General features: G+C 34.4%; 7 protein-coding genes and 1 pseudogene across 16 annotated transcripts in view; 5 read left to right on the forward strand and 3 right to left on the reverse strand.

Annotated features, from left to right (window-relative positions):
* Positions 1-741: 741 nt before the first annotated feature.
* On the forward strand, positions 742-6,105 carry LOC140873852 (protein IWS1 homolog 1-like). The gene is made up of 12 exons (XM_073277127.1): positions 742-934; positions 1,195-1,669; positions 2,442-2,558; positions 3,454-3,674; positions 3,772-3,901; positions 3,982-4,044; positions 4,160-4,237; positions 4,570-4,653; positions 4,687-4,693; positions 4,753-4,816; positions 4,910-5,063; positions 5,800-6,105. The coding sequence occupies exons 1-12, from the start codon at positions 915-917 to the stop codon at positions 5,896-5,898; spliced, it is 1,512 nt and encodes a 503-aa protein (XP_073133228.1). The 5' UTR covers positions 742-914; the 3' UTR covers positions 5,899-6,105.
* Positions 6,106-6,566: 461 nt separating this feature from the next.
* Positions 6,567-11,135, reverse strand: LOC140873886 (vacuolar protein sorting-associated protein 25). 2 transcript variants are annotated; one of them, XM_073277177.1, is made up of 8 exons: positions 10,924-11,135; positions 9,961-10,095; positions 9,753-9,837; positions 8,273-8,412; positions 7,438-7,491; positions 7,264-7,352; positions 7,105-7,180; positions 6,567-7,014 (listed from the first exon to the last, which is right to left on the reverse strand). In XM_073277177.1, exons 3-8 carry the CDS (start codon positions 9,809-9,811, stop codon positions 6,893-6,895), a joined length of 540 nt encoding a protein of 179 aa, XP_073133278.1. In that variant the 5' UTR covers positions 9,812-9,837; positions 9,961-10,095; positions 10,924-11,135; the 3' UTR covers positions 6,567-6,892. The 2 variants fall into 2 exon arrangements, with proteins under 2 accessions (XP_073133278.1, XP_073133277.1); XM_073277176.1 differs by lacking the exon at positions 9,961-10,095.
* Positions 11,136-13,684: 2,549 nt separating this feature from the next.
* On the forward strand, positions 13,685-20,644 carry LOC140873885 (extra-large guanine nucleotide-binding protein 3). 7 transcript variants are annotated; one of them, XM_073277175.1, is made up of 9 exons: positions 13,685-13,845; positions 14,666-15,662; positions 15,752-15,889; positions 16,510-16,614; positions 16,699-16,878; positions 17,969-18,134; positions 19,077-19,324; positions 19,432-19,601; positions 19,797-20,644. In XM_073277175.1, the coding sequence occupies exons 2-9, from the start codon at positions 14,694-14,696 to the stop codon at positions 20,395-20,397; spliced, it is 2,577 nt and encodes an 858-aa protein (XP_073133276.1). In that variant the 5' UTR covers positions 13,685-13,845; positions 14,666-14,693; the 3' UTR covers positions 20,398-20,644. The 7 variants fall into 7 exon arrangements, with proteins under 7 accessions (XP_073133276.1, XP_073133272.1, XP_073133270.1 ...); XM_073277171.1 differs by having other exon boundaries at positions 13,686-13,926; positions 14,619-15,662; XM_073277169.1 differs by having other exon boundaries at positions 13,686-13,845; positions 14,251-15,662.
* A 1,483-nt stretch (positions 20,645-22,127) lies between these two features.
* Positions 22,128-24,865, forward strand: LOC140873869 (uncharacterized). The gene is made up of 3 exons (XM_073277143.1): positions 22,128-22,676; positions 22,906-23,073; positions 23,186-24,865. The coding sequence occupies exons 1-3, from the start codon at positions 22,128-22,130 to the stop codon at positions 24,863-24,865; spliced, it is 2,397 nt and encodes a 798-aa protein (XP_073133244.1).
* A 26,234-nt stretch (positions 24,866-51,099) lies between these two features.
* On the forward strand, positions 51,100-54,426 carry LOC140873847 (disease resistance protein RPM1-like; annotated as a pseudogene).
* Positions 54,427-61,151: 6,725 nt separating this feature from the next.
* Positions 61,152-66,862, forward strand: LOC140873870 (disease resistance protein RPM1-like). Its single transcript, XM_073277144.1, has 5 exons — positions 61,152-61,293; positions 61,877-64,728; positions 64,834-64,893; positions 64,982-64,998; positions 65,715-66,862. The coding sequence occupies exons 2-5, from the start codon at positions 61,930-61,932 to the stop codon at positions 66,457-66,459; spliced, it is 3,621 nt and encodes a 1,206-aa protein (XP_073133245.1). The 5' UTR covers positions 61,152-61,293; positions 61,877-61,929; the 3' UTR covers positions 66,460-66,862.
* A 149-nt stretch (positions 66,863-67,011) lies between these two features.
* LOC140873880 (uncharacterized) lies at positions 67,012-69,276 on the reverse strand. The gene is made up of 3 exons (XM_073277160.1): positions 69,048-69,276; positions 68,214-68,390; positions 67,012-67,420 (listed from the first exon to the last, which is right to left on the reverse strand). Exons 1-3 carry the CDS (start codon positions 69,111-69,113, stop codon positions 67,220-67,222), a joined length of 444 nt encoding a protein of 147 aa, XP_073133261.1. The 5' UTR covers positions 69,114-69,276; the 3' UTR covers positions 67,012-67,219.
* Positions 69,277-70,919: 1,643 nt separating this feature from the next.
* LOC140873845 (U-box domain-containing protein 4-like) overlaps positions 70,920-71,150 on the reverse strand; it is a 5,994-nt gene continuing 5,763 nt past the window's right edge. For all 3 annotated transcript variants that reach the window (XM_073277118.1, XM_073277119.1, XM_073277117.1), the window contains one exon: positions 70,920-71,150. This exon is cut by the window's right edge and continues 74 nt beyond it. The gene's annotated coding sequence lies outside the window, so the exon portion shown is untranslated.

Genomic DNA, 71,150 nt, shown 5'->3' on the forward strand with positions numbered 1-71,150 from the left:
AACTATGACTCGGAAACCTACCAAAATCAAATCAAGACTACAAACATCTCCGTTGGAGTAAGAATTTCATCACTCAGAAATAGCCGAATGCGACGTGTGTAATCCTACTTTAACAACTAGATATAAAATCATCCGTCTTAGCTAAAACCCGTGCTATTTGATTTGCTGATCTACGAACAAAAGTAAAACACACGAGATTGTGGTTCTGAAGCTATGACTCGGAAGCCTACCAAAATCAAATCAAGACTACAAACATCTCCGGTGGAAGTAAAAATTTCATCACAATTAGTCAGACAAAATGACATCAGAAATAACCGAATGCGACATGTGTAATCCTGATTTAACAACCAAATATAAAACCAACCGTCTTAGCTAAAACATGAGCTACTTAATTTGCTAATCTACAAACAAAAATAAAACACACGGGATTGTAATTCTGACACTATAACTCTAAAGCCTATCAAAATCAAATCAAGACTAGAAACATCTCCATTAAAAAACTTCACAAGAACATTCAACTCCACAAAAAACGTTTGAGAGATTCAGATCCTTGAGTCAACTCAAAACCTCCGAGATGCACAAAGCTTCAAGGTGGAGAAAAAAATCAAGAAGAAGAAATCTATCATAATGCAAAAAAAAAAATAGTTTTATTTATTTTTATCACATGAGTAAAAAACAATAAAATAAAACATTCTAAACATTGATGAAGAGATTCCTTTCTTTTTAGTTTTTCACGCCTATATATATACGAGGAACCAGCTTACATTCACAGAAAAACCGCAGGTATTCATTCACTCCCAAGGCATTTTTATACAACCACCGAACGCTTATGTGTATCTCGCCTGTATGTATATCGATACAACACATTGACGCAGTTTCTCTGTTGAAGGGGGGAGTGTTTTTCTCAATCAATCATGGCAATTGAAAACGATCCGTAAGTCGCCTTCCCCAATCAGGAATATCTTAAAATTAGGGTTTTTTCACCATATATCGTCTGCATTTTTATGTGTACATTTTTTAAAAAGATTTGGGTTTTTATTTATAATAATTGGGGTTTTAAGAAGTTGATCGCCCCACCTTCCGTGTCGTCGCGTGTATGTGTATATGTTTGTGGAAGTTTACTTTTTTTACGTTGAATTATTATTTATTTTTTAATGGATCGATTTTGTGTATGTGTATGTGTTTTGAGTTCAGTTACCGTGATGAAGATGGTGAGCCATTGATGGATTTCGACGAGGATATCCAATCCGATCGTGATGAGCCTCAGCAAGACGAAGGGGTATGGGGCTATGATGATAGACGCCAGCGATCTCCAACTCCGGTGTACAGCGACTCGAAAGCAAAGCCCCGGAAGCGATTGATAAAAAAATCTGCACCTGAGAAAGATCTGGGTCCTTCGGATTTTGGATTGACTGATGATGTGGGGGATTATGGTGGGGATGATGATATTCAGGAGGTGGCTGGATTTGTGAGAGAGGATTATTTGGATGATGGAAAGAGGAAGAGGGAGAAAGGGGTGAAGAGGAAAATTGTTGAGAAAAAGAGAATGGGGGAGAAAGGGGATAAAAAGTTTAAGGTGACGAGGAGCGTAGGAGGGAAAATGAAGGATAAAGAGGTTGATCCTGAGATGAAGGAGATGTGGGCCACCATAGCTGGTGGTGATTCGGAGGTTTAACGCATTTACGTGATACTTGATTTCTGCTTTTCATTTACGATCATTGAAAATTTTGTGTTTTGTGAAGTGGAGTATTTTTCTCATGCTTTATTTTTGCATTTACCCGGTTTACGTGGTATGTTCAATCTGGTTTTGGAATTATGCTGAATTCAGTGAATTTTTTGGTATGATTTGTTTATGATTTGTGGATACGTTAATGAAAATATGGTGAAACACTAGTAGTAACGAATATTGTTAAACTTCTACCACGTGTAACTGACTAGTAGTAACGAATATCGGTAAACTTCTACCACGTGTAAGAGACACTTTTTTGTTTTAATGATTACATTTTGTTCATCAGTGATTTAGTAACTTTCTGCAATTTTATTTTATTTTAAATTATTTGATAAAGGTTTGGCATCGCATAACTGAATTATTTAACTGGTGGATACTAGTCTAGTATAGTGAGAATGACAATTATGACTTTCTGACCATGGCTGTGAACTCATTTCTGGAAGGAAAAAAGGTCTATGACCTGATTTCATAAAGGGAAGAGGAACCATTTCTAGTAGTTGCATTATTACTTCTTCACACGGATTACTTTAAGTGGTACTGGTATTGGAGTACTTTTTGCTTACCCTTGCTCTTGCCAGGCTTTGGAAATATCAATTTTTGTTCTGCTTGCTCTCACGATGCATTGTTTGCCCCCCCTCCAGTTTGTTCATAGCATGCACCATGTATTAGTTTTGTTGGCTTTATTGATTTGTGTTGTTTCAAAATGGTATAGGATGATCAAGAAGGTGCTAGGACTGTGGATGATGATAACTTCATAGATGACACCGGCGTGGATCCTGCTGACCGGTATGGAAGTGATAATGGACATTCACCAAGTCGTGCTCCCCAGGTTAGAACAGATCTTACGTAGATTATGTGAGTTTATTGACGTGAACGCCGCATGCTGCCTGCGAATCGATTGTCGTTCCTTATGCGGAAACTAGACAGATGAAATAACCATAGTCCCCTATATGTTGCGACTGGCAGTCACATTAGCATTTACTTGAATAAGGCTGTTGAACCATTAACCTAGTGTTATGAGTCAGCGGGAGTCATGAGTGCTGAATCACTTGCTTGTTTTTGGTTTCCGACAAATTCACCAGGTAAAGATATTTAGGTTTTTTATTATGATAATACCTAAATATTTCAGTAATGCCTTGAACTACATTTATTATTGTTCATTAAGAATGTTTTTCTCCCGGTTTTTATTTAATGACCTGCTTAATATGGTCAGATCGTTCCTAATTCTTCTGCCGTAGGTTTTTGTTGGAAAAGTCATGATAGTTGACATGTTTGATTCCAAGGTCACCATATATGTCCGAATTGATTGTGTTCTCTTGCATTCATGATCTCTATTTCCAGCTTTCTTTACACATATCCACTGCAGGATCAATATCCCTTTTTCTGTTCTGTAATTTGGTTTGTGTTGACGAATGTCATGGTAATTGAACTTGAAGCACTTGCAAAAAAAAGACTTTGATACATGTTTCTCTCTCATAGTTTCTGATAATTAATTTCGCCTCTCGTTTTTCTCTGTATAAGAATTAAGTTAGAACAAATCAAACTATATTACAATGTGTTTTCAATTGTTGCATGAGATTTTATGCAGATACAGCAGCCATAAAACAATATCAATATTAATGACGTTGATATTAATTTTTTTGTTTTTCATTTTGTTCTTTTACCAGGTTTTATCATCCTTACTTTAGGGAGTTAACTGGTCTTTGAACTGTATCATTTTGTAGGCAGAAGAGGGAGAAGATGAAGATGAAATTAATCAGCTTTTCAAGATAGGAAAGAAAAAAAAGAAAACTGAAAAGAGTCCTGCAGAAACTGCACTACTTGTAGAGAAGATAATGGCTGAGCTTGAAGTTGTTGCAGAAGAAGATGCAGACCTTAATAGACAGTCAAAGCCTGCTGTAAATAAATTAAAGAAGCTCCCTCTTCTCATGGATGTCCTTGCTAAGTTGGTCATTCGTTCATCTTGTTTTCAACATTTCCATTTGTATCTCTGGAATTGTTTGAATAACCTTTCCGGATGCTCTTTTGTTTTTTTTGGGTAGAAAACAACTTCAGCAAGAGTTTCTTGATCATGGAGTTTTAAATCTTTTAAAGAATTGGCTTGAGCCACTACCAGATGGAAGCTTGCCAAATATTAACATCCGTGCTGCAGTTTTAAAGATCCTGCATGATGTATGGACCACATAAATTTTACAAGTGTTCTTGTTAAATTTGAAATTTGTTTGGACACTAATAGTATCCTTGCATTGCAGTTGCCAATTGATTTAGAGCAGCTTGATAGAAGAGAACAACTAAAGAAGAGTGGCCTTGGAAAGGTAGAGTTTGCATAACTTAAAGTTTTTTTTATTATTTTTGGTGATAATACTTTCTTTTCTACTGCTATGGGTTAAGTTGAAAACTTGTAGTGATGGCCATATCATATTTTGACAGGTCATCATGTTTTTTTCCAAATCTGACGAGGAGACTACTGCCAACAGAAAACTCGCTAAAGAGTTGGTTGATAAATGGGTAAAGTATAACCTTTAATCCTATGTAATTGAAGAATTTGATACTTCCATTCTGCTTTCTCCTGCTCGAGTGTTATAGTTATTATATAGTGTATCACGACATTGAATTTAGTAATTTACTGGTTTTATTATGATAGGAACTATGGAGGGGTTCTAATTCTATTTCTAGGTCTAGAAATGTGGAATTCTTGTGATATCTAATAAATTTACTCTTTTCTGATTTTATAATTATAATTTTTAATTCTAGCAATTTGAAATGTTAGTGAGAATCTTAATCATTTTTTAACATTGGTTTCTTGAATCCGCTCAACTTTTTGAATGTTATTCACACAGAGCCGACCAATATTCAACAAAAGCACAAGGTTTGAAGATATGAAAAACTTCGAGCAAGAACGGGTTTTCAGGAGCCCCCCCTCTGTTAAGAAGTATGTATCATATTTTCAGCAGCAGAAAATTTGTACGATAAATACATTGATAGATGCATATTAAAATAATGGCTATTTTAAACCTCTGTAGGGTTGAATAAAGCAGGAGCCATGGCATCCCGCGATGATGACCTTGATTTAGCTGAATTTTCACAGTGAGTTCCTGTCTGAACGTGATTGTTTTTTAATCTGCTGGTTCTGTTTTTTAGAGTACACACCTAAGCTTCAGTGTTTCTCATAATTTGAAGGGGGGCAAAATCTGGTTCGTCATCCTCTAGGCAACATGCCTCGAGGCCTGAAGCAATGTCAATGGATTTTTTGGTGCGCCCTCAATCCAAGGTGGATCCAGATGAAGTTCGAGCTCGAGCTAAACTAGTGGTTCAGGATCAGCGTCGGGCAAAGGTTAGCCTTCTTTCTCCTTCGATACAATCTCATACAGAAAACCCACGTTTAGCATCCTGGAGTTGTCAGGAAGTATAAGCATTTAGATTCCCATTGTCAGAGTAGGTTGTTTGTCCAAAGAGAGAAACAGCTAAACCTTTCTTGGTTTTCTTGCATTTCTGATCATATACCATTTGAAGAACTATTTCATCCCTCTTTCATTTTTAACAGTGTGGTACCTTTTAGGTGGTTATTACTTATTTGTGGCTTTTCTATGAAAATATTAAAGTTGGATTTGAATCAACAGCAAATCCAAATATCTACTTTTTCAATGAGCCAAACTCCAATGTTAAATATTAAAGGCTTCTTAATGTGGTCAAACAAGAGCCAAACTCCAAGGAAGCAATCGCTTACTGTGTGGTTCTATCATATGGACTGCTTTCTTTTTTGCGCGCTGGCTGAAGTTGAATCACATTGTTTTCTTTCTTGCCTAGTTACTCAAACATTACTTCGTTAAATTTGATTTCACCATGTATTGAGAGATTGAGCACATTTTCCTTCTGTTTGCATTAATAAAATCCGTGATGTATGATTTCCGTCTGTTATGCACATCAGACCAGGTTTATGATATTTGATGGCCGTGGTCCTCACTCCTAAGTCCTAACCTATAAGACTGTGTCTGTGCTCATTCTCGTCTTAACTTTTTGGTTGTTCGATCACAAAGTTTACATGCTCAAATTTTTTTTAATGCCGACAGATGAACAAGAAGCTGCAACAACTGAAAGCACCAAAGCGGAAGCAGCTACAGGCAACCAAACTCAGTGTGGAGGGTCGTGGCATGGTGAAATACCTGTAGTGCTCGACTGCTTGTTCAGAAATATATTTAAAACTATTGCAGTACAGGAGTGATGTATGGTAAACTACATTCCTTAGCAGTATGATGTTTGGTAAACTACATTCCTTTACAGTAGTGTTCGTGTGTGATGTATGGTAAACTACATTCCTTTACAGTAATATGGTAAACTACATTCCTTTACAGTAATATGGTAAACTACAGTCCTTAGCAGTGTGAGTTTGGATACATGGATTCTGTTCTAGTAATCGTTTCAAAATCTCTGTTTTGGGATGAATGCCCTTTTTTTAAAGAACTAAAAAAAATTAAGATAAGTACTTGACATGATTAAGAGGCGAATCCTTCCATCTTAATCAGAATTAGAGGCAGATCCTGCAAGAGCGACCGGTGTAGTTGCCCACAAATTATAAAATTCTTGATATCGTTTTTATGAAAACCTGCATTTTTAACCGAATAGATAAAAATTTCTGATCCTAATTGGGGATTTAGCGGGTGTTTTTGATTATTTCATCTCTCAAGAGGTTTCTGTTTAAATTGGAAGCTAAATGATTAAATACGAATTTCTGCTCCCAGGAGGTGTGCGCGTGACATGGTATGATTTAATGAATTCACAAATCTTAATGTTAGCTCAATTACATGCTTACATTGTTAAAGATTAAAGATCAGATGAGTGATATAATAACTTTTAAAATTTTAAAACATCGATATTTGTTAGTGCGTAGATCAATCACAAGGTAAAAATTATGCAAATGCAACCCATTTTTCTTCGCCACGAGTACCAACTAAAACTCACTTGACGAGGTATCATCATCACTCCATGTTATTCCCGTTTAACCCGCAAGACAAAACCTTTGGAATAGCTGAAGTTTTGATGGAACTTGCACCGTGACATTGTTGAAATTATTCTGTAAATACAAAAATCTTGGAACTCTCATACACGAGTCTGTTGAAAAGGAAGGGCCATCTGGAGCTTGTCTTTGATGGAAGGCGGATAAATTTACAGTGAAAATTTAACACCCTCGTCATCTGCTGAGGTTCCTTTGAAGATGGCAAGCTTCCCCTTATGCTCTAGCTGTTTCAAGGCTCGCATTAGAATTGTCCGGTCCATTCCATGAAGCTCTGGTTTCCACAGACAAACAAGACTGAGAATTCGTCCCAGTTGCAGCAATCATTAGAAAACAGATAAAAGGGAAAATAAAGGTCGTGTACCTGTCCCTCGAGACTCGACCCCCGAACGTATTTCCTCGACTGTCATGACACTATCCTCAAATCCATTATCCTTCACCTGATAAAACACAAGAGACTTCCTACATTGAGCAAAGATTTGAGGAAATCAGGACTTCAATGGAAAATTAGATTGATACTCACAAAGCGCAATATCAGGTCTGCCCAATCTTGGATCCGATGCCAAAGGATTAAACATTTTCTGTGACCTTTATCTAACCATTCTGCACGTCCTGTCGATTTTAATTAATAATATAAGCGATGGAACTTTTTATAAAGTTTCTATCAACTTAATAATTCGGTATAACATGTACATACCTTCGGAAACCAAGGCTGACAGAAATGCCTCCCTAGCTTCATGACTTAAGGATCCTGAAGTATCATGACCGAACATTTAAGCAACCACCAAAATCACAAATGTTTTGCTAAGATAGTCATAACCGAAATATAATAACAGGTCAATAGGACCCGATTACCAAGGTTTTCCCCCATGAAGACAATGATACAGTTGTCCAATCACCATGTCTAATTGGCACGAAGCAGCCATTTGCAAAGTGTCCAATATCCCAACTTTTAATGTTAGACAGGACTTGCGATGAGTTATGAAGGTATTAATCACTCCTTTTTAATTTGCATAATTTCCCTTGAAGGTCACTCCTGTGTTATAGCACTATTACATAGGCAATGCTATCCTATAAGCATTTGAATGCTCTTCTATTCAAACGATATTTTCACCTACCCTACCACACAGATTATGTTATGCTCTATTTCAAAGGGTAAAGTTGTGATTATCCAACAAATGAAACCCAAAACAGGCATTATTTTTTGGGTGGATGCCGGCAGTTCAAATTTTGAGCAATAAATATGAAGTCTGATCACTATCCTGCTTAAAAACAATCACAACCAATTTCCAAAACATCAATTTAGAAAGTAGAAAGCAAGAACCACTATTTACAGGTTGCGAGTCCAGTTCAATGTTAGTAAAGGACTTTGTTCAGCTGGTCGAAACTGAGTCAATTATTCTGTAAGTAGCGAGATACATTAAGTTAATTCCACAGAGACAGATGTCAAAGAATCGAAAGAGAGGAACAAATAAAAAAAAACAGACAGATATATATCTCTTTGAAAGAAGAACTTAAACAGGGAGACTTACTTTCAATACTAGGATTACTGAACAATGGGAAATCTTCTTCCAGTCCAATGGTAAAGATTTTCTGAGTTCTGCAGAAATCAAGTATCAGCTCCTTCCAGAGTTGTATCTGTTTCTCTCTAGTTTCTCTAACCGGCTGCAAACTATAGAATAAAAAAAAGTTATCATGTCAAAAGGACAAAGGTTTCACTTTGAAAGAGCCTGCATAACAGAATAAATGAAGAAATAATATGTTTCAGCTCCAGAACAACCCCATCCATAAATTTCGAAGAAAATCTAGCACGACTGCAACCAATTTCCATGGAAAAACATAAGATTTCACAGAAGTTGCTCATCTATCATATACTTAAGGGAAATACAATACTAATGAATGGCATCCAACTTGGTAAAGTAGGCACCAGGCACTGAAATATCCGAAATTTGAAGCCAACCAGAAAAGATGAAAGATTATGGATTTATGGTCATTGTTGAGAATTGAGATGCAATCACGAAAAGACTAGAAAAAACTCTAGTCACAGCGCCTGGGCCATGTAAGCCGACGTTCGTGGACATTGTCCTCAGAAAATCAAATCGTGTTTAAAGGCATTATCTCTCCAACATAACATCACAACTCCATGTACTCAATTCTAAATGTTACCGAAGGAGTAAACATCATATAAACCAACATCATCTGGCACACACGAAGTACGGCCCGACATATTCATTAATAAAGGAAGTCCACTAAGATAAGGAGTTCCTTTCATATTATACGAAAACGACAAGGCAAAAGGTATTGCTTGATTCCAGACCTACTTCTTCGCCTAGCTTGAGTCAGCATGGTTCATCTATTCCAGTGTAAGCGCTCAATCCCTACCTCAAGTTGCCTAAAAAGAAAAATCAACCACCACACTAACTCAACCACTGAGATTTGAGATGCTTGAAATGGTTAACATATCAACTCATCAAAAGTTGTGGCAAAGGCCAATGAATCAAAACAAGCAGGTTCAAGAAGCCTCGTAACTTGAGCACCTACAGGATATACTTGAATATAAACTGTGCGACCATATCAAGGAAAAAAGGCGACCACTAGAGACTAAAATAAATTCAAGAAAACAACATAAGATTCTCATTGTTTCTAAAAAATTCCACTCAAAGAACACAGCAAATTCCAATTTGGGGTGAAAATAAGCACAACATTTAAATGCTTCTTCATTATATCCTATCAATTCACAACCTTTTCCTTTTTGTGTATCCTTCAGTAATAAGATACTTAATGAATTTCTCAAAATCCCCTCCTCAGCAAATTTGATCCAACCACTAATTTTTCGTTCACATCCTAAAATAAAGAAATAAGCCGAGGTTCTTACAGCTTCAAACTGATAATCCATCAATAATGCCTACTTCATAGCAACAAAAAAAAATCCCAATATACACACCAAATTCAAGCGATAAAAATTATATTAAAAAAATTACAAAATGATAAACATGGGGAAGAGAGGTTTACGTGAAATAAGGAGGGTAGTTAAAGAAGTGGGGAAGCTTGAATTCACCCAACGTCTGCATATCTTCTTCTTTGCTCCGGATCAGATCTTCAAAGTCAGAAAATTTACAGAAAAATTAATTATGTAACGCAATAATTTTATTATTAAACCAAATCAGAATTCGAGGTGAGAATAGGAGTATTCCATCTTCCTATATCAATCGGGTCCCACCTCTTTTTCCTTTCTTTCTTTTGATGACGTGGAATTTGGGTGTTTTTTTCGGATGTTCGTTGTTTCAAGCTAATTGTAATCAGGGGCGGAGCCAGGATTCAAAAATACCTGGGGCTGGTTCCATCCCGTGCTAGACTGTACTGACAAATAAATAATTAACTAAAAAATATGTAAATATTAACTTCATGAAAACATGAAGCAAAAGTAATTAATATTTAATTCCTTCAAAATCACGGAGCTAAAACACTACTGAAGTTGCGCTCTTCGATTCTTCTGATAATCAAACTTATTAATGATTAAATCGTTTTTAATTTTTTCTACCAAATCACATTCAATGTAGATTATCATAGAATCTGCGAAAAACTCTGCTTCCATGTTGTTACGAAGAGCTGTTTTAACGAGTTTCAATGCTGAAAATGATCGTTCTGTTGTAAATAATGAGAAATAATTTAATACATGATTATACAATATATTCGATTAGTACAAACAAATGTTAGAAAAAAAATGATTAACTGAGCATTTCAAAAATCCTAATTTCGATAATTGGAAAAATAGCCAATTAATTTGTTTAAAACTTTATATTCCAATAATTTGATCCTCTCATTAGTATGTAAATATGTGAAAATAATTTAATTAATCTTTCCAACAAACAACATGATTATAGTTGAAAATGCAAAATTTATTATGGTGCTTGTCTGCTTGCTCGGTTTTTGCACTTTTAATATAAAAAATATGGTGCACAGTGGGCACATTTCCCTCACATTCATTTTGGACTGAAGCTCGACACCAGCGGCAAACAACCAACAAATTACCCTCAAATCTCAATCTAACAAATAAGCCCCACCCTTAACTTTTGTCATCTAATGCAATCAGATCACGAAAGAATTACAACATAAAATAACACATTCAATTCTTGGAATTGAAGAACCAAAATAGAACAAATTAAACCAACATTTGGCTCACCTCCTCTGAAAGTCGAGCTAGGGCAGGTAATAATTATTCACAAAAGTAGTGCCGACAATAGATTGCGATGAAAGCTTTTCAAATATGTGATCAATTATAAATTTCAGCAACCAAAGATGGTGAATCGGTGGATTAAAGAGTGGAAGGCAAGAAGGGTTTCTGAAAACCTTCAGGGGAAAAAATCAAGAGAAGGGAGAGGGAGAAAGGGTGGAACCTTGTGGGGGCTACAAACACATTATAAAAATAAAACACTATTAATAATTTTTATAAAAAAATTAAGTGGAGTTGGAGCCCACAAAAGCCTAGGATGACTCCGCCCCTAATCGTAATAGTTTGTAAATCAAGGATCAGTTCATGCTGCCCTTAGGGCTTACTATCTCAAGGCAGCATGAATGATCCAATCAATCTGCAGATCAAATGATTTGATCTAAAGATTGATTCTAGTCATTCGATCTGTCTTTGGATAGCAATCTTAAGGGCAGCATCGATCAAACCGTAAATCACATTGATCATCGAATAATGCTTTCGAGATGATAGGATCAAGTAGTAATTTCAACTTAATAACGTGGGTAATTAAATAAGATTAGAGGTGAGTTTTCACTATATCGTATCAAAAATATTGGTATGAAAAAAATTCATATTGATATCGATATTGAAATTTTGATATTAAAAAAATTCATACTAATACCGTATAGATATCCCAAAAAAAATTCAATGAACCAAGAAAATATCTGATAAAATTTCGATACGATATCTCGAAAAGTCGATATTTTGGTTCGGTATCACAACCCTAACTAAGATAGCCTGACAAACTTTTTTTTCAATTGATAATTGCTCGTTGAAACAAAACTATATTGCCAAAGCCAATAGCTGTTCTTTAGGTGGAATTTTAAGGTACTGACTCAACAAATATAATGTCGATATTTAATAATACATATAATGTCTATTAAAAAAAATCAATTATCTCATCTGAATTAACAAACTTTCATTTTTGAAGAGGAAATCATGTGTACTAATTTACAATCAGAAAATAAAATCATTTAGCTATTGCATGATTCCATTTTTGTGTTGTTTGTTAGATATGTCTCCCAAAATTAGTACACTAACTACCCTATATGAATATCCACCAAAGCCATTACAAACTAAAACAGTTAGTAGATAACTAAACCAAAAAATAAAATTTTGGCATAAATTCCTGGTTAGTGTCACAAAATGAAATAAAAAAAAAATTGGGGGTTGGGGGGTAGTAGTGTACTAGTAGGCCTCACCTCAATAATGCAACTTCACCATCAAGGTTTTATTGATTGTCTGGTTTGGTATCATCCAATCTAAGTTCTCAGTTGACATTAATTATGTGGTCCTCCACATGTTTTTTCCTTTTACTTTATTATTGGGAAAAACAAAAAATTTAAATGTGTCACACGAGCTAACCTAACAATTCCCATACGTATGGAATTATACTGAAATATTACAAAACAAAAGTTACATTAAAAATCAAGAATAATTATTTTTAAAATAACCATCTAATATGCTTGTTGGCCCATATTTATAACTACTGAAACAAGAGTATTTACATGGTGATCGACGGGGTCAAATGTTAGAGGATTTGGGGTGGAGCTTATATCTTTTTTCTGATTTTCGAAAAGCAAAATCCCTTGACAATAGGTGCTTAGACTTTGTGAGGGATAAACGTGAGATTAAGTGGTTAGCGCCACCAACAAATGCTTTGAAATTTAATATCGATGTAGCTATCCATCCTACTTTGAATCAAGCAAGTATTGGAGGTGTTGTGAGAAATTGTCAAGATCGTTTACTGTTAGTTTTTGGAAAGCAAATTACTCAATCTCTGTCAGTTGTGCATGGTGAGCTATTGACAATCAGAGAAGGAGTTAATCTTCTTTACGAAAAGGATTTTCAAAAGGTGCAAATTGAATCAGATTTCTTATTGGCAGTGCAAGCAGTAACTATCAAACAGAACATTTGGGATATATCGGTGTCTGTGCTGAGAAATTATTGTCATTGTTGAAAGAGCCAGTGGTTTCTAGAATTTGACATATTCGTAGAGAAGCTAATAATGTAGCGCATCAATTGGCTCAATTTGTTATTTCTTCCCAGTTACTTTTTTTTGGTAAATGATGAATTTTCTTCTTGGTTTGTTAGACTTGTAATGAATGATTATTCTCAATAAAATTGCGAGCTTTTCAGTAAAAAAAAAAAACGAGAGTATAATATAATATATGAAAAAAAGATGTCGGAGCTATTTATTTATTATTATTATTTTTTTAAAAAACCTTTTTTTAAAAGTAGTTTTCATTTGTTCTGAATAATTTTTGAATGGAATAAATAATTGTAAATAAATAAAAATTAACATTATAGTTGAAAAGTTTGGGGGATCGTACCAAGATAATTGATTTACTATGTTTCTTTTTTATAATATATAGTATACGTTGCAAATATGTAACCATGAAGAGGCGAAAATTTAATTTTTAGAAGAAGAATAAATAATTGTGGAACCATAAAGTAACTTGAATAAATTTACTTATCCATCAGGATTCGGGAATTTAATTATAATTTTTTTAACGGTGGAATTTCATTCTCAATCATGCTACGGAAGGCCAATATATATTACCAAATTTTAATGTATCCTTTTGTTTGTTTGAAAGGGTCAACATTGGACTTTTCAAATGAACATGGCAGTAACAAATTTTCACTCCATCATCATTATCATTATCAAAGCCGAACATTACCCAGTCCAAACCGTGCACTCACATGGACCCCACTGTCTCTATTCAGCAAATCATCTCTCCAGTTTCTAATCTCCAATTTTACGTGTACTCTTGTTTGTCTCTCTGTAAAAAGAAATTTTTTTTTAAGTAATCCATGTTTTGTGCAATAATCTTTGTTTGCTGTCTTCTTCAAAAGGTTAGATTCCTTCATAGATTAGAATTTACTGCTTTTGATTTTTCAGAGCTTTAAAGCCCAAGAAAGCAGCCTTTAGTATTGGTAATTTACCCTTTTCCTCTCATTGATCCATTCACCTTCTTTGCCTGTCTTTTTAATAGGTACATGTATGCTTGAAAGGCTCTTTATTTTTCACTCATCGCTCTTTCGTGCATAAAGTTTGTCCTTTTTTTTGTAAAGTTGAATTTTTTTACTCTTTTTCTTGGGATTTCTAGATGCTCATTTTTGGATTTGTAATTCGATGAAAGTTGAAAATTTGGATGAAGTGAGATGCAATTGAGCTGATTTGGAAGTTGGTACTTGATTTTGTGATGGTTCGGATTTGGTGCCTTCTCGAAAGCATGACTCCGAATTTTCAACTTTCAGAATCTTGAAGCATTTGTTTTCAAGTTGGCAACTTTGATCTGAAAGTTCATGGATGATTGGTTTTTATGCGCCGGCTTGTTGAATTAGCTTTTCAGTGGAAAAGTGGTGCGCTTGGGCCGTTGATTTTTTGGGTTTTTAGTTTTTGATTTGGATTTTTTTCAATTATGAACGCTTTTGCAGAATTGACCATATTGCAGGCAGTTTTAACTGGTTGTGTAGGGGAAAGAGTGCCTCTTGATTGTGCAAATTACTTCACAAGTTTTTATTTTTTTATTTGAAAGAACTGTAAACTCTCCATTTGTTTTGCTTTTCAATTTTATAGATCTCACATTTCACTTGTTTCTGAAGTGTATTTATTGAATTTTTAGGACATTGTAACTTATAGTATTGTGAATAACCGTGCCGTGCTTGATAGATAAGGGGGCAGATTGGTGTGAGGAATCATGGATAAAAATGGGTCTGAGGATTGGAGGGATATGGTGAGAAAAATGCTTCCTGCAGGGGCACCCATTCCTGATGAGGATAACCTGGATTATTCAATAGCATTAGAGTATGATGGCCCTCCAGTTTTTTATGAAATTCCCCGGGCCGAACCCCTTGATATGAATACAGATGCAATTCCAATTGCTGAACCAGTTTCCCAATCTCGAAGATCAGTGACTCACGATATGGCCCCAGTTGTAGAACCAATCCCTTTGCCCATGTCACGTATTGTGAATGTTGCAAATCATTCTAATCACAGTCCTAGGATGTCTGGAAGTTCGGAATCCGAAGTGTCAGTTTTGCAGAATGCTGATTTTTCTTCGCCATCCCCTTCGGCTTCCCCCGGTTCAGTGCACAGTCGCCGAAGTAACGTTCCAAAAGACTCCTCCAATGACGGAAGGAGAGCCACAGTGGTCACCTTTAATACAGTTGATGGATCTGACAGGAGAGTTGTGGATACGGAGAAACAAGTGTTTCCTGAATATGTTGGTGTCACCAAAGAAAAGAAAAGGAGAAAGAAAACGAGAGTTTGTTATAGGTGTGGAAAAGGAAAGTGGGAGACCAAGGAATCATGCCTGGTTTGTGATGCAAAATATTGCAGCAATTGTGTGCTTAGAGCAATGGGTTCGATGCCAGAAGGGCGCAAATGTGTTACTTGCATCAGTGAGCCGATTGACGAGTCAAATAGGTCTAAATTGGGCAAACATTCTAGGCTTTTATCACGGTTACTTAGTCCATTGGAAGTCAAACAAATAATGAAAGCCGAAAAAGAGTGTTCAGCGAACCAACTTCGACCAGAGCAGTTGATTGTTAATGGGTATCCTCTGAAACCAGAAGAGATGGCGGAACTTTTTGGGTGCCCTTTGCCTCCTCGGAAGTTGAAGCCAGGCCGCTATTGGTATGATAAGGAGTCAGGTCTTTGGGGAAAGGTGATGCCTTTTTCATTATTCATCATTGCTAGAAATCTTGTCTTGGGAATTGAAAATGCTCATCTGGTTTTTGATTTCCTTTTTGACAGGAAGGAGAAAAGCCAGAGAGAGTTATTAGTTCAAACTTGAATTTCACAGGAAAACTTAGTCCTCATGCTAGCAATGGGAATACTGAGGTATACATCAATGGTCGAGAAATAACAAAACTTGAGCTGAGAATACTAAAGGTTTGTCTTTCTAGTGCCAGATGTTAATGTGAGAATCTTTTTATGCTTTTGTAGAAACCACGATGGGATTTAGGAGAGTTTGTGTTTTGTTTTCATTGTTAGGTTACTTATGCAAATCTCATTATTATCAATTACTTAAAGGTCACAACTCACAACTCACAACTCGTAACTACTTTACATAAATCTATATTCTGTTAGTAATATGCAAAAGATTCGGAGAAAAGGAAGTTAATGATCTTTTGCCATGTTATAGCACTTTTGTAAAACTCTGATCATAGTTCATACCTTTGTGTATTAATGTTATGTTAGAGTTTTGAGACACCATAATTATGAATAAATCCTACTATTTTACTTTTTAGCGATTACAGGCTGTGATTGACCTGCCAAATTAGGGGCTAGAAGAGTAATAATATAAAAAATGCATAAATTTAAGGAATTAGGAATGGAAAAGGTGATGTTTTTGGCTTTTTAACCACTAGTCTTTTGCTTTTTATTTCAAGTGATTCAATCCTGTGGGCCTTCAGCTTTATGTTTAATCTTATAATTACCTAGGGTTTGTGCTGAATCTTGGTTTCACTTTTGTGAAAGTAGTTTTATTTGTTGTTTTGTTTTTGATGCAGTTGGCAAATGTGCAATGTCCTCGTGATACCCATTTTTGGGTATATGATGATGGCCGTTACGAGGAGGAAGGACAAAATAATATTAGAGGAAATATATGGGAAAAGGTATGTTCCAGGAATATTGAAAATTACATTCCAAATACCGTAGCATGTCCAGTGAATCGTTTCACCAACTTGTAATTCTTCCAGGCATCAACCAGATTTGTCTGCTCCTTGTTCTCTTTACCTGTACCACAAGGTCAGCCTCATGGACATAAGGATGAACCTAGCAATTATACTACCGTACCAAATTTTCTAGAGCAGAAAAAGAGCCAGAAGCTTCTGCTACTTGGACTCCAAGGCTCTGGGACCAGTACTATTTTCAAGCAGGTAACCATAATGAAGCGATCAAGTAACATTGTTGCTAGGAACTTGCAACAGCTAATTTGGTTAAAATTTCACCTTAAATAATTTACTCGTGCAATTGTTTTACTCGTGCAATTGCTAGGAATAAATTTGTTATTCTTCGAAGCATTTTGTTTGTCTACAAAAATTGAAGTATTATTCATTGAAGTTTTCACCTACACCCTTTTCAACTTTTCTCTTTGTGTCTTCAAGATTTAGCTGAGATACTTTTGTTTAAGGTTTATTTGGTGTTGACCCTTAAATTTTTTAGCGTGGATATTGAAATAATTTCGTCGTGTAAGTGATTTACTTCTCTCCTATCCCATTCTTTCCATATGTCCGCAAATATTTATCTTCCTTTTACTCAATCAAAAATAATAACAAAAAATAAAACGAAATCAGATTATTACTGCAGAAATTGCATTCATCACGAAGTATGAAAGAGTATAAAACCGAACGTATAAAATTAGTAGTATATTAATCCCTTTCACCCTTTGTATCTAAAAATGCCACACTTTACCCAATTTATAAGGGGGTTTTACACCTGATTTTTGAAACATAGGTTTTTAAAAGATTATTGATTTTGTAGAAGGTTTACATGTTTTTTTTCGGGTTTCATAATAGTGCCAAATGCCATTTGCCCAATTACTACTATACATTTAATTTTTTGTTTTTTTTAAAGAAAATATTCCATAAAATTATTACCATACATTAAATTTTTTTTTATCGTTTCCATCGTTTTTGTGTAATATTGTATATACATTTATAATTAAGTGATAACAGAATGTTATGCTTAAAAAAGTGATAACAGAATCAAGTGGTGATTCGGTTGAGTGCTTTTAAGATTCTCTGTTAATTTTCATGGATCACATTAATCATGTTTGTTAAAAATTCATAATTTCTATGTGATATCACCTTGAGTCAAACAATATAAACAATGTGTAATCTCTGTGATGGGGTATGTTGACCACGGTTGGGCGAATTTAGATACTATTATTTTCTTTGATGTGCGGTGATTGTCTTGTCATAGCTTTTTATGTAATATCTAATCGACTACCCTTTTCTCATGAAACAGGCAAAATTTTTGTATGGAAGCAAGTTTACATATGAAGAACTGCAGGATATCAAGCTTATGATCCAGAGCAACATTTATAAGTATCTCAGCATTCTGCTCGACGGTCGAGAACGATTCGAGGAGGAAGCTGTATCAAAATCCAGATGGCAAGGTTCTGATGAATCAGGTAATAAAAGAATAACTATGCTAAATTACCTTTTTTCCCCCTGTTTCCTTGTCATTTTCTTGCATTTATTGATCTTGTTCTCGTCTACAATTACAAAATATGTGTAGATTGACAGGAAATGTAGATTGACAGGAAACTCTTTAATCATCAGCTGTTGTTTACTGATTCAGTAGTTTTATAATGATATTTGCGTAACATGTTCCGATCTTTCCAGGTTGGCCAAATCAGAACCTGGAAAAAAGTTAATCTAGTTGAGCTATGTTCATTTTTATTTAATGGTCTTTTCAGAAAATGGTTTTGAAAATGCATGTTAAAAATTGAGCTAGATGCTGTGATGTGTGTCTGGTTTTGTTTGGGAAAGAAATATTTGCTACTGTTTTTGGTTAAATAATTACTTAATAATGTGCGGGGTCATAAAATTTAAGAATATATTATAACGAGTTGATATAATATAATTGTTGTTGGAAGTGATGAAATTAAATACAAAATAGTGATTGTATGGGAGAAATTGTCTTAGGGTGAAACTGAATTTTCGGAAAATAAGGTGGAATCTGTTGGTTTTAATGTCTAGTGACTGAAATGTTTTCCATAATGAAAACAAACGTAGACAATGTTTCTTCTTTTCTTCATTGATTGTCATAAAAGTTGCGTGATGGATGATCCTCTATCGCACTGGTGCTCCTCCCGTGTTTTTAAGGTTTGAGAAAATCGACTTTATTTTTTGTTCTATCAGATAGTGGGAAAATTTCGAAATAACTTGAGGTTGATCTTTGATCGATGGATTTGATTTGGGGAAGGATCTGAGAGATGAATTGCTAATTATACCTATCTTTGGGTGTATTTTTAGTTATTTTTAAAATTACAATGTGCCTTTGTCCTATGACTAATGAAAATTCTATGGTACCTTAACTTTCTTAGTGTAATTGAGTGCATATCGTACAGGGGAAGAGTCGGAATCCATTGAACCGAATCAATGCATATATTCCCTCAATCCGAGATTGAAGCATTTCTCTGATTGGCTCCTGGATATCATAGCCACTGGAGATTTAGATGCATTCTTTCCGGCTGCAACACGTGAGTATGCTCCACTTGTTGAAGAAGTGTGGCGGGATTCTGCCATACAGGAAACATACAAGAGAAAGAACGAACTTCACTTTTTACCTGACGTGGCTGAGTACTTCTTAAGCAGGGTATTGTATTTTGCTTTGGGTCACTAGTAATTTAGTTGCACAATTTTTATAAAATCAGTTGCATTTCTGTCATGGACATTGAGTCGAACTTTTGTTTTCCCTGACAGGCTGTTGAGATATCAAGCAATGAGTATGATCCTTCAGACCGTGATATACTGTACGCGGAAGGGGTGACTCAAGGGAATGGTTTGGCCTTCATGGAGTTCACCCTGGATGATCGTAGCCCAATGTCGGAAACCTACACTGAAAATCTTGATGCCGTGCCCCCTCAGACAAAGTAAGTAATATTAGTCTTAGATTCTTTAGTAAACAATATGGTTCAAGGAGATTTGATATTATGAACATCATGATATATGTTTAATATGATGTATTTTGACTTAGTTATTGTAAAGATTGTATAAAACCAATATTTGTCTCAAGATTAGCTAGTTCTATAAGTGAGAAAACGTTAACCTTAATAATTTGATACCAGGTATCAACTTATTAGAGTGAACGCAAAGGGGATGAATGAAGGATGCAAGTGGGTCGAAATGTTTGAAGACGTTAGCGTGGTCGTCTTCTGTGTGTCCCTGAGCGATTATGATCAGGTGAGTGTTTCTCCAGACGTTGGTGGTAGCAAAAATGTCGTCCTTCAAAACAAGATGATTCAAAGTCGAGATCTCTTCGAGACAACAATCAGACATCCATGTTTCAAGGACACCCCCTTTGTCTTGATTTTGAACAAGTACGACCTTTTCGAGGAAAAAATCAACCGGGCTCCCATTGGTTCCTGTGAATGGTTCACCGATTTCAGTCCAGTTCGTCCCAACAACAACAATCAGTCGCTAGCACACCAAGCTTACTTCTACATAGCAATGAAATTCAAGGATCTTTACGCCACCCTCACTGGACGAAAGCTCTTTGTTTGGCAGTCGAGGGCAAGAGACCGACCCACAGTGGATGAAGCTTTCAAGTATATTAGAGAAGTAGTTAGATGGGATGATGAGAAAGAAGATAACTATTTTGGGGGTGGAGAAGACTCGTTTTACAGTACCACAGAAGTGAGCGGCTCGCCATTTATCCCGCACGAGTAAGACTATGTGTGTGACTCTTGAGAAAAAAGCATTTGGGATTTATGTATAGATAGTGAAGAAACTGAGATGAGATCAATAAACTTCAATCATAAATATGTTATTTTTTTGCACCTTTCGGGGTATTATGTAATCAATTGGTCCAAGGAATCAGTTTAGGGCTGCCAAGTGTGTTTTTTGATTTGAGTTGCTTGTAGAAATATTACATGTAATGCTAAAGATTGAACATCGGAGACAAGAAAAGAAACAAATCGACATCATGTGATCGAATCTCTTATGCTTCACATCTTAATTTTTGAACAATATTAGTTTCAAACTTCATCACTAGCCCACTTTACTGTTTGTATTAATCCAATCAGATTACTTGAAGAAAGGATAATATATCATTTTTTTTTGGAAGCAGTGACATAATAAATAACGATTTAATTTCGCAGAAGGAGACCAAGATCATATAAGAGAAATTTTATAAGGTGTTATCTCTATTCGTATTACGTTTTCATGTATTTATCTTCGTGAGATGAATCGATGATTTGATCTATATTTAAAATGAAAAATAATAGTTTTAATATAAAAAAAATATTTTTTTCATGAGGTAGGTCAAATAAAAGATTTGTATAATAAAATTAATACGATTTTATTAGAGTTTTTCAAAAAAAATAATTTTATCGATTACGATATTACTATAATCTCCTCGTCAATAATGTAATGATGGCCATTGCGCTGGAAAGCAGCCACTAACGAAATCTGAGGATTAGTAGATGTTCTCAACAATGCATGGTTTCATGTATAAACTCAAAAATATATACACAGAGCAATTTATATATGAAGAATTAGTTACATTTTAGTTGAGTAGTATATATTAGACCAATTTAGTCCCATGCAAAAAGTGTGCAAATTAAATATATTCAAACGTGAAGCAGAAAAAAGTATCTTTTGCATGCAAGTATAAATTATTGACATAATGAAATATTAAAAAACATTGAAGCCGCATGGTTTGAAACTTATTTCCGACATTATATTAGCCATATTTAGCTTAAAGACAAAAAAATATAATATTTTAAATTACGAAATACCTTTTTTTTTTTTTTTTTTTTAAATTGAATCACGAAATACTTGCCAGAGCCGTATAGTGTTTGTCTTGTGTAAATGGAAAGTTGATCATTAACTTGCACAAATTAAAGGTCAGAGAAAATCAGCTGCTCGATCCCAATTCTCTTGGATATCTTAGTAACTTTCTACAATGGCAGCCTGCTTATCTAATTATTTATGTGGATGGATGATGATATACTTACATATATAAATACACGTACTGCGAAGTGTACGTTACTGTGTGTATATTACTCACACAAAATACACTCACAAGAATGTGCAAATGCATGCTCCACTAATTGAACTTTATGACATGAGAGATATATATAACCCAATTGCAGCACTGATATGCAACTAAAAAGATCATTTTTATGCGTTTCCTACTTGATATTTGATAAGTCTTTTAGAAATTCATGAAGCTTTAACGAACTTATCTCATTATTTAATAATGCATGCATGCATGTAACCACAAATGGTCGCCTCCGGAATTGACCCTTGGGTCACTTCGAAGATCACAATGAAATTGACTCGTGGGCTAGCTAGCTTAATCTCTTTCCTCTACAAAAACCCTCTTCACCTCCAAGAAAATGCATCAAGCTCTAACACTTAACCTAAAAAATATAGGAAGTTCACGAATGGTATATATGGTGACGTCGCAAATTTTATCCGGTCGTGCTGCAGCGATGTGGCGGCGCTGCCTGGCTTCGGCCTTCCGCGCCGCCTTTGCATGCTCGATTGTTGGAAGTGTCACCCTTTACTGTCCGGAATCAATCACCCGACTAATAGCATTCCCCGCGTTTTCATACGCGACGGTGATTATTATAGTCACTGATGCCACCTTAGGCGACACTTTACGCAGCTGCTGGCTGGCGTTTTACGGCACGGTGTTAGGGGTATGTCCGGCAGTCCTCTGCCTGTCGCTGATGGGTCCGGGGAAGCTGAATGCAGGCACCACGGCTGCCGTGGTGGGTATCAGTGGTTTCGTGGTGGCGTTGCCGGAGATTAATACTCACTTGATATCGAAGCGTATAGCACTTGGACAGATTGTTCTTGTGTATGTTATAGCTTTTAGTAAAGGTGCGGAGACGGAGGTTATTATGCATCCCGTCCGTGTGGCGGCGAGCACCGCCGTTGGGGTGGTGGCTTGTGTGTTGGCCTTGCTGTTTCCTTTCCCACGTCTGGCCTTTTTCGAGGTAATTAAATGCAAGTATAGTAAGGACAAATCATGGTATAAAAAATCAATGGATCTCACGTAAATTGATAATTGTATGCATCCTTACGATATTACCATAAATAGCATCTCATTAACCGACAAATGACGTCTTATTTTGCACCATGCATGAAGCATGTAAATAATTAATCGTACAAATCGTATCCATGCATGCATATATTTAATGAGAAATAACGGCGAACAATTTTCAGGTGAAAGAGAATTTCAAACTCTACTTGGAAAATGCTTCCGAAAGATTGAAACTTCTTACGAAGGCGTTCTCCTCCGAAGACGACAAAGTTCCGAACGGATTGATCTCTCAAGCCAAGTTCTTGAATATCACTGCCACCAAACTTATCCGAAACATCGAGTCGAAGCAAGTAAGCCTAGCTTGCTAAAAAATACTTCTACATTTTACTTTTTAACATATATCAATGATAAGGAGTGGGAAATTCTGAAAATTAACAAGTTATATGGAATTGTTGTGAACAGGATAGCATGAAATGGGAGCCAACCATGTTATTTAAACCCTTCCAAAAGAATCATTGGGAAAAAATGAGAAATCTCGAAACAGCCTTGAAGGGAATGGAAATATCTTTAACAAATTGCACTGAATTTCCTGTCAAGAAATTGAGCTCTGAACTCAAGAATGATGTAGCTTTAACGGAGAAGGAATTCCTGAATCAAGTTAAGATCATGGCTGTCGAAAAAACCAGTCAAAACATGGTCACGGATTCAAACTTTCTTCAAGCACTTCAAGCCAGTGCTGTCCCATTCACAAGCAAAGATTTACCCTCGTTGTTCTTTATATTCTGCTTAAAACTCATTCATTTCAAACCAGCGCAGCCCGTTTCACCATATGTTCCATCCAAACAAGGATCATTAACTGAATCAGAGAAAAAGAAAGAAAGTTTCTTCACAAAGATGAAGGATAAAATTCTCATTACAGTTAGCAAAAGGAGACTGATGCAAGCTTCGAGATGCTCGTTTTCTTTAGGATTGGCGGTTCTGTTCGGATCGATTTATAGCAGAGACAATGGATACTGGGCGGGGCTAATAGTGGCGATAAGCTATGCAGCAGAAAGAGAAGCAACATTTAGAGTTTCAAATGTGAAATATCAAGGGACTGCACTGGGGACAGTATATGGACTAATGGGATGTTTTCTTTTCGACCAAGCGAAGCTAAGGTTTGTTTCTCTCATCCCATGGTTCATTTTCTGCAGTTTTCTGCGCACCAGCAAAATGTATGGAAATGCTGGTGCAATCTCTGCTGTGATAGGGGCGGTTCTTATATTGGGAAGGGATAATTTCGGGTCCCCGAGTGAATTCGCGGTAGCAAGAATCGTGGAGACTTTCATTGGTTTATCTTGTTCTATAATGGTGGATATGATGTTGCAGCCTACAAGAGCTGCTGTTCTTGCTAAAGTTCACCTCTCGGAGAGTCTCCAAATGTTGCACGAATCTGTGGGATCCATAAGCCTTACTTCCACAAGCGAATCTAGAATGGAAGAAATGCAAAAGAGACTGATAATTCATGTAAACGAGCTCGGAAAGTTCATCGAAGAAGCTGAAGTGGAGCCCAACTTTTGGTTCTTGCCTTTTCATGGTGCTTGCTACGGGAAGTTAAAAGGGTCCTTGTCAAAAATGGTGGATTTCTTGCTTTTCGAGAGCTATGCAATTGAAGTAATAAAACAAGAGTCAAGAAAAGTGGACAACAAAATCTTGAAAGAGGTAGGCGTGAAGTTAGAAGCCGATCTAAAGCTATTGAAGCATGCAATTTGCTCTAGAGTAAAGGTTCTTAAGGAGGTTAGTTTGGTAAAATCAGTCACGAAACTAGAAAATGAATATGGCAAGAAGAAGAGTTCCCTCGATCTTGAGTTGGGAAAATCGTCGATTGCGAGTGAGATCCAATGTTGGTCAAGATTTGATGATAATGAGATGAAGAGAAGTGCAAATTCTTTTCTTCAACATTTGGATGAAATTAAGAATATAATGGGAGTGGATAAAGATGGGGAGAAAATCAAGAAAGAAGTTGTGTTGAGTTTGGGTGCTTTGTTTTTCTGCATGAATTGTGTTTTTAAAGAGACTATAGAGATAGAGAAGGGAATTGAAGAACTTGTGCAATGGGAGAATCCCTCTAGCCAAGTTGATTTGCATGGCATTTTACGTTAATTAAAGTTCATGCATTAGGAAAAAGTCTAACAATTTCAATATCACACTAATATTTTTCATTTTTTCTTGTTAGATGTTGTAGTCCACCAATTCTTTCGACTATTTAATAAAAGTGTTATAATGTATGTATAATTGAGTTAATTTACAAAAACTATAACACTTTAATTTATTTATGATCATTTAATTAATAAATTAAACAGTTTGACACGTTCTAATTATTATGGGTTTATAAATTAATGGATATGGTTTTTTTTTTTTAAACTAATGGATATGGTTCTTCAAAAAAAAAAAATGGATATGTGGCATCTTATAATTTATATTAGTTGATATATCGTTTATTGGATAGCCCTGAGTTTACTTTTTTGATGTACTAAATTATTGCAAAAAATATTATAGAAATGCATTTTGCAAGATTGCGTTTAAAAACTGTTGTGAGATAATGAAAACTAAATTTTTTTTATCATATTAGTTTAGTGTTATTACATTTTACATATTATTTCAAAACAATAACTTTTTGGAGAAAAATAAAATAATATATTGATTGAAAGCATTTATTAGAACCACAGATTTTGTCCAAGAAAAAAGAAATAAAAGAAAGGAATGACAATTCGTTGATAGCAACAAATGAAACACTTCGATTAAAAAAAATAATAAAAATAAATAAACATATGAAAACACTGAAACGTCAAATCAATGGCTATAGACATCAATTGTTTAAATGCAGCTGGAAACAATAATTAAATGAAACTCTCGGGGATATATAACTTGTGATTACGTCCCTGTATTTTTCCATTATCTTAATTTCATCAATTAAATCAAACAAATTATTATATATTAATTAAATTAAAAAATATTTTAATTATAATTTATTATTTATTTTTATTAAATTATATTACTTATATCTTTATTATTTATTTTATCATTCAAACCAAACGATAATATTTTAATTTAACGGTGGTTTAACAATGTCGCTCTACTTGTTACAGGTATATAAAGAATTGGATATATGTCAGCTTATAATCTATATATATTAGTTAATGTATATATCGTTTATTGGATCGCCCCGAGTTGAATTATTTTATAGGTAGCTATTAAATTATTATATGAAAATGAAAACTAAAAATACTCACGGTTTCTTCTAATTACATATATATTTTATTATTAATAAATAATATTTTTCAATTTAGATGACAAAAATATTGCATGATGACCCATTTACATATGTTAATAATTGAATTATTGATTTAATAAATAGGTTTTTGTTGTGAAAAAGTAAAAATTTATGGTAAAAAAATAAAAACTCCAAAACTCAAAATATATCAAACTCTACACTTTATAATATTTTTCTCTCAACTCAATTGTGTTATTCATCACAAATAAAGACCTATTTATAGATCCACATTTGAGATTAGTCCAAAAATTAATATATCTTCATCTACATCATCACACACTAATTTTCAATATTTTACAACTCAATATTCAACATTCAATATTCAACAATAATAAAATAATATATTTTCAACACCCCCATTATGATGATGATCGTCATATGATGATTGTCTTTATTACGTGTTTAATTTATATTGTCTCATTAAAAACCTTACTAGAAAAAATCCAGTGGGATAAAAACCATAGCAAGAAAAAAAGAGTGCAGCCACGTAAACACCCCCTCATGTCAACACAAGTGATTCTTCACATATTCCGTAGATTGCGCATCTCAATGTTATATATATGCTTTCTGAATATTGTCGTAGAAAGTGCCTTTGTGAAGAGATCTGATGAGTTCTCAATTGATTGAATGTAACAGATATCAATATCTTTGTTCTTCTCAAGTTCTTGAGTGTAGGCAAAGAACTTTGGGGGGATGTGTTTGGTTCTGTCACTTTTGATGTATCCTTCTTTCATTTGAGCAATACATGCAGCATTTATCTTTATACAGTGTCACAGGCTTCTTGTCTACTGATAATCCACAAGAAATTTGGATATGTTGTGTCATTGATTTTAGACAAACATATTCATGGTTTGCTTCATGTAGCGCAATAATCTCAGCGTGATTTGATGAAGTTGTTACGAGTGTTTGTTTCTGTGAACGCCAAGAAATTGTGGTGCCTCCACGAGTAAATACATATCCGGTTTGGGAACGTGCCTTATGTGGATCAGATAAATATCCAGTATCAGCATAACCAATGATACTTTGATTGGTTTCTTTTGAGTACAAAAGTCTCAAATCTGTCGTTCCTCGTAGATAGCGGAATATATGTTTAATTCCGTTTCAGTGCCTCTTTGTTGGATATGAACTAAATGTTGCCAATAAATTTACAGCAAAAGATATATCAGGTTTAGTGCAATTTGCAAGATGCATAAGGGTATCAATGACACTTAGATATGGTACTTCTGGACCAAGAATAACTTCATCATCTTCACATGGACGGAATGGATCATTTTCTATGTTTAATGATCTTACAACCATTGGAGTACTTAATGGATTTGATTTATCCATATTAAAATGTTTAATGATCTTTTTTATATAATTTTCCTGATGAACAAAAATTTCACATTCTTTTTGTTCGATTTGCAAACCCAGACAGTACAATTGGTTTTTCCAAGATCCTTCATTTCGAATTCTTCCTTCAAGTATGTCATAACTTCTTGAATTTCTTTATTCGTTCCAATGATGTTTAAATCATCAACATATACATCAATAATTACACATCCGGATGTTGTTTTCTTGATGAAAACACAAGGGCATATTGGATCATTTACATATCCCTTTTTCATCAAGTGCTCACTTAGCCGATTATACCACATTCGGCCGGATTGCTTCAACCCATATAATGATCTTTGCAATTTTACAGAATAAAATTCTCTGGGTTTGGAACTTTGTGCTTTAGGCATCTTAAATCCTTCAGGGATTTTCATGTATATATCACTATCAAGTGATCCGTATAAGTAAGCTGTAACAACATCCATAAGACACATTTCCAAATTTTCAGACACTGCCAAACTAATCAAATATCGAAACGTAATTGCATCCATAACAGGAGAATACGTTTCTTCATAATCAATTCCAGGCCTTTGAAAAAAACCTTGTGCAACAAGCCTAGCTTTATATCTTACTATTTCATTTTTCTCATTTCGCTTTCGAATAAAAACTCATTTGTATCCAACAGGTTTTACACCTTCAGGTGTGAGGACTATAGGTCCAAAAACATTGCGTTTATTTATCGAATCCAATTCAACCTGGATGACATCTTTCCATTTGGCCCAATCATGACGAGTTTTACATTCACCAAAAGATTTTGATTCATGATCCTCATTTTTCATTTATGATGTCACATGCCACATTATAAGAAAATATCTCATCAATATCTTCTATATCTTTTCGGTTCCATATTTTTCCAGTATTAATATAATTGATAGAGATTTCACGATTCTCGTCAGTTTGTGGTTCTGACAGAAAATTTTCATCATCAGGTTTTTTTTCTGGAACACCATTTTCTATTTTATGATCATCGTGTTTCTCTATGCCTTTTCTTTTCCGAAGATTTTTATCCTTGGAACCGACTGACCTTCCACGCTTCAAGAATTTTATGACATCATGAGTGTCTTCAATTTGTTTCTTTGGAATTTCAATTCGAGCAGGGGCATTTACAAATGTATATATGATTTTGTTACCCCTTTTGTGTCTGCAAATGCATCTGGAATTTGATTTGCAATTCTTTGCAAGTGCACAATTTGCTGTACATCTTTCTCACATTGTTTGGTCCTTGGATCCAAATGTAACAATGATGGTACATATGTGATTTCTTTTTGATGTGTTTCTTTTCTCCCCCTAACATTGTGAAGATTTCTTCATTAAAATGACAAGCAGCAAAACGTGCTGTAAAGACATCGCATGTCTGAGGCTCAAGATATCGAATGATTTATGGGCTATCATAACCGATATAAATACCGATTTTTCTTTGAGGATCCATTTTTTATCGTTGAGGTGGTGCAATAGGCACATACACTGTACATCCAAAAATTCTCAGATGAGAATATTTGGTTTTTTACCAAATGCAAGCTGCAATGGGGAGAATTTATGATATGCACTTGGTCTGATGCGAATTAATGCCTCAACAGGTAAAATTTCATGTCCCCATATAGAAATAGGGAGTTTTGCTCTCATAATCATTGGTCTAGCAATCAGTTGTAGACGTTTAATCAATGAGTCAGCTAATCCATTTTGTGTATGAACATGAGCAACAGGATGTTCAACAGTAATTCCCATTGACATACCATAATCATTGAAAGTTTGGGAAGTAAATTCTCCACCATTATCAAGTTTTATTTTCTTGATTGTATAATCGGAAAATTGATTTCGTAATTTTATTATTTGAGCCATTAATTTTGCAAATGTCACATTTTGAGTTGACAATAAGCATACATGTGACCATCTGCTAGAAGCATCGATCAATACCATAAAATATCGAAATGATCCACATGGTGGATGAATTGGCCCACAAATATCATCCTGAATACATTCAAGAAATATGAGTGATTCTGTTTGGATTTTAGCTGGCGATGGTCTTATAATAAGTTTTTCAAGAGAACATGCTTTACATTGAAACTTATTATTCTAAAAGATCTTCTGGTATTTCAATGGATAACCATGTGTATTTTCAATAATTTTTCGCATCATTATTGAACCAAGATGTCCCAATCGATCATGTCAGTTGGTTAAAATTGAAGAACTATTAACCACCATATTTGATTCGATTGGCCTTATATGTGTATAATGCAATCCAGTAGGGAGCATTGATAATTTTTCAACCACATATTTCTTTCTTGATTTATATGTGGTAAGACACATATATTTCTGATTTCCATCACTTATCGTCTCAGTATCATACCCATGAGAATATATGTCAATAAAACTCAACAAATTTCTTTTTGATACTGGTGAATATAAAACATAATTTATCAAAAATTTTGTACCATTAGGTAACAAAAAATATATTTTTCTACAACCTTCAATCAAGTCTACATGACCTGATATTGTATTCACCATTATTTCTGTTGATTTTAATTCCAAGAAATATCTTTTATGTTGAAGAATGGTGTGCGTTGTACCACTATCGAGTATGCAAACTTCCATGGGTTTATCTTTGCTCATAGCATTTTCCATATTTAAAAAAAATGCAATAAATAAAATCAAGGATAATATATATATATGCAAAATATAGCATGTTTCATAAGAATGCATGAAAAATATAGCATGTTACATTTCTGTCCCACCAATATATTAATCAGTGTTCTCGAAATCATTTGAAAAAATCGGCAGCATTGAAATAAGTTGAACCACTTAAATGATTACTGTTTTCAACAAAATTGGTCTCTTTTTCTTTTCTCTTTATCGATACTTTAAAGAGCTTACATAAGTGCTCAGGGGTACGTGACCAATGTCTTGGAGTGCCACATTTATAACAAGCACTCTCATATCTTTTTGAGTGATTTTTATTTTCACTCATATTTTCATGCTGTCTTTTTGGGTGGTTCGTGACGTTCTTTTTAGATTAGGTATTGAAGTAACTATCTCGATTATTTTCATATTTCATCCCGTGACCACGACCGCGATCATTTCTACGTCCACGTTCATGACCACATCCTCGACCTCAACCAAATCTAGTTTATGCCTTTGATTTTGATTTTCATTTTTACTTACGACATTTGCTTCTGGAAATGTCGTAGATACATTGGGTCGGGATTTATGATTTCTCATTAACAATTATTTGTTCTTTTCTAGTGATATCGAGAGTAACGAATTTAAGATTTGCCAAATTTGACATGGTGGTACTAAAAAAATAACAATTCATTTTATAAGTTAATTTTCATTAATATGACAATACAAAATAATGGATAAACGATGAGTACAAGTATGTTTAAAAATACATTAAAAGTGTGCGGTGGATAATCGCCGGTGAGTACAAGACTCGTGAGCATGATAATCATAATCGTTATGAAAAATAGCCTTAGAAATGTCATCATCTTCATCTTTGAAAAAAACCGAGGAGAAAATATTTTGAGAGAAAGAGTGAATTTTGGTGTGATTGAAAATGAGTTTGAGTGAACATATTTATAGGATAAAAACTAGGGGTGGCAAATTTTATATAAATCCCGACCCGTCCCGATTCCCAACCCGATTCCGTCCCGAAATTTTTCCGATCCGAGTGGTCGGGATTTTTCCCGACCCGATTAATTTTGGGATCGGGATCGGGATAGGCTACTCTTCCTGACGGGATTCCCGACCCGACCCGAATATAAAAATAATATTTTTTTAATAATATTTTTTAATTAAAAAAATAATTTTTTTTAAAAATTTTATGTTTTAATATTAATATTTTTATTATTATATACCATATAATTTTTTTATATTTATCTTTTTTAATATTAACATTGAGTTATAAATTTTTATTTTGTTTTTTTATTATTATGAATAATTATATATTTTTTATTAATTAAGTAGTTGTTTTAGTTTATTTGTAATGTACTAAAAAAAAGTTTTAGTTTTTTAATGGTTATATATAAAGAAATTTTAATTTATTTGTAATGTATTAAAATTTTTTTTGATTTTTTTCATAATTTTTTTTAAAAAAATATTTTCATATAATTTTTTTTATATATTATTCGAGATTACCCTCTCCCGACCCGACGAGATCCCGAATGTTCGGAATCCCGAACATTCGGGTCCCGATACTTCTCGGGTGCGGAATCGAGAAAAAAAATAATATCTCAATTCCTATCGGGACGGGAATCGGGTAAGGGGGTTACGGGACGGGTCCCGACCCGATTCCATCCATACTAAAAAATAGCCGTTTTGTTACCGTTTGTGACCGTTGGAGGTAAGAAAAAAAATCGAGTATGTGTTGAATAAAAATTCGTGATAATCATGTGATGCATATAATGATAATCATAATTAAATAATTATGTATATCATATCACATTATTATAAGTTCGGTGTCATAGACATCTTTTTATATAATAACATGAAATTATATATTAATACAGTTAGTATATATACATAATAAATATATATCATATCACGTTATTATAAGGTCAGTGTCATAGACAACCTTTTATATAATAACATGAAATTATATATTAATACAGTTAGTATATATACATAATAAATATATATCATATCACATTATTATAAGCTCGGTGTCATAGACAACCTTTTATATAATAACATGAAATTATATATTAATATAGTTAGTATATATACGTAATAAATATATATAATATCACGTTATTATAAGGTCGGTGTCATAGACATCTTTTTATATAATAACATGAGATTATATATTAATATATATACATAAAAAATATATAAAGAATAAAATAAATATACTTACTTTTTGAATATTTTTTTCTTCTCTTTGTGTTTTGGAGCGTCGGAAATTATAGAAAAGCTTCGAGCGATCGTGCTGATAACGTGTTGTGAAAAAATAAAAATTTATGGTAAAAAAGTAAAAACTCCAAAACTCAAAATATATCAAACACAACACTTTATAATATTTTTCTCTCAACTCAATTGTGTTATTTATCACAAATGAAGACCTATTTATAGAACCACATTTGAGATTAGTTCAAAAATTAATATATCATCATCTACATCATCACACACTAATTTTCAACATTTTACAACTTAATATTCAACATTCAATATTCAACAATAATAAAATAATATGTTTTCAACAGTTTTTTTTTATCATGTGCTAACTTAATCCACTATATATATTTTTATTACATAAAAATGCCAACTTTTACCAAAATATTTTTATATCATCTATGTCATATTGTAGCAAAAATAGTTGTCTTTGTCTTTTAAACAAAACGAAACAAGATCTACGAAAAATTAGTTTTATAGATGATGTCATATTACAGCTGGCAGTGATTATTATATTTGTAAACAATAATATTGACCAAAACATTTGAAGGATGTATACATCGAATCGGCTATATATATATATATATCTCATCAATATGCGATTCCACTACATGTGTTTTAATTATATATATATATAATTGCAATGATATTTTCTGTTCTTTCCTCTCCTAATCTCTCATTTATACGTTGATTTCGATTTTGACATCTCTTCTTGTTCTTGAAGCAAATAGAAAAGTCAATTAATCCAGGTTGGTCTTCTCCGGCGTTGCACAATGATTTATTACTCATTTTTTTTTTGTACAACGACTACTAACTTAAGATCTACGAAATATTAGTGTTATACACCATTCAAATATATTGATTTATCGTCTTTATATTATGTATTATTCATTTTTTCATGCACCGTGCACGAATGAGTCAAGCTGGAACTTTACTTGATCCTTTGATGTTCTTGTTGGATCATAAATCCAACGTCGAGCTTATATGTAAATAATTATATATTGTGGACTGTCAAATTAAGTTAGCCCATAAAAGTTATCTAAATAAAGTTTTGGTTTATTTGGGATTTAATGTATCTAATAGGATGTGGTCTTTAATGTGTAGATACTAGTGGACTTTTCTATTTGATTGATGAGTTTAAATAGAATCCCTAAATATAAATAAAGGGTCATGGTCCCTAGATCGCACGACATTGATGTCATTCTATTCTATTCTCATCGATAGTTAGAGAGCGTGAGAGAATTGAAAGAACTTTCAAGGCAAATCGTGTTGATATGGAAGGCTAGACTATGCAGATCTACATCGGTATCAATTGTTAAGAATTAAGATATGCTTTCGCTTCACTTTACAGTTTTATTTTTGATGATTTAACGTGATGATTCTGGATTTAAGTTTATAGAGAATTTTTCCTAATAGTTCTATCATTCATATATTTCATCCACATATTAAAGTTTTATAACCTTTTCAACATACTTGTTGGATTTGACTTTTTGGAATTAAAGTAGTGTCTACAGTGTATAATGATCATAAACCTTCTCCATATATATTAGCAAGCACCAGATCTGTAGCATTCGAAAAAATAATCAACAAAGTGCTGCTGCATCTGATGATCATACGGTTAGGCCTTCATTCCTTTGTTGTTTAATTATTTCCTCCACTGATTAAAGTTTTCCCAGAGAACTATTATTTTATATATTATTATTTATTCATATTAATCTTTTTTTCCTACTACAAAATTATTAATATTAATATTTGTAGTTGTAAGGTTTTTGCATTGTTTATATACATTTTACCCTTTTAATATTTTATATAAATGAAATAGTAATGATGATTGTATAAGTAACATTACAAAAAAGAAAGAGCCGGGACAAAGATGGAAAAATGCACAAGACAACTAATTTCCAACATATAACCATTTTAATGGAGTTTATTTAATAATATAACTTCCACTTTACATCCTTCCCACTATTAATTATGTCAAATTTTCATACATAAATTTTGTGTTGCTGTATGATTTTTTTTTCTTTCATTTTATCCATGTACTTGCAATATTCCAATATAAATTTTAGTAATCATGATATTTTAATACTATTCAATCAAAGAATATATTATTGTAACCGATGACAAATAGTATATTAATAAAAATTCTTGCAAAATAAATAGATGCTTATAGTAAAAATTATATAACATTTTGACAAATTCTCATCGAAAAATAGTATATTAATAAAAAGCCTTGTAGAATAAATAAATGCTTATAATAAAAATTATAAACATTTTGAAAAATTTTTACAAAATATTTAAAGTAAATATGGAGAGAAATTCAACATTTCAAAATAAATAAATGCTTGCAGTAAACATTATATAGCATTTTGACAAAATTCTCATAAAATATTTAAAGTAAGTAGAGAGAAAATAAAAAATTCAAGATTTGTTTCAATTAATATTAGTGTGATGATGATTTATTTCAATCAAATAATATATTAATAAAAAATCTTGCAAATAAATAACTTATTATAGTAAAAATTATATAGTATTTTAAAAAAATGTTCAAAATATTTAAAGTAAATTTAAAAAAATTCAAAAATCCAATATTTTATTCATTATGATTATTTATTTCAAAGATGGATATTTTTAGTAATTCTATATTTATATTATTTTATTCATGATAATGATATTAGTTCAATCGATTTTCAAAAATATTTACGTCATTTGAATAAAAAAACATTGGTTATATATATACATTTATTATCGTGTAGCATAGAAATCAATAATTATTAATATTTTTTAAAGATAGATATAATCTAATATAAAAATAAAATATCATGTATTTAGTTGATAATCACTTAATTAACAAATGAAACATTAATTATATATGATTGATATAAAAAAATCAAGAGATCAATAAAAATGTAGCAAATTATAAACAAACTTTAATTTAATAAAGTTAAATAAAAAGGTTGATAAAAATAATTTATTTACAAGTTATAAAAAAATTCAAATGGTAGAAAATAAAACTATTACTTATCATTAAATAATATTTAATAAAAAATTTGAGCAAAAATGGCTTATTTACCAAATCATAATTTGATATATGTAAATTATTAACATGACATCATATCTCAAGTTCTAACTTTATATGTTGGATTGTGCTCATAGTTGGACCACCGATTCTGCCCATAGTTGAGACTTGAGCCATCCATAGCATGAATCACCCGTTTGTAAACTTCGTGCTCTAAATAACTACGGAGCCCTAATTCAAAACTACCTAAGACTGACTACGCCACCCTGTACCTGTACTTTTCCCTCATCCTAATTTCGTGTCTTTATTTTTGTGAGCACCATTTATATCTCTCAAATTTTATTTTATGTCTCAAAAATGTTTCTCTTATAATCTCTTAGGATTGTAACAATGAATGTATGTGATCGAGTCCATTTACCTCAAATTAATTAGTGTAGCAAACTTAGCCCCAATTTCATCTGGCCTTTCTCATGAAATTCTTCTCTCAAGTTGACGATTTCTTTGAAGAATTTCGCAAGCGCACACTAGAAATTTTTTTTTAGAATAAAAATCTATTATATATCTATTATCTATTATTTATCTATTATCTATTACATATATAAATATGTGAGTTTATTTATGAATTTACGTGACTACTTTTCTCCATTAATACTACATAATTAATGTGTGTTTTTTTCAATTGTTTATTTATGTTACTCTTCAAATAAGTAATTTATTTTTAAAAAAATTATATCATGATTCATTCACTCTTTCAAATAAAAAATGAAAATTTTGTACATCTACTATTTATTATTTAGTTTTTTATTATTTGATTTAATTTTTCTATTATATATCTTTAATATCTAATCTAATACTATAATCTATATTAACTATAAATGAGTTTGATTTGTGACCAATTTTACTCTCTATTCATTTGTGGTTCATAAGGTTGTTTATGTCATTTTTTGCACTAAGTTAAGAGGGTCATTAATAGTATATTTAACTCCACCAAATTTCATAACCTTGTAGTTTGAATGTTTAGTGGAAAATGATATTCCTAGGAAAAAATAAGAGCTAATTTTTTATTATTTGATGCATAGTGGAAAGGTTATTGAGTGATGCATGGTAATTTGGATCCGTGTATTTCATTTAATTATTTTGGTAATATGTGTTAATTATTATAACTGACTATACTACATAATTAATATGTTTTTTCAATTGTTTATTTACGTGACTCTTCAATTAAGTAATTTATTTAAAAAATATATATCATGCAATCTTTCAAATAAAAAATTAAATTTTGTGCATCTACTATTTATTATTTGGTTTTGTTCTTATCTATTATCATTATTATATTATTATTATTACATTACATTACATATATAAATATATGAGTGTTGGGATCGGTTCAGAGGGTAGAGGGGGGGTGAATACACTCTGAAACTTTTCTACTTTCTTTTCAAAATGATCAAGTGAAGTTTAGTTCACTTAATCTGTTTTCTCAACTTCTAAAACGGTTTGAACAACTTAAATAGTGCGGAAATAGTTCAGAGGTTTTAGTGATGCAAAGTTTATAACACAATGTATGAGCAGTATGTAAGATAAATAGCAGTAAAGACTAAAGCACGATTTATGGAAGTTCGAAGGCTTAATCCTTCTACGTCTCCCCTTCTTCCACTTAGGAAGGAATTCACTAGAAGACTTTGGTTATTACAACGTCTTGCAATACACCCACTTCAGACTTAGGACTTATCCAATGCCTAATCCGAAACTCCTAGATTTACACAGATAAGATTCTCAGTTCTTATCAGACTGGTGGAAGCTGTCAGAGTAGCTTCAAGTCTCTTCAATAATGAGTATAGTTGAGTTGAGCTTCTCAAACTGCAGAGCGGTCGAGAGGCTTGGAAACCCTAGGATGATCCTTGACGATCAGATATGTGAACTGTAGGCGAGGGTTTATTTGAGCAGCAAATGAATGATCTTGTAAGTGTGCTCAAGTATTGCTTCAGTATATCAGATGAGAACTTCTGATATTATTCAAGTGATTGAGTTGATTGAGATTTTTCGAATTGCTTGTGTCTCTTCTTCACTTCTTGAGCAATCTTCCCTTTATATAGGTCAATCATCAACGTCTTTATTTTGAACGTTCTGATGCCGCATTGAATGCACATTTAATGCTCATAAATGCATTGATGATTCTGCATGAAGATCGTACACTTCTTTAAATGCAGACAACTTCCAGGGTCCAAAACTGGTATAAACGGTCGAATGCTTTATCTGTAGTCATTCTGCGTTTTTGCCATTTTAGTGCAACCTATTGTCTCGATTGCAGGAGTCAACAGATCTTCTGACACGCCGGTTCTGCTTTTAATAAAAGATCAAAGAACCTCTTGTCACAGGTACTTGTCTTGAGATATCTTGATAAGCAGTTGACATTCTACCGGTAGATAGATTTGTCCTCTGCTGGTTTGAATAACCAGTCGATAGGCTTGTGACTTCAACCGGTCGAGAGACAAAGGTGGTTGAAAAGCTTTCGGTAGAGAGATTTATCCTCTGTTAGTTTGAATAACCAGTCGATAGGCTTGTGACTTCAACCGGTCGAGAGACAAAGGCGGTTGCGGTAGGAGTTGTAGTGGATTCCTGAAATACAAGGATTGGCAGCACATGCCTATACAATAAGTTGTTGTTTGTTATCACCAAAATATCGGATTCAACAATTTCCCCCTTTTTGGTGATGACAAAACTTAAGTGCTCCAAGAACAGTATGAAAGCATTAACATGAACTTCATTGAGAGAATGAATTTCATTATTTACAATACGCATTCTTATTACACCTACTGAAGAAAGACAAAATGAGATGCAGCTGCGATAAGTAAAGAAGAGACAAGTTGTTCATTTTTTGAACCAACTGGCTCCTCCTGACCTATCGTCTTCTCTTCTTCTTCTGTCGGCTTCTTCCTTTCTTCTGGATTCTTCTTCCCGTCTTCTTGCCTCTGCTGCTCTACGTTGCTCTTCTTCCCCCTTTTTGGCATCACCTTGGTTGAGTCGAAGGATGATCTCAGTGAGTTGAGTGCCAAGGCAGGCTTGCATAGTGTCAATTTTTGCATCTAGTTGAGCAAGTAGAGTAGCTTGCATAGAGTCCATCCGATCATTCAACTGCTTGTGAAGGCGGTTTTCGGATCTGACAACTTGTTCGGAGACGGTAGAGAGCGTTTTGATTTGAGTGCGATGATGAGTAGTGATCTCTGTGGACAGATGAGCAAGGTCTCGAGACACGGTCTCGAAATGCCGAATCATCGTCTGGCGTGAATTATCAACCGATAAGGATGAGTTTGTTATGTCTTGAGAGAAGGATCGAACCGTTTGCATGAGCTCATGAAGCCTATTTATCAAGGTATGATCTAGAGCTGCGGCCATGGATTCAATTAAAGAGTCATCAGTCTGAAGCATTTGACCTTGTGGGTCATTCCTTGGTGAAACCGGGCTAGACTCACGATGATGTGGTGCGGGTGATCTAGCTGGAGAGCTACCTGATGGACCTTCCAATAGTGGTACAGTTGGAGATGTAAGAGTCTCGACTGCAGCCAAGATGGTTGGTGGAGTAGCAGGATCAGCACACGGTTCATCCATTATGAGATCTTCCATAAAATTTTCAGTAGATGGAGACGGTTGAAGCGCTGGATCAGCATCAGTCACTGGCTGTGCAGGCGATACAATAGTGCTTGGTATCTCTGTTGGGGGCACTACTGCTTCACTACTGCAGGGAGCCTCTGTCACAGAGGTGACCAGAGTTTCTTGTTCAATCACTTTTAAAACATCTTGTGGACGACTGGGAGAGGTGTGAGCGGTCGTCACTGGAGAGGAGTGAGCAATCACAGCTGCTTCCGGTTGAATGACTGCTTGGACTGCGGTTGAGAAGGGGTCGACCGATGAGGATGCTGCCACACTCGATCTTAGAGCAGATGATTGAAACAGGTCAGCAGTGATGAGATCGGTCAGAATCCCATCTGAAGGAGTGAGAGCAGAGACGTCTTCTTCACCCTGATCTTGGGTGAGAAAGGTCTTCATCATCACCTGTGCTTCCAGTACATAAGCTTGTAAACAAGCTGCTGAAGCTGTTGTTTTGACATTGTTAAGAGCTTGGAAGTGCTGAAGTAGTTGAGTGATTTGCCGTAGACTATCCTGTAGTCCAGTCAAAATCACAAAGTCATCGGTGGCGGTAGGACTCTTGGATTTGAAGTTCTTGACACGCTCATTAATTAGCAGAGATAGCAGGCATCCTTGAAGCTTCAAGTCGATGAGCTGTCTTCTTCCCAGAGCCTCCACGATGTCTTCAGTATCAGCAAATAGAAGCATCTTCTGCTCAATGACGTTTAGAGCTTTCCACTTAGGAAATATTTGAGCGAGTGTCAAGTGAGTGCGGGAGTGATGCCATCTGTCAAAGCGTTGTAGGTGACGCTTGACAGTGCGGAGAACGTGAGAGATGATCAAGTTGAGCTCTACCGTAGCTGCTGGTTGAGCCTTGGGTGTGTAGATCATCACACCTTTTCCTTTGTTTTTGGGATCAGCGAGAGTGACCTTTGGAGTTGATGAGGCACCTTCCCTGATTATCACACCCTTGGTAGGACGTGGAGCAGTAGGAGCAGCAGCGGTAGTAGGCTCAACCGTTGGCAGGATTGGTGTTGGAATGGTAGGAGCAAGTCCAGAAAGAGACTTTATCTTCTTGTGCTGCCTCTTCTTGTCGCCTGCAGGCGTGGATGACACAGCTGCTTTGGAGACAGAAGGAGATGACTTGCTGAAAGCTTGAATCAGTGGAACATTCTCACGTGATTCGTCTTCAGAGTCAGATTCTATGATCAGTTGACGCTTGGCAGACTTCTTGGAATGGACTGGTTTGGCCACTACCGGAACCGTTGAAAGCGGTTGAGTGATATTAATAACACTTGCGGTTGAGGGCAAAGTGTCGACCGCAGTCTCTTTCTTGTTCAGAAATTTGAGGATTGTAGACTTGTTGAGCCATTTGGTGGGATGCAGAGGCTCAGTCTTGGAGAAGTCCACTCCAAGGACGCCCAAGATGTGGCAAATTTGCAGAGCAAATCCCTCGGATTGCCCTTTGACCCTGATCATTTCACATAAGGTAGTGAACAGTATGTCTGAGCAGTTGATGTTGATTTTGGAGGCAATACAAGCCATGTATTGGAATTTCTCCATCGTCACCTTGTCGTATGATCCAGCCTTGGCCAGAAGATTCTTGGCCACGATATTGGTCAATAGCCTGAATGGAGCTTTAAGAGATGTATTCTGAGCCGGCAGTTTGATCAGAGCATCAGTGGTTGAGAACTCCTTCAACCAGTATGAGCAGTTACCATCTGGAAGATCCGCGCATTTTGTCAAACCCCTGGAGGGCAGATCAAATGTGCTGGCGAAGAACTTCTGATTGAAGGAGTAGGACTCTGTCTGGATCAAGCATTTGATAGTCCCATGCTCGATTTGAGCGGTTGCAAAGAACTCCTTCAGAACAGGCAAATCGCAGATGGCGCTGCATTCCAGAAATTTCTTTAGACCAGAGGCTTCAAGCATGGTGAAGACCTCAGTTATTCCTGCATTGTTTGCCTTAACAACGGAGTCAAAGTTGATTGCAAGGCAAGTCTTCTGGATCGACATGATAGCTGTAGATAAGAACTCGAGCAAAGAGTAAGCAAAATCTTGATAGTAATACGAGAGAACGTTTAATGCAATATGAAAGCTTTAGCAAAGGTGAAAGGTTGATATACGAGTGTAAAGAAGTATATATAGGAACCTATGGGCCATAGGGTGACGTCATGAAAAGTATTTTTGAAATTCAAAAAGTTTTGAAGAGTATAATCACCGCGCCCAATTAATGTCATTTGGTTCAAAGCACAAAGCTGTTAGTACGAAGCCTGTCAGGGACTAGTTAAAGGCGGATGATATGCCAATATTTATGGCAACGTAACAGCTAAGCTATTAATGTCATACTGGCAATCATTCCCCCTAAAAACATGCATAATTACTTAGATCTACTAAGCCAAGAATATTTCGAAAATATGAAAACTTAGCGTCCGGTAGAGGCTTGGTGAATATGTCTGCTGCTTGCTGATCGGTAGAGATGTATTCCAGCCTGATTTCCTTCTTTAAGACATGATCTCGGATAAAGTGATGCCTGACATCAATGTGCTTTGTCCTAGAGTGCATCACTGGATTGTGAGTGATGGCTATGGCACTTGTATTGTCACAGTAGATTGGAGCTTCACTCGACCGAATCCCATAATCATTAAGCTGCTGTTGAATCCAGAGTATTTGAGCACAACAGCTGCCAGCAGCAAGGTATTCTGCTTCGGCGGTCGAGGTAGCAATTGATGTCTGCTTCTTACTTGACCACGAAATTAGTCTATCTCCAAGGAATTGACATGTGCCACTTGTACTTTTGCGATCAATTCTACAACCTGCATAATCTGCATCTGAATAGCCAATAAGATTGAGATTTGAATCTTTGGGATACCAAAGACCCACATTAGTAGTTTCTTTAATATATTTAAGTATTCGTTTGGTGGCAATGAAATGAGATTGCTTAGGTGCAGCTTGAAATCTAGCACACAAACAAACTGAATACATGATATCCGGTCGACTGGCAGTCAAATAAAGCAATGAGCCAATAAGGCCTCGATACATAGTTACCTCGACCGGGATTCCCCCTTCATCTTTATCAAGCTTGATTGATGTACTCATGGGGGTAGATATAGTTGAGCATTGTTCCATTCCAAACTTCTTTACCAATTCCTTGGCATACTTAGATTGATTGATAAATATTCCAGTTTCAAGTTGCTTCACTTGAAGTCCAAGAAAAAAGTTTAGCTCGCCCATCATGCTCATTTCAAACTTCTCCTGCATCAGCTTAGAGAACTTTGAGCACAACTTGGGGTTAGTTGACCCAAATATAATGTCATCAACATAAATTTGTACTAGTAACACATGATCACCTTTTACAAATTTATCAAGGTCTTATCGACCGTTCCAATTTGGAAATCATGTTCCAGTAAGAATTTTAGTAATGTGTCATACCATGCACGCGGTGCTTGTTTTAATCCATAGAGGGCTTTGTCAAGTTTATAGATATATTGAGGATGAGTAGGATTGACAAAACCTGGTGGTTGTTCAACGTACACCTCTTCTTGAAGTAGACCATTGAGGAATGCAGACTTGACATCCATTTGATAAACTTTAAAGTCCTTGAAAGCTGCATAGGCAAGAAAGATGCGGATTGCTTCTAGTCTTGCAACTGGCGCGAAGGATTCCTCAAAGTCTATGCCTTCTTCTTGTCTGAATCCTTGGGCAACAAGTCGAGCTTTGTTACGCACAACAGTTCCATGTTCATCGAGCTTGTTACGAAACACCCATCTAGTTCCAATCACATTTTGATTTTCCGGTCGAGGAACTAGATGCCAAACATTGTTGCGAGTAAATTGATTCAACTCTTCTTGCATAGCTTCAATCCAGCTGGCATCTGATAGAGCTTCATCTATCTTCTTGGGCTCTACCTGAGATATGAAAGCTGCATGCAAGAATTCATTAATCATTTGACCACGTGTTTTTCGAGGAGCAGAAGGGTCACCTATGACCAACTCAGGTGGATGATCTTTGTTCCACCTAAAATAATTCCCTAAAGGGTTGTCATCAATTGGTTGATGAACGTCCTCGTTTACTGGATCATTATTGGCAGGAGGATCGTTATCAACCGGTGGATCCTCTTCTGGCCTTGTTTGATCACACACGGTAGAGGGAACTGGATCATCCTTCTTTGGAGGATATAGATCACTGTCACTCTCTTCCTGTAGATTTGTGTTTTCCAGTCTATGACTCAGATCATTTATGCTCCCTTGAGTTTGTTCTGTACAAAGAGTAGATTCATCAAAAACAACATGAATGGTTTCCTCGACCGTTAGTGATCTTTGATTGAACACTCGATAAGCTCTGCTAACGGCTGAGTAACCAATAAAAGTTCCTTCATCTGCTTTGGCATCGAAGGCTGTCAAATGATTTTTGCCATTGTTGTGGATAAAGCATTTGCACCCAAAAATTTTGAAGTATGAAATATCAGGTTTTGTGCCATTCCAGATCTCATATGGAGTTTTGTTAAATCGTTTATTAATCATAGATCTGTTTTGAGTATAGCAAGCTGTGTTAACTGCTTCTGCCCAAAGCCTTTGAGAAACATTTGAATCAGCAATCATAGTTCTGGCTGCTTCTTTTAAAGTACGGTTCCTTCTTTCAGCCACCCCATTTTGCTGTGGGGATCTAGTAGCTGACAACTCATGCTTGATTCCTTGATCATCTAGATAAGTCATAAGAGTGGTGTTTAAAAATTCAGTCCCTCTATCACTCCTGATTCTATCTATCACAGAAGATTGTTCATTTTGCAAGCGTTTAAAAAGCTTAATCAAGTGAGATGCAGTTTGATCTTTTGAAGAGAGAAAGATGACCCAAGTAAATCGAGAAAAGTCATCTATAACAACAAGAGCATATCTCATTCCCCCTATGCTTCTTACTGGTATAGGGCCAAATAGGTCCATGTGAAGTAAATCTAAGCATTTGGAAGAAGACATACACCCTTTATTTTTAAAGGTTGCTCTCACCTGCTTTCCTAGTTGACAAGCAGGACAAACTTTGTCTTTTATAAAATCTCCTTCAGGCAGACCAGAAACCAAATCATGCTTCCTCAAGTTAGAAATGGACTTAAAATTTAGATAATTTAATCGCTTATGCCACAACCAATGTTTATCATGATGAGCAGTAAGACAAGTAGGTGAAGAAATATGTGAGCAAGACCAGTTTACCTTGTAGGTGTTTAGGTCTCTTACACCGTTCATAAGAGTCTCACCTTTGTCATTTTTTATGAGGCAAGGTGTTTGTGAAACTCGACCGAATGATCATTGTCACATAGTTGACTAATACTTATCAAATTATAGCACAGTTTGTCAACAAGCAACACATCTTTAATAATGATGTTACCATGGATAATCTTACCCTTACCCACGGTTTTACCTTTGGAGTTGTCTCCAAAGCTGATCTTTGGTCCTTTGCACAACACCACATCTGTTAGAAGTTCTGGATTTCCTGTCATGTGTCGTGAGCAACCACTATCTAAATATCAGGTAGTGTCCTTAATAGAAGTGGTTTTCTCGCCCGTTTGGACTTTTAGTACCTGCAAAGAGTGAAGAACTTTTGGTACCCATATCTAGTAGGGTCCAGGTCGGATTAGCCCTTTCGGGACCCACACCTGGAACACCCTTACAGGTTTGCCCGTGTGTGTGTTCAGAAATCTGTGCGGTCGATAGGCAGTAAATGTGTGTGCTTGTGAGGTTGCTGTGTGCTGCTTGCCCTTTTGATTTTTATCAGTTAGCCTGTACTTCTTTTGAACTGGCCTGCAATTAAAGTACTGGTAAGGCTTCTCCTTTGACCATCTTCTCTTAGAGTAGTTAGACTCATTCCATGGCCTTTTGAAATTAGATTGGTTTCCCTTTCTTCTTTCATTAGGTTTTGGTTTGATCCAAGTTCCTCTTTGATTAGAGATCTGGGGATCCACATATCCCAGCCCTCTAAGCTTAGAGCTTCGTTCGTTAGATACTTTCTGATTTTTGTCAAAGCTGCACTCATCATGTTCATATATCGTGCTGGACCTGACAAATCTTATTTTGTTAAGATTGCCTTTGTCCAGGCTTGACTGAATACAGGATTCCATAGACTGTTCATTTGTTCCAAACCCTAGACCGGTTTTATCATGTGCCGGTCTTTGGATTTCTTGAATCTTGTCAATGGTTACAGAAGATTTATTCCAAGCCTTAATTGTTTCAAGTAGTTTTTTGTTCTCAGTCAAGGTTGCTTGGAACACTCTTTTCAAGGTGTCATTCTCAGTAGCCAGCAGACTTAGCTTGACCTTAAGACCATCAAGCTCTTTTTGCTGCATGCAGCTTGATTCGCTTGACTTATCTTTTAGGTCAGCTCTTTCTGCCTTTACTTCCTCGAATTCCTTGGATAATGCTTTGTATTCATTAGCCATTTCGTGTAAAGCAGTAACTAGATCACTGTGAGTAAATTCAGGTGAGCCAAAGTCAAATACCTCCTCAGCTTCTTCTTCGATGTCAGCCATAAGGAATTCCACCTTTTCATCATCGCTGTCATCTGAAGAGCTTCCGGTATTGGGGTTGTCAGAGTCAGACTCAGCCCACTTGCTTTTGCTTTCGTCTGCTACTAGAACCCTTTGGTCTCTTCCTTTTCTAAAGGTCCTCTTGTCCTCCTTGCCCCTTCTTCTTTTAGAGAATTGCTTCTGATCATTGCTCTTAGGCTTGGTGCAATCTGCAATGAAGTGACCTGGCTTGCCACAGTTAAAACAAGTAGGACCATCGTCTGTATGGTCCGATTTATGATAATTTTTAAATTTAGAATTGTTTTTACGCATAAATCTACCAAATTTTTTGACAAAGAGTGTCATGGCTTCGTTGATGATTTGCTCGGCTGATTTCTTTGGAGCTTCCTCGACCGGTGGACGTATCACCGTTGAGGTTAAGGCCTTGGTTGGTTGAGAGGTAGATGGTTCATCTTCTGTCCTCATGTTGAGCTTGAACTCGTAAGCTTTGAGATCTGCAAAGAGATCATGCAGTTCGACCTTGCTTAAGTCTTTTGACTCTCTCATGGCCACTGTCTTGATCTCCCATTCTTTGGGCAAAGCTCTCATAACCTTCACAGCAATTTCACGGTTAGTATAAGTTTTTCCTAAAGCAATAAGATCACAAATGATACTACTGAACCGTTCATCAAATTCAGCCATGGTTTCCCCTGGCTTCATTTTGGCGTTGTCATATTTTTGAATGGCCATGGTGAGCTTGTTTTCCTTTGTCTGGTCATTTCCTTCACACAGCTGAGTGAGCTTCTCCCAAATCTCCTTTGTTGTGGAGCATGACTTGATTTTGCTGAACATATTCTTGTCCAGTGTTTTGTATAGGATGTCCCGGGCCACATTGTCAAGATTGACCTTCTTTTTGTCCTCAGTAGTCCACTCAGCTCTTGGTTTCTCAATCATTTGTCCTGCACCATCGGTTAGAGCTGGGTTGACCTTCATAATTTTGATAGGACCGTCTGTTATGACATATAGCATGTCATCATCCTGTGCTGCAAGATGTGCCTGCATGCGAATTTTCCAGTCATCATACTCTTCTTTAGAAAACATAGGAATTTTGTTGAAAGAAGTCATGATTTTAAAACTTTAGATCAGCAGTTGAGAAAGGAACCCGCTCTGATACCACTTGTTGGGATCGGTTCAGAGGGTAGAGGGGGGGTGAATACACTCTGAAACTTTTCTACTTTCTTTTCAAAATGATCAAGTGAAGTTTAGTTCACTTAATCTGTTTTCTCAACTTCTAAAACGGTTTGAACAACTTAAATAGTGCGGAAATAGTTCAGAGGTTTTAGTGATGCAAAGTTTATAACACAATGTATGAGCAGTATGTAAGATAAATAGCAGTAAAGACTAAAGCACGATTTATGGAAGTTCGAAGGCTTAATCCTTCTACGTCTCCCCTTCTTCCACTTAGGAAGGAATTCACTAGAAGACTTTGGTTATTACAACGTCTTGCAATACACCCACTTCAGACTTAGGACTTATCCAATGCCTAATCCGAAACTCCTAGATTTACACAGATAAGATTCTCAGTTCTTATCAGACTGGTGGAAGCTGTCAGAGTAGCTTCAAGTCTCTTCAATAATGAGTATAGTTGAGTTGAGCTTCTCAAACTGCAGAGCGGTCGAGAGGCTTGGAAACCCTAGGATGATCCTTGACGATCAGATATGTGAACTGTAGGCGAGGGTTTATTTGAGCAGCAAATGAATGATCTTGTAAGTGTGCTCAAGTATTGCTTCAGTATATCAGATGAGGACTTCTGATATTATTCAAGTGATTGAGTTGATTGAGATTTTTCGAATTGCTTGTGTCTCTTCTTCACTTCTTGAGCAATCTTCCCTTTATATAGGTCAATCATCAACGTCTTTATTTTGAACGTTCTGATGCCGCATTGAATGCACATTTAATGCTCATAAATGCATTGATGATTCTGCATGAAGATCGTACACTTCTTTAAATGCAGACAACTTCCAGGGTCCAAAACTGGTATAAACGGTCGAATGCTTTATCTGTAGTCATTCTGCGTTTTTGCCATTTTAGTGCAACCTATTGTCTAGATTGCAGGAGTCAACAGATCTTCTGACACGCCGGTTCTGCTTTTAATAAAAGATCAAAGAACATCTTGTCACAGGTACTTGTCTTGAGATATCTTGATAAGCAGTTGGCATTCTACCGGTAGATAGATTTGTCCTCTGCTGGTTTGAATAACCAGTCGATAGGCTTGTGACTTCAACCGGTCGAGAGACAAAGGTGGTTGAAAAGCTTCCGGTAGAGAGATTTATCCTCTGTTAGTTTGAATAACCAGTCGATAGGCTTGTGACTTCAACCGGTCGAGAGACAAAGGCGGTTGCGGTAGGAGTTGTAGTGGATTCCTGAAATACAAGGATTGGCAGCACATGCCTATATAATGAGTTGTTGTTTGTTATCACCAAAATATCGGATTCAACAGTGAGTTTATTTGTGCATTTACGTGACTATCCTTCTCCATTAATACTACATTATTAATGTCTTTTTCCAATTGTTTATTTTGTGACTCTTCAATTAACTAATTTATTTTTAAAAAATATATCATGTACTCTTTCAAATAAAAAATTTAAATTTTGTGCATCTATTATTTATTATTTGGTTTTGTTCTTATCTATTATTATTATTACATTACACATATTTTTATTAAATAAATATGTTAGTTTATTTGTGAATTGACGTTACTAACCTTCTCTATTAATACTACATAATTAATGTATTTTTTCAATTGTTTATTTATGTGACTTTTCAATTAAGTAATTTATTTAAAAAAAAGTATATCATGTACTCTTTCAAATAAAAAATTAAAATTTTGTGCATCTACTATTTATGTCATTTTTTGCACTAACATAATAGGTTCATTAATAATATACTTAACTCCACCAAATTTCACAACCTTGTAGTTTGAATGTTTAGTGGAGATGATATTCTTAGGAAAAAAATTAAGAGCTAATTCTTTTATTATTTGATGAATAGTGGAAGAGTTATTGATTGATGCATGGTAATTGGGGTACTTGTGTTTTCATTTAATTATTTCGGTAATGTGTGATAATTATTATAACCGACACCCACTTTAATTTTTGTGAAATTAATTTTTTTCCCTTTTCTTAAATATAAATAAATTTTGATTTCATTTTCATGTCTTTGATTTTATTTCAATAAGAATGGTATAAAGACGTCTAAATTTTTTCGGTTTGGCTTCCATATTTTATTTTTTTAAAAAAAATAATTTTACATATAATTTTTTTCTAATAGCCACAAGTAGAATAAAGAGATTAAAAAATTAAAAACACTTTAAAAAAATCCACAAGTGCCCTTTAAAATATGTCATTTTTTTAGAGTTTTTTTCCAATGAAATTGAGTATTGAGAACATGTGGATTTTAAGTGTGCTTTTGTAAATTTTTCTAACATTAATTTTGCATTATAATTTTATTATTTTAGTTTATTTTCAGTTTTATTCATAGAAAAAGAAATTAATGAGAAGTTTTAAATGATAGAAATTACTTTATACTTTTGAATTTAATTTAGACTATATATAATATAATATTTATAATAAATATTAATTATAGGAAAAAAAGATTTACATATGACGATTGATTTTTTCCCCTAAAACACATTGTATTTTTCATCTTTAAAATATGTGTTTTTATTACACATATTTATTTAATTCATATCATGAGAAATTTTATTTCTCATGAAATTAATATTCATTAATATTAATTTACAGAAGAATCATTGTGAAATAAAATTAAATATTTATATTACGTAACTATAAAAAAAATAGAGAAATGTTTTAAATGGTTGAAAATTTCGCACAAACACGAGTGATATTGAATTTATTTACAATTTTAGGTTTTTATTTTAACATTAATATGATCATTTTTTAAAATTAAGAAAATTTTTCGAGACATATAGCTTGTGTTGTTGCGCAGTTTAAGAAATTTGAGTTGCACTGTCACCACTAGCTATAACTATTGGTAAGTGTCATACACTCGGTCTTACATTATTTTTAGGGTAATACTACATGTACACGAACTGTTACAGGTTAAGTTACACATTACACTTAAAATTACATAATTATCCCTGATGCATTTTTGAAAGATTTTTTCCAAATAAAGTGCAGAGATAATCATGTAATTTTAAGTGTAATGTGTAACGCAACGTGTAACACTTCATGTACATGTAGCATTACCCTTATTTTTATTTGTTTTATTTATGATTAGTATTACTTTAATGGAAAAAAATACTCTATCCGTCCAAATTATATAGGTCACGTTTTTTTTTGTCCCAAATGTATAGTAATATTTATTACACTCCTTAACTAATATTCTCTTACTAACTAAATCTTAAAAATTATGCAATAATTTTTTAAATACATTAAATAGAAATAAAATAGAAAGTTTGTACAAAATTTGTTTCTCAATAATTTTTTTTAAATCCGTGTGAAAAAAATAGGTCTATATAATTAGAACAAATGAAGTATCTTTTTTGGCTTGAAGAGATTTGTCTTTACATGAAGATCACGCGAAAAAAAAAAATTGAAAAGTGTCACGTACGAATAGGTGAATATATATGATTTATTGTAATGCACGTTATTTTTTATATAATGCGTTTTGCTCTATTTAGATTGACAAATACTCTTAAAAATAGTATTATTAAACAAATTTAAACATTATCTAAATTTCGTAATCATGTTTTCAATAGTTAATCATGTACGTGCAGCGCACGTGCACTTTCCTAGTATCATTAAATTTATTGATCAGAGTCGCTATATACAATACTATAAAGCCAAGGTAAAACAAAATCTTCTTAATCAATACTAGATTCAGATTAAAGGACTTCACGAGCGAGCCGATGTTTGTCGATCGATGCATGTGTTGCAAAAATAAGAAATTATGTGACCTAGCAGAGACCGAATTTCTAAGATAAGAGTCACATCATGTCTGAGATCTTCACCAGATTGAGTACAGCTTGAACTGTCAGAAGAGAGTCCATTAAACCCACCAGTCAAATAAAAATCAATACCAAAGCAGATTGATAATAATTCTGCATTTTTCACTAACCCAAGCAGCGTATTAAACCCACTAGTCAAACCGAAATCAATACCAAGCGAACGATGGAATTAAATCTAGCTAAACTAAGGATCCTACATTATTTATTAGTTTGAGGGCAAATAGACTCACATGCTCTGCACGTGACGAATTCATCAGTTTTCAACGCTAGAGATTATACATGAACTAAGAAAGGGTTGATCCCGAAAGGGACCCAATTTCACATGAGTCAGAGGCCCATTGGCTCATGCAAGTGTAAATCGAGGGATGTGCACGAGCGGCAGAGACCTGAAGGAGGGAGCACATGACCCAATCCCCAGAGCATACCCCACAATATTTCAGCAGAAAATATGTTCCACACGAAAATCGAACCCGCAACGCTGAGAAATTTCTTCCCACGTCACTTTATACCTTACCAACTCGCCTATGCCCCTGTGGGCAGTTTATACCGTATGATGTAAAAATTGAGAGAGAAAACTTGAAACTAGAAAGAGAAAATCAAAAAGAAAAGCAAAATACGTACAGGATGTAATTATGAATTATTAACTCGCTTGGACTTCAATACTTCTTTCCCTACCAAACAAATGCTAATCTTATCTTCATACAGACTTCGACTCAATTTTTTTTCAACTATAATAATAATCAGTAATTGTGTTGTTCCTTCTCCAGATTAGCAAGCAGTACCAGATCTGTATGATTCATGTCAACAAAGTGCTGATCTGATTATATCCGGTTAAGTCTCCATTATTTTGCTGTTTATTTCCTCCACTGATCATTAAAGTCTTCTCAAAGAATTATTGTTTCGTATTAATTTCCTTCCAATTCGCATCTCCCAAACAAAGATCATTACTTAAAAAACAAATTTCTTGGCTTAGATTTTATATTTGAGAATATTTCCTTGTATCTGACATAGCAGTTGCAACATTTAACGAGGATCATTCCATCTTGAAGAAACAGAAATGGCAGAGAGTGCAATAACCTTTCTCTTCGATCAACTTTCTTTGTTGCTCCAACACGAACGACGATTGCTTGGAGGGATTGGAAAGGATGCCGAGTACATTCGAGATGAATTAGGAGAGATGAGGGCATTCCTTCGAGCTGCTGATGAAAAAGAAGAAAGTAATCCCCAGTTCAAAGAATGGGTCAAGAAAGTACGCGAAATCACTTACGACACTGAAGATCTTCTTGAAATATACATGCTCCGAGTTCCCCTTCCACGTCGGGATTCGAATGGATTCAATCAGTATATCAAAAGGATGTATGCCTCTGTGAAAAATTTGACAGTCCGCCATCAAGTTGCTTATGAATTCCAAAAAATCAAGCTGAGAGCAGAAAATGTTTCCAAGAATGGCCAGAAATACAAAGACATGTATGATTTCAAGGATGAAGGATCAAGCAATCTAACTTATGACACTCGAGGTGATGCGCTTTTATTGGAAGAAACAGATGTCTTGGGCATTGAAAAGCCAAAGAAACAACTTGTAGACTGGCTTATGCAAAGTGATGATGGGCTTACGGTCATTTCTGTGGTAGGCATGGGTGGTTCGGGTAAAACAACCCTTGTTAAAAAGATCTACGATGACGCATCAGTGAAGGCCAATTTCGATAGCCATGTGTGGGTTACTGTTTCAGAGAGTTTCAAGCTCGAGCATCTTTTGAGAAACATTATTAGCCATCTTGCTACTGAGGCCAAACTTCAACCGCCACAAAATCTGGAGGCAATGACCAACAATGACATGAAAGAGTATGTCTACACTTTTCTCAAAGATAGAACTTATATTGATCGTACTTGATGATGTATGGAAAATAGAAGCATGGGAATCCATCCGATATGCATTTCCAAGAAAGAGTGCTCGATGCCGAGTCATCATCACCACACGCTTATACAACATAGGCAGTGCTGCTTGTTGTGAAACCAATGGCCATTTGTATCATTTAGATCCTCTGACTGATGAAAAATCAGAAGAATTGTTTTACAAGAAGGCATTTCCGGGAAATTCATGTCCTGCTTATTTAAATGAAATCTCGAAAAATATCTTACGAAGATGCCATGGCTTGCCCCTTGCAATTGTTGTTATTGGTGGGCTCTTAGCAACTAAGCACAACAATCTTGAAGATTGGAAAATGTTTGAGCGTACCATCGGTCTTGAATTACAGGGAGACTCTCTCAAAACAATGAATAAATTATTGTCTCTCAGTTATTACAACCTGCCCTACTATCTTAAAGCTTGCTTCTTATACTTGAGCATTTTTCAAGAAGATGAATTGCTCTCAAAGTGGGAAGTTATACGACTATGGATAGCGGAGGGATTCATGGTGGAAAATGATGGAATGACTAGGGAAGAAGTTGCGGAGACTTATCTTAAAGAGCTTCTCAACAGAAGCCTAATCCAGGTAGCAGATACACATCTTGATGGAAGGCCAAGAAAGTTTCGTATCCATGACATTCTACGAGAATACATCATTTCTAAATCAAGAGAACATAATCTTCTTGCTATAGCCTGTGGAGAAGAAATGAATGGTCATGATAAGATTCGCCACATGGCGATTGATGCTACATATACTGACACAAAAGAATCCTACAATGTTAAGAATCTTCGCTCTTTGTTTTGGTTGGGGTATGCACATTCAAACACAGGATTGATCTTCCAAAAGGTTTTGGAGGACGTTGTAGGCTGTTGAAAGTATTAAATATAAGAGGAGCTCCAATAGATAGCATCCCACATGAAGTATTCAAACTATATTGCCTCAAATATCTGTGCTTAAGGAGCACAAATATCAAAGTCATCCCAAAAGCAATCGGAAATCTTCAGAACCTGGAGACATTAGATCTCAAGAAATCCAAAGTGACCGAAATACCTATTGAAATTTTGAAGCTTCACAAACTTCGGAATCTCTTGGTATACTCGTACAACTTCAGAGATCTGTCTTCTTTTAATTTTGTTGTACAAAGCTTCAAGGCTCCATTTGAAATAGGAAGTAACTTGACATCCTTACAAAAGCTTTGTTATATAGATGCAGATGAAAAAGATGGTATTCAAATAGTGGGAGAAATAGGGAAGCTAACTCAACTCCGAAAATTGTGCATTACAAAGCTGAGAAGAAAAGATGGAATGGATCTTTGCTCCTCGCTAGTGAAGCTTACCAACCTGCGAACATTAGGCATTTATTCCATTGAGGAGGATGAGTTGATGGATTTGGATCACTCCGTGCCTCCTTCCACATTCTCGGTTCTTCGTAGTCTTTGTCTTCATGGACGTTTGGAGAAGCTGCCACAGTGGACGCATTTTCTTGATGGGCTCACTGAACTATACTTGAGCTGGAGCAGATTAAAAGAGGACCCATTACAACATCTGGGAGTTTTGCCCAATTTGGTAGCCCTATGGATGTTTAATTTTTCATATGAAGGGAAAGAATTAATTTTCCAAGGTGGACATTTTCAGAAGCTCAAGAAATTGGATTTAGACGAATTAAGCGTGTTGAGATATGTGAGAGTGGAGATGAACTCCATGCCTCGTCTGGAAAAACTGAGATTTCGGGATTGTGAAGTGATGGAGGAGTTGCCGGAGGGCATCCAGCATTTAACCAATCTTCAACTTGTGGAGTTCGATGATATGCCAGAGAAATTCAATGAGAGAGTTGTTGAACAAAAATCCAAACTTGCGCATGTTTCCAAGGTTGAGATTTGGGATAGAGTCGACAGTGAATGGAGACAAAGGCAGATGTAAATAGATGGGAGGAGGAGGAAGATGAACCATCTAACTTCACTGTTTGAAAGTGTGATTAATCAAACATTTGATGTGATTATTAAATAATTTTGTGAACATTTAATAAATTGTTTTTTATGCGTGATCGAATTTTTTTCAATATATTTGATATAAAATAACTGTATTTGATATCAAGGCTCCGTTTGGACATGTACTTATAAAATGTTTTTATAAAAGTGTTTTTTAAAAAAATTTATAAAATGTTTTTAAAATTGTTTTAAGAATAAATATGTGTTTGGACAACTATTCTATAAAAACATTTTAACGTTTCAAAAGTCATGTTTTTCCTCTTTGCATTCCATAGTTCCTTGCTAAAAATATCTAAAACACATTTCAAATGTTATTCAAAAATTATACTTGAAGAATACTTTTTAAAAAATAGTTTTCAAAAATATTTTACCAAAATTTATCCAAAAACATAATTTAAGTTTTTTTCACTTTTAAAACAATAAAATCATTTTTAAAATATGTGTCCAAACGGAACCCAAATCTAATTCATTGCTTAGTTTTATTTAAGATATTAAATATAAAACGTAATAAAAATAATTATGTTTATAAATATTAAACCTTAATAATAAATTACAAAAAAATAGAAAAAAAATCATATTGTACAAAAATTAATCTTGAAACTCTATTTTTAAAATATTTTTCAATTTGAATATAAAAATAAAACATAATAATTAAAACAAAATGAGAGTTTCATTTAAAATTTTTATGTTTTATCTTCACATAATAGTTTTATTATTAATTATTATATTTTTAGTTCCTAGAATTAAATAATATCATAAATTAGTCCTCCCAAATATTTTTTACTATTAAATAAATGACAAGGACTATATTTCATATGTTATTGGCATAACATATCACAACTTTTATATCGAATAATTTCATTTTATCTTTAAGTCATCTCCAACCACAAACACTATTTTGGTGCAAGATTTGAACCAAAATAATATAATTTCTGCACCAAACACTACGTACATCCATCCAACTCATTTACATCAAATTTTACACCAAAAAGAATATTCTCGAAATATTCTTTTTATTTTACATATATTATTCTTATCATTTATTTAATACCTTTTTAAAAATTTAAGAACAAAATTAATAATTTTATTATTGAAATTATATTTTATTATTAATAAATGAGAATAATATTTGAAAATTATTAAAATTTATTTAATTATTCTTACATAAATTAAATTATAGATTATTTGTATTTTATGTATTTCAGCTTGTCTTTGTATTTCAATTATTTCGATTATGTATTCCAATTTGATGTTTAATAATTATTTAAATAAATAAATATTAAATTAAATTAATAATTAAATATTAATTAATTAAATTAAATGATGATAATAAGAAACATTTTGTTCTTATATTTAAGTATTAAATAAAATAAATATTTAATTATTATTTAAAAAATAAATAAATATAATATTTAAAAAATAATAAAGTAAATAAAAATAAAATAAAAGGGCTCCTTTTTCGGCTTTTTCTATGCCAAATTTGGCTTAGGAATGAAGGGGGCGTTATTTTCCTGCACCAAATTTGCCCAAAATAGCGCCCATATTTTAGCAGACTCCTGCACTAAAAAAGCACCATTTTGGTGTCGGTTGGAGTTGCTCTTTTATACATCATCTCAATAATGTATTTAAGGGTGAAGATTTATCAATGTTGATCTCTGTCTTTAAATCTGCATTAAGACAGTACCTGTACAGATAGGATCTCACTTACCATTTATACCTGAAGTTGTAAAAAATTATCGTGTATCTAACTTTATATATTATTATATTATATTTGTTCGGGGATCGGTTTACTGAGTTAGGTTATGCGAAACTGCTATGTAACTAGTTCAATTGGTACCAACACTTTAAGAATGTATGTACTTATCTTGGAGGTAGAGGGTTCAAGTGCCGGGGAGGGCAAAAACCCACTGCCAGGAGTGGGGAGATCATGATGCGCGATGCCCATCGAACCATGCGATCCGAGCCCATGCTACAGGCTGGAAAGGGATGCGATGGAAGGACGTTGGATCATTACATGCTAGGTAAACTGATATTTCAAGAAGTACTCTTTCCTCATCATGTGTCAATGTCAATTGACAAACAAATATATTGTGTGGAATGATGTCAACCAACAGATTGAACTTAGTTATGATGAACTGTGTGTGAACATGATAAGCTGAAAGTAAGAACACCGAAGTTTGTGTATGGATGTTCGAAGATTTCAAAGACTCTTAGTCATCTCTTCTTCCACCTCAAAAGGATTCATTCTAGAAGACTTTGATTATTACAATACACTTGCAATAGCCCACTCTAATACTAAGACTTACACACAGAGTCTATCCTAGAACTCTTAAAAATACTCAAGAATACAGTTCACGACAACTTCTTGTTACAATAAAGTTTGTAGTACTCACCTGATCACACTTGTTGATATACAACACTTGTTACAACACTTGACACTAATATCCTTCACTATCCAGATATGCTCTTTCGTGTTCTTCGGCTCTTTGAAGATGATCTTGAATTACACTTTCTGTGACACAACTGATGTGGGTGAATTGAAGGTATTCAATTTATATCTTATAGATGTCAATGTGTATGCGAATATTTTAGATAAGCCGGATGGCTTGAAGTATCCCAAAGATGAAAATTTATACTCGTCGGGTAACGACTCATTTGAATTCAAATCAATGTCGTTAACTTGTATTTTCCGCATACATTCCCTGACATGAAGGTACATGGTTGTGTCTCTGCTTTCGGTGCTTGGTCTATACAAAAAAGTATATCCACAAGAGTTCCGTTGATTTGAATTGACTCGCTCATACTCTTGATTGGTTTCGATCTCAGTTGAGTTAAAGACCGACTGTTTTAGTTTAACTCCATAAACTGAATCGAGTTGTCTTCAAACTTTCAGTCGAGCTCTGCTCGAATGCTCCGCTAGTTGAGTGAGACTGATTCTGTATTGATCATGTTCAGTTTTTCTATTTGCATTTGGTCTGTGTCAGTTGATCTCTTTGTTTTGACTTGAGAGTTATGGTCGGTTGATGTACTTTGTGTTTAGCTTTTGATAAAATTAGTTGATCTATGACTTAAACGGAATTAAGTTAATATCAAAATTCTCTATTTCCAACCATATTATTATATTTACTAGAAGATGAAATACATGTGTCTTAAGGTTGTTAATTATTATTATTATTATTATTATTATTATTATTATTTACACGATCGTTGTTTATTAATACTAGTATATTAAGTGCATGTGTAATGCGTTGCATGTGTACATAATATATTTTTATAGAATTGAATTTATTTATATATTTTTTTTTCATTAGGTAATGAGATAATAATAATTAAAAATTAAGATAATGGGATAGTGAGAATAAGATATGGGAAGTTTTGAATCCTAAATTACATTTTGACTTTTAATTATTGAATATGCATGTTTGAAAGAATTATAAGGATATATAAATTTGAAAATATTAGTTTCTCTAATGAGTTTATCTATTATAATATAGTAAAAATTATTATTATTATTATTATTATTATTATTATTTAACATCGTTCTTTTTATACCATTTTTATTATTATTACTAGATATTATTATTATTATTAATATTTAACATCGTTCTTTTTATACCATTTTGAATTGGATTTAACTCGAATAATTCATAATTCATTGCCAACGATTCATCAGATCAATTAATTTTTATACCCTTTTTTTGCGCGATTATTTTATGAGAATTCTTTTAACTTAAACATCTCTGCTAATTAGGTAGATAACTTTGAAAAAAAAATTGTAAATCGCACGTGCATTGATAAATTTTTATCTTTATATGTTCTTTGTGATAATGTCCGTATAGGTATATACTCTAATTTACTCTTAAAATAAGATTAAATTATTAAACTTGTAACGGCTGAAAGTTTTAACATTACAAATAATTTTAAGAAAAATGACAGTGATATAAAATACATGTAATAGGAACGGAGTCAGAGAATTCAATAAAAGGAGACGAAAATAAATTATTATACAATCTTTTAAGTGGTATTTCTATAACGTAATTAGCATCTTTTTACTACTGTAATTATTATTTTTTGATTCATAATATATTTCATTACAACTTTAACTAATTAGTAACCGGTAATTAGGGTGAACATATTAATTAAGATAACAAATTTGTGTAAAAAAGAGATTTTGCATGGATCGAAAATGAAGAGGTGTGAGTCAATAATTTAATAATTTATGTGATCTAATATTTAAGTTTTTGTATAAGTTCCTTCGTTTTAGTGGTTTTATCCTAGCTTACTTAACATCTGTAACTATTATCAATACATTTTTATAAATTATAAGTTATTATAGGCCCCGTTTGGTATCAAAAGTCAGACCAAAAAAATATTTTTTTATATAAAAAAAATATTTTTCAGCTAATAAGGTGTTTGGATGACCAAATAAGTGCTTAAAAAAGCAATTTTTTAAGTAAAAAAAGAGTTTTTTCAAAAGCCAAAAATTATAGCTTAAAAAAATACTTATTTTAAAAAATCTTTACAAAATCCAAACGGGCTCATAATATTCTCCTAAATTATATAGTTTATTGGATTATTATTATTATTATTATTATTATTATTTACTCATTTATTTATTTACTGTCTAGTTATTATTTTTATATATATTCGAGTTTATCTTTTGTTAAGTAATTTTGAAAACTATTCATTTCTTATTAAAAAAAACTCTACAATATTAATAGTCACACATATATATATATATGCAATAATTCTTAATTTAATCCCTCATTTTAGACCTTATTTTTGATTTAATACTCTGTTTTTTGGTTGACCCAATTTATTCCTCTTTTTTTCACCCTATTTCCACGATTGATCCTTCCATCCAATTTAACGTTAAAACTAACCAAGTTTACCAGCTTAACCGGTTGAACTTTTACTTCTCACCCCTTGAACCGATCATCCCATCTTCATCAATTTCATTCTTTGGTCAATGTCATAACTTTGCTAACCAGTTGGCTGGGCTTGGGTGACTCGCGTTTACCGGCCCGTACGCAATGGCAGTGGCAAGCGAGCTAAGCTGGTCAAGAACACAAAGGAGATAACTAGGTTGCAAGAATAGAATGAACTACGGCCGGTGTGAGGTGCGCAGGAAGGTGAGCGGCGGTGCGGCGGCGCACGACCAGTCATGGCATTGTGGCAGCGACTGAAGCAACTGTGAGGGAGTTCTCTTGTGATTTACATGATGGGGCGTAAGTGGTGAATTTGTGAAGTTAGGGCTTCAAGCCAATAGAATTGAGCATTTGGACACCACTCAAAATGTTTCGGGGAATCAAGATTGGTAACAGGATTTTTAATGGAAAATATATAGTTGTTGGATTCAATATACAGACTTTGGGCTTCTCACAGTAGCAAAATTAGAGATAAATTGGGTCTAGGAGTTTACTTCTACTACATTGATTAGTCGTTTTACCCACATGAATCACGGTTTCAGTAAAGAAGATTTTATTGGAGCCAAAAAGAAAGAAAAATGCATTAGAACACCTGATTAGGATTGGTAATTCAAGGCATAAGAACTTGGCAAGATTGCTTGGGATTTGCTACAGTAACAACTTTGCTCATCTTTTGTATGATTACATGCCTAATAATGATTTAACAAAAAAGATTCGGATGAGGAGAGATTGGGAAACTAAGTGTAAGATAATAGTTGGAGTAGCAAGAGCACTACATTTCCTGCATCATAAGTGTTATCCAACAATTCCTCATGGCGATTTGAAGGCGAGTACCGTGCATTTTGATGACAGTATGGAACCTTATCTGGCTGAATATGGGCTCACACTGCATTCATTCAATCGTGTAGTAGCCTACTGCCTAAAAAAACTAAAAAAGAAACGGGTACATGCATGCTCATACTTCCACTTTCAATAAGTTCTGCTATCCATGTGTATATTTCGCAGGAGATAATATGATCATTTTAAGTAGTTTGTGAATTTATGTAGCCAATCTGAAGGCATATTTATTCATTTACTTGAAATGTAAAAAAACTTTAAATAGTGGAATCGCCCCTTCCAGCTCATCCCAAGAAGAGATGGTGTCAGTTCTTGAAATCGCTTTACTATGCACAAGAAGGAGACCATCGGTGCGAGAAGTAGAAAATATGTTCTGGGTTGAATCTGCGCAAACAAATGCTTATAATTTCATTCTTGGCAAATTTGAAGAGGAACGATTATGTTGTATGAAAAATTAAGGGTTTATGGGAAAGAATGAAATTGACGAAGATGGGTTTACTGGTTGAAGAGGTGAGAATTAAGCAAAGTTTCAATGGGCTAAATCGGTTAGTTTTAACATTTAATTGGACGGAAGGATCAATTGCAGAAAAAGGTGAAAAAACGAAGGACTAAATTGGGTCGACAAAAAAACGGAGGACTAAATTAGAAAAACGACCTAAAATGAGGGATTAAATTGGGAATTATCCCATATATATATATATATATATATATATATATATATATATATATATATATTGTATTCCAAACTATCAAGATCAACAAAACCCATTTAGTAATATTTAAATGTAATTATTCATCAAACATGAAGTCCATGATAAGTACGGTAAAATAACCATGAAATTCTTACACTATTTATCTTCTTAATTATTCAAACATAAATGTATATTTGATTCAAATTAACTCATCATAATAATGGATCAATGAAATAAATACTCCATTAGATATTTGAAACGGTCCACAGTCCACAGTCCACACAATAAACTTAATTGTTTTTGTATTTTATTCAAAAAGTGTTGAAGATTGACTTTTCTAATCGGAACATGGACAGGTTTTACAATCCGTTTACTTCACCAAATCAATCTCAAACAATTGTGTTTGATTTCTTTCATTTATGCCAAATTTCTGGTTGGAAAGGATTAATTCACAGTTGTTCATATTCACACCAACCAAAGGTAATGATCTCTTTTTACATTTTCTTATTGATTTCAATTTCAAGGAATCTGCTGCTCCTGCTTTTATGTAAACTCATTCCTCGTGTTCTAAAGTTATATAACTAAATTAATTTGAAACCCTTTTGAGTAGTTTGCAGAAATTGAGAAAATTCAAATTATTTATGGAAGATAATTTTTTATATGCAAACGTCCATTGATTTATGCACTTATTATTCTGTGATGGTAGGGAAGTGGAGTTTGAGTTGTTTTTACTCGGTTTCTGTTACTAGTCAAGCTACTGGAGCTTGAACCATAATTTTTTTAAATATTGTTTATATACTACCGTTCATTTTTTTTTTCTGTAAATTACATGTTTTTTACAAATAATTTCATGAAAGTGGAATGCCGTTTATACAATCTTGATCGGGCACAAGCTAGATTGGTGCACTGCTCGAGAAAATTAGAGTTGAGAGCTTGAGCCGAAATCAGTTAGAGCTCGGGTATTGGAGTTGTAATTAGGACTAAGGATTCACATAATTTAAGTTTTGTGGTGTGGATTTCATATTGACAATATTCCAGATATCCTTTAATTTCCACCTTGCAGGATAACACAAGGATCTGTGCATCCAATGTGTAAGAAGTTGAGAGCAGGCAAAAATGGCAGACAGTGCTGTATCTTTTCTCCTCAATCAATTATCTCTCTTTCTCCAACAGGAGAAGGAATTACTAGGAGGGCTTGGAGAGGAAGCGGAGTACATTCAAGGTGAATTGGAACACATGACAGCATTCCTTCGAGTAGCTGATTCACAAGAAGAAAGTGATCCCCAACTCAAAGTATGGGTTAATCAAGTACGTAAAATCACTTACGACATTGAAGATGTTCTTCAAGAGTACATGCTCCGAATTGCCTATCCTCGTTATGGTTCTAATAAATTCAGTGTGTGCATCAAAAAAATTTTATGTGCCTCAGCGAGAGATTTAAAAACTCGTCGGCGAATTGCTTCTGAAATCCAAACAATCAAGTTGAGATTACAAAATGTTTCCCATAGTCAACAGAGGTTCAAAGACACGTATGCTTTCATGGGTAGAGCCTCTAGCTCTGCCTTTACGAGCAATGAATGGTATGACAGTCGGGGAGATGCTCTTCTATTGGAAGATGCAGATATTGTGGGCATTGAAAAGCCAAAGAGGCAACTGCTAGAGTGGCTTTTGCAGACTGATTATGGGCTTAAAGTCATTTCAGTGGTAGGCATGGGTGGATTGGGTAAAACTACCCTTGTTAAAAAAATCTATGATGATGCATCACTGAAGGCGAATTTTGATAGCCATGTGTGGGTTACTATTGCAGAGTCTTTCAAAGCAGAGAATCTTTTACAAAGCATAATCAAGCAGCTTGTTGATGAAGTGAAGAAACAACTACCTCATGACCTGGAAGCAAAGAATGTTGTTGAAATGAAAGAATTTATTTATAATTTTCTCCGGCATAAGAGATATATAATTGTCCTTGATGATGTTTGGAAAATAGGAGCATGGGAATCCATCAGATATGCATTTCCGAGACTCGGTACTCTTGGCTGCATTATCATCACCACACGCTTTCACAGCATAGGAAATGCTGCTTGCAGTGAGACCAACGGCCGTTTGTATAATTTAGAGCCTTTCAATGCTGAAGAATCGGAAGAATTGTTTTATAAAAAGGCATTTCCAGGAAAATCGTGTCCTCCTTATTTAAAAGAAGTTTCTGCAAGTATCTTAAAGAGATGCGAGGGGTTGCCACTTGCAATTGTTGTAATTGGTGGCCTCCTAGCTACCAAGAAGCAAATTCCTGAAGAATGGAAAACGTTTGAACGTAACATTGGTCTTGAATTAGAAGGAGACAGTATGAAGCGGATGGTGAAATTACTCTATCTCAGTTATTATGACTTACCGCATTATCTGAAAGCTTACATCTTATACATGAGCATTTTTCTAGAGTTCGAGTTACTTGAGAAGTGGAGGATGATCAGGCTGTGGATAGCAGAAGGATTTATGGAGTTAAAACAAGGGAAGACGGAGGAAGAAATGGCAGAGGTCTATCTTAATGAACTTGTTAGCAGAAGTCTAATCCAAGTAGCAGACACATATGAGGATGGTAGGCCTAGAAAGTTTCGTATCCATGACATTTTACGGGAATACATCATTTCAAAGTCAAGAGAACGAAATATTTTTTTACCAGCCAGTGGAGAAAAAACAAGGTGGCCTAATAAGATTCGACGAATGGCGATTCATTCTGCGTTTACCAATGAAAGAGAATCCTTCAATGTTAAGTATCTTGTCTCTCTTTTCTGGTTTGAGTTTGAAGATTCAGAATCAGTACAGATTTTACGAAGGGTCCTGCGAGGTGGGTGTAGGCTATTAAAAGTATTAGATCTAAGAGGAGCTCCATTAGATAAAATCCCCAGTGAAGTTTTCAAACTCTATTACCTCAATTATCTTAGCCTGAGGAGGACAAATATCAAACTCATTCCCAAATCAATTGGAAATCTTCAAAATCTAGAGACGTTAGACCTCAAGCAGAGCAGAGTGACCGAATTGCCATTTGAAATTCTGAAGCTCCGCAAACTCAGGCATCTCTTAGTGTACTCATATATAAGTACAAGTGATACGTTTTCCTCTGGCCATCCAAAAAGCTTCAAGGCTCCATATGAGATTGGATGTTACCTGACTGCCTTACAAAAGCTATGCTACATAGATGCAGATGAAATTGATGGAATTAAAATAGTGCGAGAAATAGGGAAGCTAACTCAACTGCGGAGATTATGCATTAAAAAGTTAAAAGTAGAAGACGGAAAGGATCTTTGCTCTTCTCTGGCAAACCTCATCAACCTACGATCTTTACGCATTTTTGCAGTTGACGAGGGAGAGGTAATGGATTTGGATCACTATGTGCCACCCTCCACATTCTCAGTTCTTCGTAAAGTTGTGCTTCATGGACATTTGGAGAAGTTGCCACAGTGGATGTATTTTCTTCATGGGCTCACTGAAGTGCAACTGGGGTGGAGCAGATTAAGAGAGGATCTATTACAACACCTTGGAGTTTTGCCAAATCTAGTGTGCCTAAAACTGTATGATTTTGCTTATGAAGGCGAGGGATTAAGTTTTACGGGCAGAGGATTTCAGAGTCTCAAGAGATTGTGGCTATTCAAACTAAGAGGATTGAGATGGATAAAAATAGAGAGGGGTTCCATGCCTTGTCTGGAAACGCTATCTATTTGGCATTGCAATCTACTGGGGGATTTGCCGTCGGGCATCGAGCACTTGACTAATCTTCAGTATGTGGAACTAGCTGATCTTTCAGTGGAATTCATAGATACACTTGTTCGACAAAAACTAGAGGCTGGGGAGGAATGGAAGCTTGCAAACGTCCCCAAAGTCAACATTTTCTCTCTTGTTGATGGTGAATGGAAAGATCTGCTATTATAGGTGATCATTTTCTTTTTTGGTATACACACCAATGTGTGTGTATTTTGAAAGAACATGTGATTATCAATCATCATAGCGAAAGACTTTTTTGTGTATCAGGATTCCAGATTCTTTGTGTACACACGGAAAGGCTTCAGCATGAGAAAATTCTCAACTACTGTGTGTATTGTTGGCTGAGCAGGTAATTAATACCACCACCATGTAAACATCATTTGTTCCTTGGTATTACCCATTATGGATTATGCAGTATTGGAGCAACTTCAGGTAAATGAATCCAGCAAGATTTCAGTAGCATCCTGGTTACCCATAGTCGATAGATTTGCTGATAAAGATTGGCTCCCTTCTCTCCGGGATATTTCATGCTACACGGGAGAAATATACCCCCTTCTGTGTTTTTTCCATATGTTAACAAGAATATCACACTAGAACACTGGATGTTCGTGCGAACATTTCACTGAAAAAATAGCACGTGGATCGTATTGGTAATTTTGTGGGTTTTTAAAGTGATGTTCGATCGAACATCTTGAGAAAAAATGGGTGTATGTCTCCTGGTGTAGCATATATACACTAACCCCTAGCTCTTGATCACTTCACTGGGCCTCAAATTTCTGGCTGAAGTTAACATTCAATACGCGTTGTGATTATCTTATCCGTTAGATATCATTTGGTTTGAGATATTATTAATTTATGTATAATTTTCTTATTCAATCTTCTATTTGTCATATTATTTATTCATCTACTAATTTTTTTTTATCTTATATTAATCAAATAATTGAATTTAAATTACTATATTATCTTTTATAATAAATATTATTCATATTTTATTAATTATTAAAAGGATAAAATTTATCATTTTATCAATTTAATCGATCAAATCAAACAAATTATAATTTATTAATCAAACAAAATATTATATTAACTAGTATTTCTTATTTATTTTTATTACATTATATTACTTTATCTCCTCATACTACATATAGTTGTAGGCTGTTGAAAGTTTTAAACATAAGAGGAGCTCCAATAGATAGCATCCCACATGAAGTATTCAAACTATATTGCCTCAAACATCTGTGCTTGAGGAGCACAAATATCAAAGTCATCCCAAAAGCAATCGGAAATCTTCAGAACCTGGAGACATTAGATCTCAAGAAATCCAAAGTGACCCAATTGCCTATTGAAATTTTGAAGCTACACAAACTTCGGAATCTATTGGTATACTCGTACAACAAAGAGTTGTCTTCTTTTTATCGTGTTGTACATAGCTTCAAGGCTCCATTTGAAATAGGATGTCACTTGACATTCTTGCAAAAGTTTTGTTACATAGATGCAGATGAAACAGACGGTATTCAAATAGTGCAAGAATTAGGGAAGCTAACTCAACTCCGAAGACTGTGCATTACAAAGCTAAGAAGAAAAGATGGAATGGATCTTTGCTCCTCGCTAGTGAAGCTCACCAACCTGCGCACGTTATGCATTTTTTCCATTGAGGATGATGAGCTGATGGATTTGCATCATTCTGTGCCTCCTTCCACTTTGTCCGTTCTTCGTAGTCTTTCTCTTCATGGACGTTTGGAGAAGCTACCACTTTGGGTGCATTTTCTTTACGGGCTCACTGGATTAATCTTGAGCGGGAGCAGATTAAAAGAGGATCCGTTACAACTTCTTGGAGTTTTGCCCAATCTGGTATCCCTACGGATGGTGAACTTTTCATATGAAGGCGAATAATTATATTTCCAAGGTGGAAAATTTCAGAAGCTAAAGATATTGGGTTTAGGCCAACTGAGAGTGTTGAGACATGTGAGAGTTGCGATGGATTCTATGCCTCGTCTGGAAAAACTGAGATTTCGGGATTGTGAAGTGATGGAGGAGTTGCCGGAGGGCATCCAGCATTTAACCAATCTTCAACTTGTGGGGTTCGAGAATATGCTAGAGGAATTCAATGAGAGTGTTGTAGAACAAAAGTCCAAACTTGATCGTGTTTCCAAAGTTGAGATCTGGGATATAGTCGACGGTGAATGGAGACGAAGGCAGATGTAGATAGATTGGAGGAAATATGATTAATCAAAGATTTGAGGTGATTAATCAATGGATCCCATATATATTGGTAAATTTTTATTTTTAGGACAATGTCTGTAAAGAAATGGTGAAATTTTCCAAAAATAAAAATAAAATTTGAGTGAGTAATGGAATTTGTATAGGTTTGGTGTACCAGATCGATTCTACCTTTAAGTGCGTTAATTCCTCCCACCAAGGCATAAATGGTTTAATGAGAATAGATCTTTCAGTAGACAAAACCTCTAATCTCAGAAAATTCAAAATATACACTCATTCATTGCCAACTATTCATCAGATCAGTTTTCTATGTCTGTTTTTTGATGCGATTATTTTGTGAGAACGCTTATAACATCTCTACTAAAAGTCTTAAACTTGTAAGATACATACAAATTGCACGATGGAGAAAGTTATGATTCGATCTGTAACTTTTCTAAACTCCGGATGCATTACACTCTTCAAGCAATTTTAGGATGTTGTGTTCCGGGGCGCTGATAGATGGCAGAATAAGCCGCTTAGCGCGTGATTTAGTCGTGGGAGTCTCGGACTCAGTTGGAGGTGGTTCCTGCATAACCGGCAGATCAGTCCTCCTCTGGACACTAGAAGATACTCGCTCCTTCCATATTCTTCCATCCTGATCCATCAGAAAAAATAAATTAACCGTAGATTATTCTATTTAAATTTACTGCACAAAGTAAAAGCTCGAGGATATGATAAAAATTCAAACCAAAAGTAATGTAACAAAGTTCTTTACAGCAAATTGCATTGGGTAGTGATACAGTCACAGAATGAAAAGGATGGCATTGTTTTAACAAGAGGACAAGAAATAGGCACGATCAGGTATATTGATTGGTCTAGAGGCGAAACTGAAGTGCTATAAACTCGTACCATCAGATGTATCAAAAACCCAAATTCATACTTCTCTTTATGGCCAAAACATTTCGAAGGGCACGGTGACCAAGCTGACTGAAAATGTAGCATTATCCACTAAAAATGTTAGCGAGCTTTTGCTGCCTCTCAAGTAAACAGCTTTCTTTTTAAAAAAAATGATAACAGGATAGAGAAAAAATAATGCAAAAGAATTATGCATTTCGCCCCGAGTTTAGGATTCTCTCTGTTGATTTTTGAATAGAATCACCAGCCATATGTATGGAGGAGAAAATATCCCCGGCCGGGAATGAGCACGGAAGAGGATAAGTTGTGATCCATTGATCACAATCTAGATACTAGATAATTATCTCAAGATTATGGCAATAACAATAATTACAAATCTTGTTTTATATATCCTAATTTCTAACATATGAGCCGAATTCCCTCAAAAATATCACCAACCAAATGACACAAACAAGCACGTCAGGGCTAAAAAACGAGATGTGATTAATTTGAATATCAAATTCCGAACTCATCAAAAACCATTTTAAGCTTACATTAAGAATCGAGGGTTCAGCTAAAGGACATTGGACTGGTTGATCACTGTCCAGAGGCTCGGTCGGGCGTTCAACTGGTTTAAATTCAATCGCAACTTCAACTCCATGAGGAACACCAAGAGCAGCTGCGGCCATGGTCGTAGCAGCAGTTGCCTCTGAGGTAGGAGTCGTTTCAACCTGCAAAACAAGAGCACTCAACAATCACCATGGGCACGGAAGGCAATCAATCACAAATTTGTTACTCCGCAAGCAAGCTCATACATGGAAAACCCAATATCAACATTGAAATGGCTTGGAAAATATAAGTACAGAAATTATGTCAGCAAATGATTAATTACCAAATCGAGTAAGATCAGATTCTAATGCGATCCATATCATTCGACATACAGTCAATTTAAGATTGACCCAAACTAAAAGAAAAACTGGAATTTACATGACAATCAAAGTGCAGAAGTGCTAAAAGGCAAGAACCTGTGAGTATTCCACTTCTATACAAATGACAATAACTTGTACTTAATTCGATCTTACAAGCAAACGGCTGCAATACCAATTCAATAAAATGATGTTCATTCAACTACATTCAGCCAAAAGATAAATCTTGTGAACAATTAGAAACCGAAAAATTCCACCAATTTTCATTCGAGGTCAGAGAATACGATGAACAGAAAATCTACAACCTCCTGAAAAATCACAACTTTCCAGATTTAAAAAAAAAACTGAAAAGCAAGCAATAACTTCATAGAGTCAGGTAACAAAGGAACAATCTTTGCACCCGAAACGCATAAAAAATAAATAAAAAAACTTAGCAGATACATAAAGAAAGATGGCGCTCACAAGTGCACTTTGAGCCCGTCGATGGCCAGCCCTACTGGCAGAAAATCTTGAGAAAATTCCAACCATTTTCGTAGTCCGGCACTCGGTTGCTAGAAAGGAATCAGGTCTCTGTGTATTGTCCAATCTTTTCTGGGATTTTTTCTCCGTGCGTTAAAACGTCTGTATTTATCTCTCAAAGACTTTTGAGAGAGAATCCTCCACTTGGCTTGGAGTCTGGTTTTTCGATTGGGATTCCTACCCTTTTCCAAATGATACATTAAAAATTGATTGATTAATATATTTAATAATAACAGTGTTATATAAAAAAAGAGTCAAATACAAGTTCTTTTAAAAAAGAAAAAAGAAAAAAAGAGTCAAATACAAATTAGCCTAAAAAATCCAAATATAAATATAATTTGGTCAAATATTAAATGTTTTGGACAAACTCATATCTTAGTTCGAGAAAATAAAATTATGGAATTATTCAATTTTAAAAGAGAGGTTTTATACTTAAAAAAAAAAAAGAGGTTTTATCTTTGAAAATTACCACCATCAAAAATCAAAATACAATGTCGCCCTGAAATTTTTTTCATTTTGATTTTCTTAATTGGTCGAGTCAAGTTTTATATATATTTAGTGTATCGTGCATATATATTTTTTTTAAACTAATTTGATTTATATTCAAATAAAGTAATATTATAATTATAAAAATTATCGAATGACTAAATTGTAATTTGAAATATCAAACTAAAATAAAAAATAATAATATAATATCTATATCATATAAGAAGCAATTTTACCAAAAAAAAAAAGACTCTCGTGTCTTTTTGTTTTCAATTGAGAGATTCTTTATATACTAATACGATAAATAAATATTTATATATACACACTTACTCACACGTAGTATGGTAAACAGCTGTACATGCATTGCACGTATTCTTAAGAACAATATAAATAAAATTTTATTTATTTATCAAGATCAAATAAATATATGGCCCGTACTGGTATTAATATATATCATATAATGACTAATGAGAGGAGAATATTATGAGGTTGGGGCTGGTTAGAATTTGAGACAATATGTCAGCCATGCGACTTGGCTTTTAATTTTTCGTATTGGTATTATCTTATACTATTTAATACTTTTTGGACTAATTGCATTCACAACCCCTGTGAAAAGTCTAAAAGGCTGTGTAAAATTAATAGTATGTTAGACACTATGTTTTAAAAAAATTAGCATAAAAACCCCTATGAGAGTGTATAAATGTGCCCGAGTTTGTATAACATAGGGGTGAAATGTGCTACATTTTAAAAAACTGAGGGATGCATTAGCCTATTAATATTTCTTAGGGGGTTTTATAATTTTTAGACTTTTCACATGGGAGATTAATGCAATTAGTCCCACTTTTTGATTTTGATTTTTATTTTTTGGGGTGTAAAAGATGAAAGTTCAGAAATAACCTTTGGAAAAATCTTCATTTCTCAATTGCCTCGGCCGTCGTCCCATGTTTGCAGTGCCGCCCCCCTCGTCAACTTTTTCTTCTTCCACGATTGTTTTTTCCTTCAAATTTCTGGTGACTAATTCCCGGTACGGTTTATTTATTTACTTATTTTTTAAAAAAATGTTTATTTTTTCATTTGGTTTTAATGTTTCACACACACGTGAGTCGTTGACTAATATCAATAAGAAACCCTTTTCATCTCGGAAAGTGTCTGAATTGATAAAAATAGGTGATGGCCAGGAATCCCTCACTCGGACAAACATGTCATAACAACTAACAAATATGCCATTAGTGTGCAACTCTTCAAACTTTGCCCTCTTCTGAATTTCTTGATATGCCCTTGCAAAACAGGGTACCAATATGAATGCAAATTCCAATCATAAAAAACGAATGGCATACCAAGCAAATTATCTGTATCAAAATGATTATAATATAAGTACAATCCTTTTCTAGCATACCTTTCATTAGTAAAGGTTTCATTTCAATCTTTAAATATACGGAAAAAAATGTAGAAATAAAAAAGAATAAAAGAAAAGAAGCCATCACGCTACATCCCCGATCATTTGCAATTCAGAATTTACACACAGCTTGCAACTTAAATCTTACAATACGCGACAGCCCT

The sequence above is a fragment of the Henckelia pumila genome, unplaced genomic scaffold (assembly GCF_033568475.1).
Source record: "Henckelia pumila isolate YLH828 unplaced genomic scaffold, ASM3356847v2 CTG_80:::fragment_3, whole genome shotgun sequence".
Lineage (NCBI taxonomy): Eukaryota > Viridiplantae > Streptophyta > Magnoliopsida > Lamiales > Gesneriaceae > Henckelia > Henckelia pumila.

Coding starts and splice junctions, on each gene's coding strand:
- LOC140873870 (XM_073277144.1), top strand. CDS start 61,930: ATGGCAGACAGTGCTGTATCTTTTCTCCTCAATCAATTATCTCTCTTT. Junction 64,729..64,833: donor GTGAATGGAAAGATCTGCTA/TTATAGGTGATC, acceptor TTTGTGTATCAG/GATTCCAGATTCTTTGTGTA.
- LOC140873886 (XM_073277176.1), bottom strand. CDS start 9,811: ATGCAGACGTTGGGTGAATTCAAGCTTCCCCACTTCTTTAACTACCCT. Junction 7,181..7,263: donor CAGACCTGATATTGCGCTTT/GTGAGTATCAAT, acceptor GTGTTTTATCAG/GTGAAGGATAATGGATTTGA. Junction 7,015..7,104: donor GGTCGAGTCTCGAGGGACAG/GTACACGACCTT, acceptor TGTGGAAACCAG/AGCTTCATGGAATGGACCGG.
- LOC140873880 (XM_073277160.1), bottom strand. CDS start 69,113: ATGGTTGGAATTTTCTCAAGATTTTCTGCCAGTAGGGCTGGCCATCGA. Junction 68,391..69,047: donor GACGGGCTCAAAGTGCACTT/GTGAGCGCCATC, acceptor CTTGTTTTGCAG/GTTGAAACGACTCCTACCTC. Junction 67,421..68,213: donor CTGAACCCTCGATTCTTAAT/GTAAGCTTAAAA, acceptor CTGATGGATCAG/GATGGAAGAATATGGAAGGA.
- LOC140873852 (XM_073277127.1), top strand. CDS start 915: ATGGCAATTGAAAACGATCC. Junction 1,670..2,441: donor TAGCTGGTGGTGATTCGGAG/GTTTAACGCATT, acceptor AAAATGGTATAG/GATGATCAAGAAGGTGCTAG. Junction 4,238..4,569: donor AAGAGTTGGTTGATAAATGG/GTAAAGTATAAC, acceptor TTATTCACACAG/AGCCGACCAATATTCAACAA.
- LOC140873869 (XM_073277143.1), top strand. CDS start 22,128: ATGGTGACGTCGCAAATTTTATCCGGTCGTGCTGCAGCGATGTGGCGG. Junction 22,677..22,905: donor CACGTCTGGCCTTTTTCGAG/GTAATTAAATGC, acceptor AACAATTTTCAG/GTGAAAGAGAATTTCAAACT. Junction 23,074..23,185: donor GAAACATCGAGTCGAAGCAA/GTAAGCCTAGCT, acceptor TGTTGTGAACAG/GATAGCATGAAATGGGAGCC.
- LOC140873885 (XM_073277175.1), top strand. CDS start 14,694: ATGGATAAAAATGGGTCTGAGGATTGGAGGGATATGGTGAGAAAAATG. Junction 15,663..15,751: donor AGTCAGGTCTTTGGGGAAAG/GTGATGCCTTTT, acceptor CCTTTTTGACAG/GAAGGAGAAAAGCCAGAGAG. Junction 16,879..17,968: donor CCAGTACTATTTTCAAGCAG/GTAACCATAATG, acceptor CTCATGAAACAG/GCAAAATTTTTGTATGGAAG.